General features: G+C 51.5%; 2 protein-coding genes across 5 annotated transcripts; both read left to right on the top strand.

The window, feature by feature from the left end:
• Positions 1–14,159: 14,159 nt before the first annotated feature.
• Positions 14,160–32,697, top strand: GOLM2 (golgi membrane protein 2). Of its 4 annotated transcripts, none has more exons than XM_033070479.1 (10): positions 14,160–14,759; positions 20,112–20,166; positions 21,053–21,155; positions 22,184–22,274; positions 23,087–23,231; positions 23,438–23,518; positions 23,857–23,955; positions 24,545–24,718; positions 26,994–27,161; positions 31,528–32,697. In XM_033070479.1, the coding sequence occupies exons 1-10, from the start codon at positions 14,433–14,435 to the stop codon at positions 31,599–31,601; spliced, it is 1,317 nt and encodes a 438-aa protein (XP_032926370.1). In that variant the 5' UTR covers positions 14,160–14,432; the 3' UTR covers positions 31,602–32,697. The 4 variants fall into 4 exon arrangements, with proteins under 4 accessions (XP_032926370.1, XP_032926369.1, XP_032926372.1 ...); XM_033070478.1 differs by having other exon boundaries at positions 23,084–23,231; XM_033070481.1 differs by lacking the exon at positions 26,994–27,161.
• A 5,406-nt stretch (positions 32,698–38,103) lies between these two features.
• On the top strand, positions 38,104–69,084 carry CTDSPL2 (CTD small phosphatase like 2). The gene is made up of 13 exons (XM_033071024.2): positions 38,104–38,146; positions 54,764–54,972; positions 56,397–56,535; positions 58,084–58,233; positions 58,851–59,063; positions 60,676–60,754; positions 61,004–61,115; positions 61,900–61,986; positions 63,524–63,586; positions 63,672–63,751; positions 65,917–66,043; positions 66,268–66,363; positions 67,104–69,084. Exons 2-13 carry the CDS (start codon positions 54,781–54,783, stop codon positions 67,167–67,169), a joined length of 1,404 nt encoding a protein of 467 aa, XP_032926915.1. The 5' UTR covers positions 38,104–38,146; positions 54,764–54,780; the 3' UTR covers positions 67,170–69,084.
• Positions 69,085–69,426: the final 342 nt, after the last annotated feature.

Raw genomic sequence — 69,426 nt, 5'->3', positions numbered from 1 at the left:
CCGGGAGATCGGGTCCTCATTAAAACCTGGAAAGAGGTTTCTCCCTCTCCTCACTGGGAAGGTCCTTTTCTTGTCCTTTTAACCACAGACACAGCAGTGCGGACAGCAGAAAAAGGCTGGACACTCGCCTCCAGAGTGAAAACCACAAACACCCAAGTGCAAAGTGGCTTCCTCCCCGGAGACATCACGATAAAATTGCCCAAAACAAGCCGGTGATCAACCTAGATCAGATAAGGTGAATAGCTTCTGGGTGCTGGTGTTTTCCTTTTGTTCGTTTCAAGTGCCAAATCTGTTGTGAAGTTTGGGTTACACATTGTGTAGGGAGATCTGACCTGAAGGGCTCTGTACCGAGTGTTTTGAAAAGAGCTGTCTTTGACTGACCGAATTCTAGTGCTTGATACTGAATTGAATATTGCTGAATTAGATTCTGTAGAGCGGGTTCTCTTATGTCAACACGGGGTTAGTGGGAAACTAAATTGCAGGGCTGAAATTTTAAGAGTAGAGTGCCAGAGAACAAATAAGGTGCCCTGTTGGACGGACAGGATAAAATTGTCGGGGTGGGATGTCTTAAAGAGGCGATATCCAGCTCGGACTTTGTGTTGGTCCCCTAAAGAACACCTCTGCTGCCAAGAAAAGGTTTGGGCCTGAGCCTGGCCATGTCCCAATGAGTGTGGGGGATGCCCACAATTATCACCCCGACTCGCTCTGTCCTGGCCAACCGCACCCGTAAAGAAAAGGAGGAGAACTGAGCATTTAACGGCACTCGGTATGTGAGGTGTAAATGGGGAAAGAAAATGATGTGCTAGGATCTCAAGGCAAGACATGGGAAAGGGCAGTCAGAGATATTTGCTCACAATATCCAGAAGAGAAATGCCAATCGAACACCTCTTCCCACTTGTGGACAATGCAATCGCTCGGTGTGGGTAAGGGGAAAACAAAAGTCGGTATTTGTGGCTTATTTTCAGGTGAATGAGTTATGCTATGACAATACCCGATTAAATATGTGTGTCATAGAAGGAAAAATATATTGGGTGGGCAAAAATCTCAAGTTTGAGAATGGATTAATCTCGGACGGTAAACCAATCATCACCGACCTACTCGAAGAAAATGACAAACGGGTTTGTGCCCAATTCAATAACACTTTTTGTTTCTCCAGAAACAAGGAAGGCATGGATCCTGAAAGCTAAATAAAACAAATAGCCTTAGAACAGAATGTTGTGTTGAAATTGATTGTAGAAAAACTATAAGGGATCTTGCTACAGAAATAAAAAGGGTGGCACATGTCCCAGTCCAAAAGTGGAATTCCATTCTCCAGGCATCTTGGTGAGGACAGTCATTCTCGGGAGCACAGTGGAAAAAAATTGTGTTCTTTATCCTGTGCTCAGTAGCTGAAATCATCTTCCTACCATGCTTGATACCTTGTTTAATCAAATTAATGCACTCAGTGGGGCAGGGCATGCAAAAAGCCGCTGTGCCCATGGACCCAGAATTTAAATCTGGAAGAGTGAAAAGTAAAGCATCCAAATTATTGAAATCGGGAGAAGGAAAGGTAAATGCCAGTGCAGTAAAGGCACTTACAAAATTAAAAGAACAAATAGGAAAAAATAATCTCCCTTACATAAATTATCGAGAAGAGTCAATGAAGGGATGGAATAGCAGTGATAGATCTGAAGAAAATTAAAAAGGGAACACAAATTAATTTGGTTATATAGAAGGGGAGGCATTGTGATATGTTGTTATCATTCGTGTTTATATATAAGAAAGTTGTATAAAATAAATAAAGAGAACTTTTCAGCCACTGCCACCCACACCCCAAGCCATGGACAAAGGCCTTAATTAGCATCTCAACAAACCTGGCTCAACGATCCTGAGACAACCAGACGGGAGAAATCATCGATAAAGAGCTGTCAAGTACCGATATCAGAGCCCATCACCGGTCCCCGTAAGAGATAAAACAGAACTCCCAAGGAATTACACATCAACAGGGAGCACACACAGCCCCCATCACACGCAGGAGGGACTTTTGTGCAGGGCAGCACCAAAAAAGTTTCATCTGAATCCGAGAATGCTCAGCAGAAACAAAGGGAGCTCTGGCCTCAGGCCAGACAAATCTGTATAAAAACTGGGATGGCAGTGAGAACACAGCGTGGTCTGATGCGACAGAGGTCAGATCAGCGTGTGTGATCAGCCCGCACCGAATTCCCGGGCTCGGTGCTGTCCTGTTGAGTTTGTGGCTTCCCAAGACCGTATTTTTGGTTGCTGTTTTACTATTTAATTCGGCTTGATTCGGTTATTATCTATAACAATAGCTTGGGATTTTTTTTTTTTTTTTGGAAGAAATAAGACAGAAAAAGAACAAACGCCAGGAAAACCCCGGAGAAACCGAAAAAGATTTAAATAAAAAGGTAAGTTGCCCGAAATAACAAGGGACAGCCCGCTGGGTTAAATGATAGATCACGGGGAGGGGAGTCCCGATTAGAGAAATATCTAAAGAAAAATTAATCCATGATTGCACAGAGATTTGGAGAAGAGGCGGGGACAGCTGCGGGTCCCCTGTGTCCTCCACTTCCAGAGCGGGGGGGGGACAGTAAAGGAAATTTATTTAATTCGGCTTGATTTGGTTATTATCTACAACAGCTAATGAATGAGAAGTAAAAACTAGATTTTTTTTTTTAGGTTTTTTTTTTTTTTGTGTGTGTGTTAGCCTATATAGTTGAGAGAGAGTTTATTGGAGGATGATAGAGGATATTTTATTATAATCCTTCTAGTACAGTTAATTATTTTATATAGTCAGGTATATGCCGAAGGTAATGCATTTTAATTGTATATATACATTTAGTTTTAGTTCCAGTAAAGTACAGATGGTGACTGTGCTCTTTAATACATAGTGGTATTTATATTTGGTTTTAATTCAGTATTTTATTTTTTGGTGGTATATAGTGTGTTGTTTTATTTTTCGGTGTTATTGACTATGTTCAATTTTGGGTTTGAATAAAGGTCGCTGTATGGATGGCTTTGTATTTGAGGTAGGATGAATTGAAGTAGGTTTTTAAAGTAGACTTTGATATGTGTGATGGGGATTTTGGGTAGGACCGGCTCTGCTGCTGGAGTTTTGGCTGTGAATTTTTGGTTTTTAATATTTGAAAGGTTTTTTTTATGTAGTGCTTTTAAGATGGTTTTCCATAATATAATGTATAGTTCTGTTTATACATGGTGTATGATAAGGTCTGTGGTATTGGTAAGGTTTTCTTTGAATTGTGTTTTACTGTTGGGTTTTTTTGTGGGGTGTTGTTTTTAAAGGATATGTTTCTAAGGTTTACGATGGTGTTATGGGCTGTAGCATAAGGCGGAGGATGGGTTTTTAATTATTTTGTGACGACTTTTATTATTGTGAGTATGTAGCGGTTGTTTTGGTGGGTTTGAGGTCATGTCATAGCTAATTTATTAGGCTTTTTAAAATAATATAATTGGAACATTATATATGGGGTTTTATTGTATGTTTATGTTGGTTTATTATTATATCATAGGGGTTTTATTTATTTGGTTTGTTTGATTGTAATGTTTTATAGTTATGGATAATTTGGGAGATACTCTTTATGGTTAAATTTATCTTTTGATTTTGTGTTTATTTATCAGTGGTATTTTTTTTTGATGGTTTGAGGCATAAGGAGTTCATGGAGTTAGGAGTAATTTTAGTTTTGTGTTAAGTTAGGTTTATTTGTGCTATTTTTATTTTTGTAGTTTGATTGATTGATTGGCTGTTTTGGTGTCTTCTATTAGTTTTATTTTAGGGAACATGGATACTTATAGGGTGGATTTTTAAAGTAGGGGTTTGGTTTGTTTTCTGGTCTTGGTTTTTTTTTCCGTGGTAGTGGGTTTTTTTATTTTCTAGTACTTTAGATTCTTTTAATGACGTTAATTATTTCATTTATTATATGAGGGGCATGTGATTTATCACTTTTTTCCATGGGGGACATATGATATTTCACTTATTACATAGGGGGGCATGTTTTATATCACCTATTATATATACGATGAGCCGTATATCACTTTTTATATTTATTCTGTCCACGTGTGTCTGTTTGTGAGTGTCCGAGTGTGCATGAGTGTGTCTGAGAGTTTCTGAGGGTGCAGTGTCCGGCTGTGTCCGTGTGTGCCGAGGTGTTTCCGAGTGTGTGTGAGAACACAGCTGCAGAACGCAGCATTGCCAGCATAGTACACTGATTTTTACCATAATGGGAAATACACCTTTGTGTCTGGGCTGTGAAGAGGTTCCTGTGTTACCTGAATAATTGATTTTATAACAAACCTTGAACAAAAGCTCCTGCTCATATTCCACAGACTGATTAGCCTCACTGAATCTGAAAATTTTCAGTCCTTTAAAAAGGCTGCAAAAAGCAATAACTGCCACGGCCGTATTTTAATGTTCTGCAGGCTGCTTTAAGCTGTACCACATGGCTACTAAAGGCTTGTTTCAGTTCTCTTGAAGCTACAAGGTATTTGCCATACTGTGTTAGAAACTCTCAGCTGTAAAGTGCCTGCAGGATAAAAGACGTTGCATCTTTGCTCGTTTATAGTTATGGATATAACTCAATTCTTTTGCTTAAAGCTGATTTTAATTGTCAGAAAATCTGATTTTCAGTTGATGAATCTGGGCATGGTTTTATAACTACTCTGCCAATGTGAGAGCTGCCTCAGCCTGGATGGGTGTGAGGATATCCAGCATGGCAGGGTGCAGAGCTCACGGTAAATCTTGTTTAAACACTTTTAATACCAAAATAAGTTCAGACTTTGCAGTAATAACACACAAAAGTCTATTGCAAGCCTAGGTGCAAGCTGTCCTTATTAAAGATCCACGTTGATGGATGTTTTGTCTAACTATTCTGAGGACAGAATGTGTCCAAAGCTTTGTTAACCCCTTGTCTTCTGCTTGGTAGGGACAGCGTCTTAGCCCAGATCTCGGGAGCTGTGTGCACATTCCTCCCTGGAGCAGGGAACCCCCGTGAGGAGGAGCCAGAGATGGGGGCATCGAACCAGGTAAGGATCTGTTTCTGTTTAGTCACTGTTTTTGGTGGCTTTAATGTCACAGCTGCAGCGTTCCTTCAGACACTGTGTCCTGCGAGAGCAGTTCAGCTCCTGAGCTGGGCGGGGAACAGTACAGAGCCTTTAGGAAATACATCCAAATAAAGGCACTCTGCTTTTCCTGCTGTTTTCCTTCCTGTTTTCACCTGGGCTGGAAGGACGGGCATGGACTGTATTTATCACATCAAAGTGATGTTCCTAAATTTCTCCAGAAGTTCTGATTAATATCATTACTCATTTTCTGGCAGAGAACACGCTCATTTTGCCTTTCCCACGTTGTTTTTGGTGCTGCCCTGGTTTGGGGGGTTGGGGGCTTTGTTCCCCCCTACTCTTTCTCGCTGTAGCATTTCCTTCCCATTATCATGGTAAAGGAAGCTCCTCGGGCCGCACCCAGCTCCTAATGGGCCATGGAAAAAGGTGATGGTCCATGGGCAAGGGGAATGGTCCATGTGCAAGGGGAATGGTCCAGGGACAAAGGTGATGGCCCAGGGACAATGGTAATGGCCCAGGGACAATGGTAATGGCCCAGGGACAATGGTAATGGCCCAGGGACAAAGGGAATGGCCCATGGACAAAGGGAATGGCCCAGGGACAATGGTAATGGCCCAGGGACAAAGAGAATGGCCCATGGACAAAGGTGATGGCCCAGGGACAAAGGTGATGGCCCATGGACAAAGGTGATGGCCCATGGACAAAGGAGGTGGCCGGGTGGGGCTCTGTCATTGGTGGGGGTCGGGGGGAAGACAATGATCCCAGCAGTTGGGAGTTTGGGAGAATAAGTGCAGATCCAGCCAAGTTTCAGCCCCAGCCAAGTTTCAGCCATGCCACATCACCTCGTCTCTCCTTAAGCCAGGCCTACCCTGCTAGGACAGTGTCAGGATGTGCCCTGAGGCTCCGGGCATTTTTGGGGGATGGTGAGCAGTGAAATTATCAGGGTTTGGCTTGTGTGCTACTGAGAGAATGCCTGATGCCTGGTTTTCTTTATTGTAGCTGACTGAGACAACAGCCCAGCGATGGCAGGAGTTTCCCAGAGAGTGGAACAGCTCTTCTCACCTGATCTGGATTCCAATCCCTTGATCTCTGACAGATAAGTGCAGGGGTTCAACCCACAGCGGGGATGGGAATGAGTCCCTGGGTCTGGAATTGTTGGGGGGGATTTTGGGAGTGCCGGGGATTGGTTGGGATCTCTGTGTGGTGATTGCTGGGCAGGGCCCCTCTGAGACCCCTCCTCAAATTCCCCATTGTCTCTCCCCAGCACCTGTGGGACGCTGCACTCAGTGGATCAGGTGAGTGGGGGGTCCCAGGGGGGGTCCCGGGGGGTTTTCAGACCCCTCTGACCCCTCCCTTGCTCTCTCCCCAGTACCTGAACACCAAACTGATGGACATCAGCGTCATGGACCCCAAAAATACCCGCACATTGAGTGGGGTGGGGGGCTCAGGGGGGTTTTGGGGGGTCTCAGAGGGTTTCAGTGAGTTTTTGGGGGACGTTCGGGGGTCTCAGTGTGTTTTTGGGTATCCCAGCGGATTTTTAGGGGTCTCAGCAAATTTTTGGGGGTCTCACCCGGATTTTTGGGGTTTTACCAGGTTTTTTGGGGGCCTTTCTGGGGTCTCAGAGGTTTTTGGGCTCTCACCGAATTTCGGGGCCTGCTTGGGGGTCTCATTGAGTTTTTGGGGGCCCTTCAGGGGTCTCAGTGGGATTTTGGGGGTCTCAGGGTTTTTTGGAGGGCCTCACCGAATTTTGGGGGCCCCTTATGGGGTTTCAGTGGGATTTTGGGCGGTTTTTGGGAGTCTAGGTGTGTTTCTGGGAAACCCACCTGTTTTTTTAGGGGTCTCACTGGGTTTTTTGGGGGCTGTTCAGGGGTCCCACCGAGATTTTGGGGATCCCAGTGGGTTTTGTGGGTCTCATTGAGTTTTGGGGGCTGCTTGGGGGTCTCAGTGTGTTTTTGGGTATCCCAGCAGATTTTTAGGGGTCTCAGCAGATTTTTGGGGGGGTCTCACCTGGATTTTTGGGGTCTCACTGGGTTTTTTGGGGCCTCACTGAACCCCAAAAAGCCCAAAAGAGACTCCCTTACAAAGTGCCCCCAAAATTTTCCCCAAAGCCCCCCCAAATTCCCCCAAACCCCCCCAAGGCTCTGAACCCCAAAATTTATTGGGGATCTGAACCACCCAGAGCTCCCTCAAAGCCCCCTAAAACCCTCCAAATTCCCCAAGATTTCCCCACAAAGCCCCCCAAATTTCCCCAAGATCCCCCCAAATTTCCCCCAAACCCCCCAGAGCTTTGAACCCCAAAATTTCTCGAAAGTCTGAACCACACAGAGCCCCATCAAATTACCCTCAAAATTCTCCAAAGCCCCCTGAATTTCCCCCAAGATCCCCCCAAACCCTCTGCAGGTCAGAACCCCCAAATTCCCTCCGAAATTCCCTCCAAGCCACACCCAGAATCCCCCTACCCTCCCAGGGGATCTGAGCCCCCCCAAACCCCCGGGGGTCTCACCCTGAAGGCGTCAGCAGGTTGGTCCAGGGCGAGATTCCCACAAAAAATTCCCGGCCTGGGGAGGGCAGGGGGGTTTGGGACCCGCTGGAGGGTCAGGGGGGGTTCCAGGGGTCCCAGACTCACCGGTGAACAGAACGTCCGCTGGTCCAGCGTCGCCTTCTCGTCCGACACCGACAGCGCCCGGAGCTGGAGCTGCTCCAGCACCTCCCGGAGCCCCCCGAGCTCAGGGGGGGCAGGGGGTGACAGGGGGGGTCGGGGGGGGGACATGGGGGGGGTCACGGAGGGGGACAGCGGGCACAAACCCCCCAGAACACACACAGACACCTGAACACACAGAGATCCTCCAGAGCCCCCCGAGCTGCAAGGAAATGGGGGGGTCATGGGGGGAGGACACCGGGTTAGAGCCCCCCCAAACCCACAGCGACCCCCCCAGAGCCCCCCGAGCTGGGGTAGGGACAGGGGGTCATGGGGTCATCCCCCCAAACCCCCTCCCCTCGCCCCCCTGTTCATCCCCCCCCCCCCCATCCCCCGATAATCCCACCGCCCAAACGCCCCGCAAGCCCCCTCCCCATTTCGCCCGGTGCCTCCTCGCCGCGGGGGGGTCCCGGCAATGTCAGCAGTGCCGTCCCCCCGCTGATCCCACCCCCCAAGCCCCCTCCCCATTCCCCCTCGGGGGGTTGCAGCGCCCGCACCAGGGTGTGCGTGAAGTGCCCGAGGGGCTCGGGCAAGGCCGGGACCCCTCCCCAAAAACGGGGACTTTTCCCAAAAAACGGGACCTTCCAAAAACGGGACCCCTCCCCAAACGGGGCCTCCCTCGGCCGGGCGGGCAGTTTTGGGGTAAAACGTGGCGGTTTTGGGGCTGCCCTAAGAGGGTCTCACTGGGACAGAAGAAGGAAGGGGAGCGGGAGGGGAAGAAGAAGAAAGGGCGGAGCCTCCGACCTCGGTGCCGTGGGGGCAGGACTGGGGAGCGGGGCAGCGCCGCTGATTAACGTGCGCTCATTAGCGATAATTACTGGCGTACGGTGGCTACTTGGAAACGTCCCTCGTGCACAAAATTGCACAAAATTTGAGTGAAGATGCCACCAGAGCCGCTCCGAAAGTTCACCCCCGCCGGAGAGCCACGCTGCCAATCCCATAATGCATTGCGGCGGGCCCCTACCCATAATGCATTGCGGCCCCGCCTACCCATAATGCATTGCGGCGGACCCCTACCCATAATGCATTGCGGCGGGCCCCTACCCATAATGCATTGCGGCCCCGCCTACCCATAATGCATTGCGGCGGGCCCCTACCCATAATGCATTGCGGCGGGCCCCTACCCATAATGCATTGCGGCCCCGCCTACCCATAATGCATTGCGGCGGGCCCCTACCCATAATGCATTGCGGCCCCGCCTACCCATAATGCATTGCGGCGGGCCCCTACCCATAATGCATTGCGGCCCCACCTACCCATAATGCATTGCGGCGGGCCCCTACCCATAATGCATTGCGGCGGGCCCCTACCCATAATGCATTGCGGCGGGCCCCTACCCATAATGCATTGCGGCGGGCCCCTACCCATAATGCATTGCGGCCCCACCTACCCATAATGCATTGCGGCGGGCACCTACCCATAATGCATTGCGGCCCCACCTACCCATAATGCATTGCGGCGGGCCCCTACCCATAATGCATTGCGGCCCCGCCTACCCATAATGCATTGCGGCCCCGCCTACCCATAATGCATTGCGGCCCCGCCTACCCATAATGCATTGCGGCGGGCCCCTACCCATAATGCATTGCGGCGGGCCCCTACCCATAATGCATTGCGGCGGGCCCCTACCCATAATGCATTGCGGCCCCGCCTACCCATAATGCATTGCGGCCCCGCCTACCCATAATGCATTGCGGCCCCCCGCCTACCCATAATGCATTGCGGCGGGCCCCTACCCATAATGCATTGCGGCCCCCCGCCTACCCATAATGCATTGCGGCCCCCGCCTACCCATAATGCATTGCGGCGGGCCCCTACCCATAATGCATTGCGGCCCCCGCCTACCCATAATGCATTGCGGCCCCCCGCCTACCCATAATGCATTGCGGCCCCGCCTACCCATAATGCATTGCGGCGGGCCCCTACCCATAATGCATTGCGGCGGGCCCCTACCCATAATGCATTGCGGCGGGCACCTACCCACAATGCATTGCGGGCCCCTACCCATAATGCATTGCGGCGGGCCCCTACCCATAATGCATTGCGGCCCCGCCTACCCATAATGCATTGCGGCGGGCCCCTACCCATAATGCATTGCGGCCCCGCCTACCCATAATGCATTGCGGCCCCGTTCCCGACACATAGTGCATTTTTAATCATAATTACAGTAATTTCACGACTATAAGGCACACCCTTTTGACTAAAAAGCTTTCCCCGGAACCCGGAAGTGCGCCTTATAGTCCGGTGCCTTATCTGATGGGCAAAGTTTAGCAATTTGCCGACCCGGAAGTGAGAGCGGCGAGCTGCGGGGGGAGCCGGCAGGGCCATGGCTGCCAGGTGGAGGCGGGACAGCCCCTCCAGAGGCACGGCCCGGCTCCGTGGACGCGGAACGGCCTCTCTACAGACACGCCCCGGCGCCGTGGAAGCGGGCTGGCCCCTCCAGAGGCACCCCCCGGCCCCGTGGAAGCGGGCCGGCCCCTCCAGAGGCACGGCTCAGCTCTGTGGACGCAGGATGACCCCTCTACAGACACGCCCTGGCCCCATGGAGGTGGGACAGAGGAGCGGCAGCCACAGCCTGGCCCTAGAGAGGCGGTAAGGAGGGGCAGTGGCCATAGCTCGGCCCCAGAGAGGTGGCACGGAGGGGCGGTGGGCATGCCCCGGCCCCGGCCCCGGCCCCGGCCCCGGCGGGTACGGACTGGCCTGGGGGCCAATGGCTGCCGGGTTGAGGCGGGGCCTCGCCCAGCAACTGCGCGGGGGGAGCTGGGGGCGGAGCCTCGCTGCAAAAAAAAAAAAAGTGCGCCTTACAGTCCGGTGGGCCTTATCTGATCTATAAAGGTTCGAATTTTGCCGACTCTCCAGGGGTGTGCCTTATAGTCCGGTGCGCCTTATGGTTGTAAAATTACTATAATTAATATAATTAATATAATTATTATAATTTTGAAATCAAGGGGTTTCCAGGCAAAAAACCTGGGAATTAGGAATAGCAGTTCTTTTCTAGGGAAATTAAAATAGAAATACAGTACTACAAAGAAACAAACCCCAAACCCTGACACAGTCAGAGTACAGCCTGACACCCGTCAGGCAGGGTGTTGGCAGCAGTCCCATCCCATGGTGGCTGCATCCTCCTGCAGTGACAGATGTGGCTCAGTTGGAGCAGTGCTCCTGTACAAGGTGCAGTTTCCCTCCGGAGCTCCAGTGGGGATGTGGAGAAATCCGGTTTTCCTCTGGAGTCCAGTGGAGAAAGGGGCTCCCTTAGTGTCCCAAAACCTCTGTTTTTATCTTGGTAAGAAATGTTGGGCTCTTCCCCCTGGCTGGAGCAACTCCCAATGGGATGCAGTAATTTTATCAGTCCCACAGTGGGACTCAATGGCCATGAGCAGAAAATGACTGGCTGGAGGAAGGGTGGGCTGTGAAAAGATAAAGAGCAATGCCCTGCCTGGTTTCAATGGATGCCCATTAGCAGAATATCTGCCGTTGAGATAAGGATCACTGTCCCCACCCTCAACAGATGGTGATAGAACAGATACCTTTTATCACACCCTGGATTGTAATGTGGGGCTTATAATCAGGTGCGGCTTATGTATGGACAAAGAATGAAAAGTTGCTGACACCCAGAAGCGCGGCTTATACTCAGTGCAGCTTATAATAATGAAATTACTGTACTATTTCATTAAATAACCTTTGTGTTTAATAATCTGGTAAGTGGCAGACAAATGGAAAGTTTTGATACAAGACCAAATAAATTTTCTTCTTTTGATCCTTCACTTTCTGCACATAAATACAGGTATTAAGGCTTAGCTCTTGTTTCAGGATAAACAACTCACGTGCTCCAGGGAGTGATCTCCCTGTTCACACCCGATTGTGGGCAGAGAAGCCAAAATTCAGCCAAGATCTTGTCAGAGGCACAAACAGTGAGAGATTACAGCCAGGGAGGGGCAGCAGGAACACCTCTCCAACCAGGAGAAGAACACAGGATCACAGGGCATGGAACACAGATTAAATAAACGGCAAATTAATTGGAAGAAGAGAACTCCCTGCTATGGCCTCAGTTCCCAGATATGCAAAGGAAACCGGAAAAAATGTGAAGGGGCCAGTTCTGACCCTGAACTCTGAGGAGCTGGGAAATCAATCAAATTCCAACAGCAACAGCTGAAACGGGAGAGGGGCAAGCACCACTGAGAGGTTTTTGAGCTGACTCTTACAGGTTAGTACAAAGTGTGTGAAACCCAGGTGCAGTTCTGAGCTCAAATCTGTCACATTTATATTGTATTTCCATTATACAAACATTTCCTGGCTCTCAGCAGTCAGGCTGGCACAGAGTAAGTGCAGAAGGAACAAGCTGAACAGGGCAGACTCAAACCCTGGGACTATCCAGCTTCACAAGGAGGAAAAATTTGTAGCGCCGGGTTTGGAATGTGAATCTGCACTGCCATCTGCAGAGAGCAGGCTGGCAAATTAATGGGCTGTCAGTGCAGCAGCAATTAAGCAGCCAAAGTGCAAATATTGGTATGTAAAGTGTGGAATCAGGTGGGAAGGGGAAAAGCTGTGACACCATCGCCACAGCCGACAATTCTGCACAACGTGTGCCGTGCCTCAGGGAGGTATTTTATACTTTATTTCTTAAATATTGTTCTTTTTGCTTCTTTTAGGAGGAAAACTGATTCCCTTCTGTTTCTCCCAAATCCTTCCCACACCAATTGCAGCTGGAGGTACCGGGATTGTGCCCTCTGCAGCAGAACTGTTACTAAACCCCAGAGCAGGGAGAAAAGCCAAGTCCAAAGTCTCACCCAGCTCCGTGTGGGCGAACACCTGCACACCTGGCTTTGCTGGGATTGCTCACAGTGAACCCTGACTTTGCTGGGATCTCTCTCCTTTTACATCAAACCCTGGCTTTGCTGGGATCTCTCTCCCCTCACACCAAACCCTGACTTTGCTGGGATCTCTCTCTCTTTACATCAAACCCTGACTTTGCTGGGATCTCTCTCCCTTTACATCAAACCCTGACTTTGCTGGGATCTCTCTCCCCTCACATCAAACCCTGACTTTGCTGGGATTTCTCTCCCTTTACATCAAACCCTGACTTTGCTGGGATTTCTCACACCAAACCCTGACTTTGCTGGGATCTTTCTCTCTTTATATCAAACCCTGACTTTGCTGGGATCTCTCTCCCTTTACATCAAACCCTGACTTTGCTGGGATCTCTCTCCTTTTACACCAAACCCTGACTTTGCTGGGATTGCTCACACCAAACCCTGACTTTGCTGGGATTTCTCTCCCTTTACACCAAACCCTGACTTTGCTGGGATTGCTCTCTCTTTATATCAAACCCTGACTTTGCTGGGATCTCTCTCCCTTTACATCAAACCCTGACTTTGCTGGGATTTCTCACACCAAACCCTGACTTTGCTGGGATCTCTCTCCCTTTACACCAAACCCTGACTTTGCTGGGATCTCTCTCCCTTTACACCAAATCCTAACTTTGCTGGGGTCTCTCTCCCTTTACACCAAACCCTGACTTTGCTGGGATCTTTCTCTCTTTGTATCAAACCCTGGCTTTGCTGGGATCTCTCTCCCTTTACACCAAATCCTGACTTTGCTGGGATCTCTCTCCCCTCAAACCAAACCCTGACTTTGCTGGGATCTCTCTCCCCTCAAACTAAACCCTGACTTTGCTGGGATCTCTCACCCTTTTACATCAAATCCTGACTTTGCTCGGATCTCTCTCCCCTCACGATGGCCAGAGCTGGTTCCATGTCCTAGCCCGGCCCTGTGTCCCATTTTCCCCCATGAGAACCGGCAGCACAGCGACATTAAGGGGGTATGAGGCAATCTGCCCAGGAATAAATGCATTATCCGAGTGTTTCTGATGAAAGGAATTATTCGAGCCCTCACTTCAGTGCGAGGCCGCGCTTTGTTCCCTCAGGGAACGCCTCTGGCCCTGGAGGCCGGCACAGCTCGGGGGGCTCACACCGACACGGCTCCAGAGCTCTCAGAGCCCCTCCAGAGCCTAAAGCGGCTCCAGGGGGGCTGGAGAGGGACAAGGCATGGAGGGCCAGCACACAGAACGGCTTCACGCTAAAACAGAGGGGGGTTAGATGGGATTCGGGCAGGAGTTATCCCCCTGAGGGTGGGCAGGCCGTGCACAGGATGCCCAGAACAGCTGGATCCCTGTTAGCGCTCAAGGCCAGGCTGGACAGGGCTGTGATGGTGCAGTTTCCCCACGCACTGCCCGCTGTGACAACGGGAGGTTTTTAATGCCCTTGGCGGTGACCGTGCGCGGCTCCCTCCCCGCCGTGCCCCCGCCCGCCTCCCGCCGCCTCAGGGCGGGCGGGCTCCTCTCGCGAGAGCCGCGAGGGGCGGGCGGCGGGCGGGGCGCCGCGGTGGCGGCTCGGCCGGTGGGTCCCGCACGGCTCGGCTGGGACCGGCACCGCGCCGCGCCGCTCTGCCGCCACCGCCCTCGGCCTCTTCCCTCTCAGCTTCCCTATCCCCTGCCTCAGAGCCTCTTCCCTTCCCTTAGCTCCCCCTCCTCACGGATCCCCCATTTCCCCTCCGGTCATTCCCTCTTCCCCCCTCAGGATTTCCCCTCGCACCCCCCGCACCCTCCGGGCCTCTCTGAGCGCCTTCCCCGCTCCGCCGCCATCCGCCTCCCCCGGCGTCCCCCATGGTGGGGTTCGGGGCGAACCGCCGGGGCGGCCGCCTGCCCTCGCTGGTGCTCGTGGCGCTGCTGGCCGTGATCGCCGTGCTCGCCTTCCACTGCTGGAACGCGGCGAGCCGGCAGGCGCTGCTGCGGGAGGAGCTGGCCGAGCTGCAGAGCCAGGCCCAGCGCACCGAGGTGGCGCGGGGCCGCCTGGAGCGCCGCAACTCGGACCTGCTGGGCAAGGTGGACTCGCACAGGAAGCAGCTGGAGCAGAAGGAGGCGGATTACAGCCAGCTGAGCAGCCAGCTGCAGGCCAGGGACGGACAGGTGAAGCGCTGCGAGGACGGCAAGGTAAGGGCAGGGGGAGCGGTGCCCTGCGGGGCTCCAGGCGCTGCCGGTCCTGCCTGCCCACCGTGTCCCCGAGGTGTCCCCGCAGCTCTGCAGCCGCTCAAAGCCCCCAGGCTCCGCTTTGGTGCTGCTGGGACAGCTGCAGCGCTCTGTGCTCTCTGAAAACGTCCCCAAAAAGAGCTGAAGATGTCCTGTGTGTGTGTGTGTGTTTGTGAACAATGAAAATCCCCAGAGATCGCTCGTTTCCAGACGGCTGTTTCGAATTTAGTTATTGTTTTTTAGCTTTTTCTCTCTGCTGAGAATATTTGATCTTTTGTGATCGTTGGAGAATCAGACACAGCCGTAAAGCTACAGTTTGAAGGGAAATGAAACCAGAGTGGTGCTCAGCAGCAGCCTGAGCTGGAATGCCTGCTACAGCACACTGATTTTTATGCTGCCAGCGTGTACTTGAGGGAAAAAAAAACCCAAACAACCCTGCTGCTGACTAACGTGTCATTTTCCTTGGCTTGCACAAGCCAAGCTCATTGAAAATTCAGCTGCCGGCCCTTTCAGTGGGGGTGGCCTGGGGATTTCTTTTGTTGTGGAAGATGAGTGAGTGCCCCAACTTTCACTGTTTTGCTTTCATAACCGCCCTGAGCTGGGAAGTTCACGGGCTCAGCGCACAAGTGCTGCCCAGGGGCCGTGTGGGCTGGATTTACATGCAGGTCATCTCTCTGCTCATTGAACACTGTTCTCACACTGGGGTTTATGGAAATGTCACACTCTCCAGGGTTGTTGCTGGCTAGGTTTGTTTTTCTGGCCCTTTTTTATTACACGTTGGGTGAGCAGTCTCAGAAAATGCATTGAGTTGCCACAGAAAAAACCAAATATGTACGTGTCACATTCCAGAGTTAGACTACCTCAAACTGAGTAAGTTTGTGTTAGTGTTTCCTGCTGAACCATTAAAACCCAACCCTCTGTGGGTTCAGCAAACATATTTTCGATTTTTATCTTTCCGTAGATTGCAATAAAAAATTCCAATTGGATATGGCATGGGCTCCATGATCTTAAAGGTGTTTTCCAGCCTCGGTGATTCAGTGATTCCAAAGCAGTTGGGGTTTAGCCAAGGTGCTTCCCCCTGTGCCTGCAGGAGGGCACGCAGCCTGTTCGGTGTTGGTGTCACTGCCCATGGGTGTAGAACTGCCCTGGCAGCATTCAGGTTATCAGTCAGGCGCAGTTCAGGAAGGATTTCTTCCTGGAAGGGGTGGTCAGGCCCTGGAGCTGCCCAGGGAGGTGTGGATGAGGCGCTCAGTGCTCTGGGAGGTGACAAACTGGGCACAGGTTGGGCTCAGAGCTGTTCCAGCTGCAGAGGTTCTGGGGGCAGTTACTGCATGACAAGGGTGCTGTTAGAGCAGGGAGTTTGTGCTTTTTGGAAATGAGTGATGTGTTCCTGTAGGATATGGGGGAGGAGATGGAGGTCTGAGCTGGGGCACAAGCAGGTGCAGCCACCCCTGTGGTGTCCCCTGGGATCTGCCTGGACTTTGGACACTCTGAGTGTGACACTGCACAGGGCAGAGCCGTGGAGGAACCTGCCCAGCAAACCTCCCAAACTCAGTGTGGTGTTAATTGGCTACAGTGTGTGCTGTGTGTCTCCCTTCTTTGTTCCAGTTAAGGTTGTGTGGGCTCCTGGCTTTGGAACATCCTCTCATTTGTGTTCAAAATGTTCACAGTGCCCTGAGTGGCCAGAAAAGCAGGATTTTATCAAAAAACAGTTGCTGTCTTTTTTTCCTCCCATGTAAGCCATTGTCTTTTCTCAGTGGCAGCAATGTTTATTTTTTTTTTCTAAAACCCTTTAAGGGACTTTTATTTAAGGACTGTTACTTCTCTGAGAGTAGAGAACAAAGCTTTGTTTTAGAGAATGAAAGTCTATCACAAAGAAACAGAAGTAGATATAAAGTGTCTGACCAAAGAAGGCTTGAATGATAATTTTTTTTTCTCTCAGAATAGAATTTGGCAAGTCTGTCTGCTCATTACCTGTGATGTTAGTCTGTTTGTGAAATGCAGGAGCTGAAATAAAACCCCAACAAGCGATCACAACAAATTCAGGCTCACTTTAAGGAAAACTCATTTGAAGACTCTCAGTGTCAGTGCTGTTTGTGCTCCTTTGTCCTCAGCTGAGCTTCTTTGCCCTGTGGTCACATAAATCAAGTGCCTTTCCCAGTGCTGAGGCAACTCTGGTTTCTGCAGCAGCTTCCTCTTGGCTCAGGCATCTCTGGAGTCAAGGCCAACCCCTCGGCTCTCCCGCCTGTCCCTGCTCGTGGAGCGAGCCTGTCACACTGCACCAGGGTGTTGTTTGCTCTTGGGAGCAAACAGGGACTGTGACCCAGTGTCTGGTGGTTAAAAACAAACAGAAAAGGCATTATTTTCTGTTCAAGAGTTCAAAAATTCAGTTCTGTCCCAAGAATTCTTGGGAGTTCTGCTCTCCTGCAGTGAGCTCCTGAGGGTCTGTTGGACTTTGGAACAAACAAAGAGTCTTGTTCTCTTCCTGAGCACCCTGTCAGAGGCAAGCAGGGCAATGCCTGCCCTGGGATTTGGGCAGGTGCTGCATGCACAGCTACCATCAGCTCCCTGAGAATTCCATGGGGTTCTGCAGTGAGCTGGTAGCTTTGGGGTTTTTCCACAGCCTTGTGTCCGTTTGGGATAAGCGCAGTGGAAGGTGTGACTGGCAGGGATCCCTGCTGGAGGGGTTCCAGCTGGCAGGGAGCTCCTCTCCTTCCATACCTGCCTGGTGCCATGGCCATGCCAGCTGTGGAGCACAGCCTGCCCTTACCTGCTGCCCAGAAACGCCTGGGATGAAGCTGCTCAGTCAAACACCTCCAGCAGCAGCTGGGTTTGTTGCCAAAACTTGGGAAGTCCCGGCTTTGCAAAGCTGCAGCTCGACAGCAGCAGTGTGGAGTTGTTACACGGCAAGATTCACAACTCAGACAGCACTGGAGGGTTGCCACATGACTGTGCTTAGGATTTCTGGTGGTTTTTTCCTCTGCAGGGCTCACTGGGCTACAGAGGGTTTATTTTCTCCATCCCAAGTGCCTGGAAAGGCCCTGAGGAGCCCCTGGGAGCTCAGCAATGCAAACAGGTCTGGACTGAAGGAGGATGGGGCCTAGGAGGAGCTGGACCTGTGCCGTGGCTGTGGATTGTGGGTTTTGCATGTGTAGGTGGAACAGATCCCATGAATCATGAAAAATCTTCCTCCTTTCCCATCCTTCAGATGAGGGACATTTGCTGTCAGCTGAACTGGTTTGGATATAAATCCTGTCACTTCTCTCTGAAGCTCAGCATCACCAGAAGGAGAGATTGTGTGATAAATGCTGCACGTTCCCACCAGCTCCTGCTCACAGGCAACAGCCCTCCCCCAGGCAGGCTCAGGGTTATGGGGTGAGCAGGAGCCAGGGGAAGGCTTTGTGTGTGAGCAGCTCACAGGTGAGGGTCTGACAACACACCTGGTGCTGCTGGAAACCACTGCATTGGAGTGCAAGACAGGAAAATGGGATTATTGCCTGGAGTTTTGCAAGAGAGGGGGAGATACTTGCTCACTAACACAACAAATCACTGGTGTACCTGCACAGTGGGGATGGAGAGGCTTGGTGGTGCCTTGTGTCCCCTTCCTTCCCCGTGTGTCCCCTTCCTTCCCCGTGTGTCGTGCAGGAGGCTCCTTGAGTGGCCCTGTGGGGAGGAATTCTGTCCCTCTTCCAGAGCCCTGTGGTCAGAGGGCTCAGCTTACCTAAAGATCACCTTCCTGCTGGAATTAATGAATGCTGACAGATTAACTGGAGCTGGACTTTTCATTTATGTTCCAGGGTTTGGAGGAAATGTGTCCAAGGCCATTTTGTTTATTTTACTGTTTTTTTTCTGCTCTGTCTCTAATTTTCCAGTTCTTGCTTTCTTTTTTTTTTTGGGAAAAGCCTTGTGAAGCAGTGCTGTGCCCTGTCCTAGGTGGGAGCCCTGGTGGTGCCTCTCCAGGCCCTACCTGGAACCCTCCTGGCTTTTGTTTTGGGCCTGGCTCAGGATTTGTCTGCACTCCCTGTGCCCTGCTCCAGGGACAGCCAGGCTCCTGCAGGCTGGCACAAAACCCTGCTGCCCAAGGAGGCTGTGCTGTGCCCAGAGCTGCTGGATGCATGCTGTGTGCTGCAGAAAAGCAGCATCTGCAGTTCCTGCATGGCTGCAGTCCCAGGGCAGCAGTGTCTGACCAAACCCACCTGGGACAAATGGATCAGGCTGCCCTGAGAGCCTCTGGTGACAGCAAAGCCACGGTGGGAAATACATGTCAAGAATGAATAATTTGGTAAAAGGGAAGGCACAGGTGCAGGGAGGAAGTCCTAAAGGCAGGGCAGATGTGGTTTGGGTTTTTTGACAGGAAACAGAGGAGACTGACACAGACACTTCAGGGCTGTGGGGACCTGAACCAGCCTGGGTGTGTCCAGGTGTGTCCAGGTGTGTCCAGGTGTGTCCCCTGTGTGTCCCTGTGTGTCCCCCTGTGTGTCCCAGCACATCCTGGCTGAGTGGCTGGGTGTGCTGCAGTGTGCTGCTCCCAGAGGTGATGCTGACCTTGTCCCTGCTCTGCACCTTCTGCAGCTCCCTTTGTGTGCCCCTGGAAGGGCAGCAGGAGCAGCCATAGCACCCCAGGTGCCTGAGGGCAGGCAGGGTCTGAACCCCCTTTCTCAGAGCATTGCACACATGAATCTTTCTCTTTGTTCCTGCTGGCTTTTGTCTTTATGTAATGACAAAACAAAGCATCTTTACTTCAGGACTTTGTGTGTGTGCCTTTCTTACTTACTGTAACTATTTTTTCCTTACTGAAAATGCCAAGTTAAAAGCTGTTTACTTTACTGGTGTGAGATTCCCTCTCAAAATAAAATGTGTGTTAGGATGTTAGCCAGCAACACATGAAAGATCTGTTTAAATATAACAATTCTATTGTATCATATACCTTAGGTAACAGTTGGTTTTGCTGTTGATGCTGTGTTTATTTTTATCCACCTGTGCTTTGACATTGGCTGTTTACTGTCCCCCTTACAGTAGCAGGATGCAGCATGTTTATTTTAGTCCAGACAATCTACTTTTTCTGATAGAAATATGTTCTGGAATTAAGATGTAAGCCTTTGTTAGCAAAGCCTGAGCACAGTGTTTAGTTTGGTGATGTCACCTACAATCAGTAAACAGACATTTCCCAGATTTACAGAACTTTGTGCACGTCACTCCCATAATCCTGCCCATATGTTGGCTTTGCCAAGCAAACAGCCACACCTGAGTCTTCACAGCCCAAACCCTCCCCAGCCTGCTGCTCACCTGTATTTGTCCAACCTCTCTTCCTTGCAGATGAAGCTGCAGAACAACATCTCCTATCAGATGGCAGACATACATCGGCTAAAGGGTGAGCCTGGAGTTGTGCATTTCAGCTGCAGGTGCTGCAGAATGCAGTTTGAAGGAAGGGTCTGGTGGTGCTGGGACATCTCATAATGTGAAATCTCACTGTGTTTGTTGCCTGGTGTGGGTAAGTGCAGAAAGAATGAGTTCTGGCACTGCTGAGTTACAAGGCAGTGGAATCATTTTCATGGCCAAATACACAGTTTAGTAGAGTTTGGGCAGGAACACTGTGGTGGTTGTGCTGGGTTAGGAGAGGTCCAGGACACCTCTCTGAAGTTGTGTACAGACATGATTATAATGCCTGTGCTGCTGCTGTACTCAGAGTGAGCCAGAACGTGACCAGATGTGAACATGCATGCACAAACACATGTGGGTTCTGCCTGTATCTGTGTAGCTGCAGCTTAAAACAGCAGGGAGCTCCATGATCTGTAGCCTGAGGAGCAGGGAGAGCTTCTAGAGCAGCTGTGAAGGCAGGAAATCCACGTTGGCTTTGTGGGAAGGTGCCTCCCCTCCTTTTGTGCTCTCACTGCAGACAGTGTTTGAGCATCCTGCCTGGAGGAGCCTGGCAGCACTTCTGTGTTACTCAGAGTGACAGAACCATTCAGGAAACTGTGGAGATTTCCAGCAGATCAGTGAGGCAGTGTTGTGCAGGGTTCCTGAATGCAAAGGTGGAGAAACATTTATGGAGACTGGCATAATATCAGAAGAATTTATCTCTAATTCATGCTGCCATCTGGCATACATGAGTAAAGTGGCATTTTCAGATTGCTTTGAGAATCTTTAATGTATGTCTAGACATGAAACTGGAGCAGTTTCTCACTTCCTTAGCAGTACTGGAATCTGTGTGTGCCATTTCTTACCTTTGTGTGGACGCTGTGTTTGCTCTGTGCTAGAACAACTGGCGGAGCTGCGGCAGGAGTTCATCCGCCAGGAGGATCAGCTGCACGAGTACAAGAAGAACAACACCTACCTCACAAGGAGGCTGGAGTATGACAGGTACAGCTCAGCACTGCTGCAAGTGCAGCCTGCTGGGTGTGAGGGGGCCTGGATTTACTGTGTTTATTTTTATTTTATTTATTCATCTCGTGTCTAATCCTCAAACATAGTGTGCTCACTTGGTGATGTGCCTGAGCCCACTGTTTGACTCCCAGGTTCTTTGTGGTGTCCTTCCCCAGTGTGAGATAGGAGCTAAGGGAGATCTTGACTTAGTGGAATTGTTCTGCATTTGAAAGTCAATGTATTTTTTATAACATGGAGATTTAGTTCACTGACACATGAAGGAGTCTAAAGGACACAGTCCTGTGTCACCAGTGCTGTTAATTGCTGCCTTTCTAGCAGTGTGGTTTCTTTGGTTTCAGCTGGAGCTGAAAGCACCTTGTGTAGGTTGAAATTTGACTTCAACCCTTTAAGTTGATGGTAGGGAAACAGGGAGAACAAATACTCCTGCAGCTTTGAGGAGTGAGGAGGCCTTAACTCTTGAGAAAGTGTTAGAAACTTTTACACACATAAAATGCTTCTGTGCTGTGCTGAGTGTTTGTGGGACATGGCAGTTTGGTGCTGGGCTGGTGCTGTGGCTTGCTGGGGCAGCTGGGGCAGCTGGCTGTGTATTCAGATGGTGTCATTTGAGTTGGGAGCAGTAACTGATAGTGGCACTCGTGCACCTTCTCTGTTGACAGCCAGGAGAGACATGTTGCTTTCCCAGTGGAATTAATATTTGTGGACAGATTAACTCTGGAGCTTGGCCTTTTGGTAGCATTCCAGCTTCTGGAGGAAGTATATTCAAGGCCCTTCTCTTTATTTTACTGTTTTTTCGGCTCTGTGCCTGTTTTTTTCCAGCTCTGCTTTCTTACTGTACTCATCCATTCCCACCCATATCCCTGCCAGGACCAGGCTCCCTGGACAGGCTATTCTAGTTAGAGCTCAGGTTTGGCTTTTTGTGCCACTTCAGATTTTCTCCCTTATTTTATTTGTGGGAGAGCAGATCCAAGAAATGAAGTGTAACTAACGGTGTGTTTCTCCTCAAGCCTGCAGTGTGGGCAACAGATCAAGGAAATGAGACTGCAGCATGAAGAGAACATCAAGAAATTAATGGACCAAATTGCACGGGAACAAAAGGTAATGCCAAGAAAGTTTGTGCTGAATGAGGAGAGCCCCCAGGCTGTGTTTGCCCCAGAGGTGTGGAGGCCTGGGGAATTCCTTCTCTACCTTTGTGTTCAGTATCCCCTGAGTGGGTGTTAGTGGGAGAGATCTAAATCTGCCTGCTGTCTGACCAGTGGGCTGAGCTCAGAGCTGGGGCCAGGTTCTGTGCCCTGCTCAGCCTTCCTCCATGCTGAAGATGGCAGTTGATGCTGTAACATGGATGTCCTGCTCAGCTCTCCAGGTGGGATCTGTGTTCTCTCACCTTGCCCAGGTCACTGCAGAGGGAGCCTGAGCTCTGTGAGGCCTCAGTGCTCATGTGAAGCAAATTCTGATCAAGGTGTGATTGCATCTAACAGGCTGCCAGTAGAATTTGAGCCTCTCTCCTGCAAACAGATGCTTAAATTCTGTTTCCTTACTTCTGTAAACACCTCCAGTAATGAGGCAGACTGAGAGCAGCTTTGTCACATCTCCTCTTACAGCCCAGGGTTGTTTCAGGGCTCTGACCTGAGGCTTAGGGCTGCTGTTACCTTAACCTGGTTTTGTTGTGTTTGACACCTGTGTGTGGCAGCAGAGGTGTCCTGCAGCTGTGCTGTGCTGCACAGGGTCTGGTCTGTCCAGTTGTGTTTCCAGGTGCCCAGCTGTGTGCAGAGTGCTCTGCTCCTTGCCTTTGGTGATCACTGAATCCATAAATGCAGTTTTGCTTACCCAAAGTAATCTTGCATTTGAGGCTGTTTATTTTGTGATTTCCAGGGGAGTGTTTGATGTTGTCTCCTCGTTTGTTCTAGCAGGCCACACAAAAGATTCAGTCCAGTAAAGACACTGCAGTCAGCCCCAGCAATGGTGAGCAGGCAGCACCTGAGGCTGTTGCAGAGGTGGAAGATAAAGACTCAGTGAAGAACGAGGAGCCTTCAGAACATGTTGCAAATGGCAAAGGTATTTCCTTTTTTTGTACATTTGTGGTAGAGAACAGGCCAGTTGTGCTGCATCCTTTGCCTTTCTCTGAAGGAGAAGGAATTGTTTGGCTCAGATACATTGATCAGCTGCAGTGATTGTGCTAAGTCAGAGCCTTCCACAAGAGGGAAATTCACACTTCACACCCAAGGGTTAGTAAAGCACAATATCCTTTTCTTGCCTTGCAGAGAAGATCAAACCAGGAGGAGATGCAGGCATGCCTGAAATAGAAGATAATGACCCTGCTAAAGCTGAAGATACTCCCACTGGTTAGGAGAAATACTCTTCATTCTTTCTCATTTGGGTCTTGGTGATGTAGATGTTGTGTGTGAACACCATGTGGTTCACAGTGAGTGCAGACTTTTAAAATCTCTCTGAGGTAATAAAATTCAAGTGGGGTGTAAAATCAGATCATTCCTAGTGTGCCTTAGAGGTTTGAATTCTCAAAATGGAATGTTTTGGAAAATGCCCCTCCTGAAATCTTACCTTTTATATTTTCATTAAGGAAATCATTAAAAAGTAGAAGTTTACAGGATTGTTAGAGCAAGGCCAGGTAAACAGTGTGTTTGTTTCCTGTTAATGCTTTTGTCCCTGTGTTCTGTTCCAGCTTTAAAGAAGCCACTCATTTCAGCTCCTAAAGGTGAAGGCCATCAGTCTGTAATCAATCTTCCAACTGAGCAGCCCCATGCTCCAAACCTGGCACCAGGTAAAATTCCTGTCAGCAGGTGACAAGGCAATGTTTTGGTTACAAGGAGAAGACCAAGGATAAATTTCTGCAGCATCCAAGGCTGTGTTTTTACCTGGCTGAGGCACTTGGGCTGCTGTTGTCTGAGCTCTTCTTGTACCCTCCACACCAATAATTTCTGAGCCTTTTAACCAATCACAGCTAAATTTGAGTTAGAAGTTTCAGAGGTAAGTGCTTCAAGATTCCTCCAGTGGACAGAGTAATTGAATTGAGAGTTCCTCCTTAGGGTATTAATTAGGGCTGCAGCCCTCAGGGGTTGGCTGTTGTCTCTTGGAGCCACAATGAGATAAACCAGCATTCCTGTCCCTGCTCAGTGTCCTGTCCATGGGGACAGCTCACTTGAGGGTGATGTGGGAAGGTTTAGGATGTGAGAACTGAGAGTGAAAGGGTTTGGAGGAATTGCAGTTAGGAGAGAGACAAACCCAAAGAAAATAAACTCTGTGCTTGTGGATCAAGTCACTGTAAGGTCAGAGAGTATCAGGTTGAGCCTGCACTGCAGGTTCCTTGTTCTGTCAAATTCTGAGGGTAATTTCCCATTTTGGCACTGTAGGTTTGCCCAGTGACAGTGATGGGAATGCTGACATTGCCAAGCAGATCCCTCCAAACTCTCTCCAGCACCTGAATTTTGAAGAAAATGTGGATGCCCCAAAGGAGCACAAGATTGAGCCAGAGCAGCTCAGAGTCCCAAAGAGCAGAGTCAGCGACTTGCAGAAGATTAAGCAAAGTAAGTTGGCCAATGTCACACACCTCCATGTATTAAAAAACTCCCTCCCTTTTTTATCTGTGTAAGTGCCTGTCTGGAAAATAGGGACCATTGCAGAGGGAGCCTGAGAAGGAATGTAATGTGTTCCTGGGTAAAAGATAGGCTTTGATGTGTTACTTTTCACATGTACATTCAGTTATTTTAAAAATTATTTCCTCATTGGAATTTAAGGTGTTTTTGGAAATTACTGCACAGTTAAATTGGTTAGTCAGAACTTTGATATACATGCAGGATGCTGAGTTACTCACTTTACTTTATTACTTGACTTCAGTACACTTTTTGGACAATATTGTAAGAGTTCAGCCAAAACTGAGAAAACTTTGGTTGTTCTAATATCACTTGTGGAACTTTGTGATGGAGCAGGGATGAGTGTATTACAAATTGTCACAGAACCTGGGCAGGCCTGGCTTCCACTCTGTGCATCCTGAGGTGTGCAAGGCTCGTTGTTTTATCAAAGCAGCTTCTGGGAGAGACTTGTGGAGTGAGAACTTCTCATTTCAGTTGTGGGGTTTGTTCCTGGACTGTCTCTCTTCCCTGGTCACGGATTGAGTGGTGAGGGGTGGTTGTGTAGGCAGGAGCTGAGAAGGAAATTTCTCCATTGGAGGCTGTGAGGGGGTACCTGAGAGTCAGGAATTGTCCCAGGGATCTCTGTTCTTTGCTCCTTCATATTTGGAATAACTCAGATTGCAGTTTTAATGGTGCAGTGAGGGAGAGATAATCACCAAAGGAAACAGCTCATCCAGGTTTGTGCAAGGGTCTGTCCTCGTGGTCAGTGGCTGTTCAGGAAGGTTCATTGGTGACAAAGTCACCCTGGGATGGAGGGGCCCAGCTCAGGCCCAGCTCTGGCCCAGCTGTGCAGCTCCCATGGTGGGTGTTGGTGACTGAGAGCAGGGTGGCTCTGGATGGGCTCACCAGCCTGGCTGTGCTCCCTGAGCTCAGTCTGGCCCTTTGTGGGGCTGCTGCATTTCCTGGGATCTCTCCATCAGCTTCACCCTTTCCTTCTGTCAGCTTCAGTTCCTGCAGTGCTTGTTTGTCACAGTTCTCTGGCTGTCCACAGGCTGGTTTTGCTGGAAGTTGGGTCCATGCCCTTGTCTTCCATGGCTCAGTTTGGGTTTCTCATGTGCAGATCCCCCTGCCCTGCCTGGGTTTTGTACATAATGCAGAGTCAGAAATACCAGCAGATCACTGCATCAGATGTGAACAGGCATGAATGATGTATGGGACTTTGGATTTTTAAACAGATCATGTTTTTTTCCTGGTTTGTTTTATGAAAATGCCTGGAACTGGTGTTCTGTATGTTTGGCTGTGCTAGGTGTGATTCTGCTGCTTTTCCCCCACACAGAGAAGCAGGATGGTGCTGCCTCTGTCCTGGCTTTTATACACACTGTTCCAGGGGACAATCTCACTTTCACATCTGTCCATTTTTAATCCTGATGCTGAAATCATTCTGCAGTTTTACTTCTCCATTAGTTGCTTGCACTGGGAATCATCACCTGCCCTGGCAGCCTTGGTGCCCAGTGTGTAAGAATTGTATCACACTTTAATTCCATTTTTCCATTTATCCACAACCTTCAGGCCAGCGAGCTCTGCAGACTCAGAGCTGCTTCCCTCAAGCACTGGGCTGGAGGAGATCTCCCTGTATCCCATTAAAGGCCAGCTCTGAGCTGACATCACACCAGTGATCTCTCACTGTTTAATTGTCTGCTCATTCCACATTTCCAGCTGATTCCCATTTTTCTTGTGCATTGTTCCAGGATCTGAGACCCTTCTTAATTTTTTGTTGGGAGATGAGAATACTGGGTTTGGAACATTTAGAAAGCTGTACAAGCTTGCTGGGAAAGCAGAGGGCAGCAGAGCAGTGAGGGCAGGCCTGTGCCCCCCTGCAGGCACTGCCAGGGCAGTGGTGGCTGCAGATCCAAAGTGCCAGCCCTCAGGAAAGGTTCACACTGACCCTGACCCACACTGACCCTGTGCAGGGCTCTGTGCTCTCTGAGAAATCTGCTGGTGGTGCCTGGGGGCACTCCAGGATGGAGCTCTCACCCCAGCCCTGTGCACAGAGGAGCTGTGGGACACTCAGGTGTCACCAGGGTGGCACAGAGGTGTCACCTGCACAGCGCAGCTCCAGCTTGCCCAGCCCCTGTCCCTTCTCCCCCTTTCTGCTGCCTCCACCTGCTCTGTGTGGGATCTCCTGTTTCTCTCCTCTCTGCTGCTGACTCACTCCTTTCCTACTCCACAGGCCGGTTCTTTGATGAGAATGAATCCCCTGTGGACCCCCAGCAGGGTTCTAAACTGGCAGATTATAATGGGGATGATGGGAACGTGGGTGAGTATGAGGCAGACAAACAGGCTGAGCTGGCTTACAATGAGGAAGAGGATGGTGATGGTGGAGAAGAAGACGTCCAAGGTGAGCTTGGGCCTTACCTCCATCCCATTGTGATAAATCCATGCTGAGTTACTTGTTGAATTTGTGTAAAGCCTCTCTGCTTTAGCTGATCACAAATTGCTCAGACAGAGCAAACAATTTTGAAATTTGGTCCCTCTCTCTGTGGGACAGCAGTGTGGAGTGAGAGGGGTTTGGCAATCACTGCAGGTCTGCAGTTCCTGCTAGGAAAAGCAAGACTCTAAATTCCAGACATGGTTTTACCCAAACCCCCAGCTCTGGCCCCTGGCTGGGGGAGCTTTGGGCCTTGACATTCCTAAATTTTCTAGAGGAACAAAGTGGTTTGACTGCTGCTCTTGTGACACCTCCTGGAGCTGGTGTGCAGTGAGGCCTCAGGTGGTGGTTCAGGTGTCACTTTGTGCATTATACACAGATTCAACAGGCTTGTGGTGTTCTGCTAACCCTCCTTGGACTCTGATGCAGTGCTGCCTAACACCTGTGTGTGCATGGCCCCTCCCTGTCCTGCACGTGGCTCCTGCATTGCCTGCCTTGCTTACTCTGCCTGCCTTGTGTGATTCTCCACCCTGTGTCACCCAGGAGTTTGGGGTCCCTGTGTCACCCAGCAGTGTGGGGACAGCTGTGTCACCCAGCAGTCTGGGGTCCCTGTGTCACCCAGCAGTTTGGGGGTCCCTGTGACACCCAGCAGTTTGGGGACAGCTGTGTCACCCAGCAGTTTGGGGGTCCCTGTGACACCCAGCAGTTTGGGGACAGCTGTGTCACCCAGCAGTTTGGGGACAGCTGTGTCACCCAGCAGTTTGGGGACAGCTGTGACAGGCTGCATGGCAGTAGGGCTTTGTTGGGTAGAGATATTTCCAGTTAAATGGAAATGTAAAATGTAGAGGAGGAAAACCAGGAAATTCCTTCTGGCCCCCTGATTTTGACTCTCACAATGTGGGTTATGTAAGTTAAGAAGTTTTTAGCTGGGGCTTTTTCAGGCACTGTATTTAACTGACATCTAAGCCAAGTGAATGGCAGAGGCAGAAGGAGCAGCTGACAGTGAGCATGAGCTGATGCAGTGTCAGCAGCCTGGCCTGGGCTGCCATTTGGAACCTGTGCACAAGTGAAAGAATGGGATGGACACAACCTTGGGTGATTAATTCACTCCCTAATGAGCTGCAGTGCCTGCTGCTCCAGCTGCAGGCTGCTCTGTGCCCCTGTGCTCAGAGCTCAGAGGGGTTTGTGTTCATCCTGCAAGGGCCCAGGGGTGCAGAGCAGCCTGCTGCAGCTGCCAGTGTCCTTGCCATGGCACTTTGCTGTCCCTGCTGGGGCCATGGCATGTCCCTGGTGGTGTCCCTGAGCCCCTCAGACACTCAGTCCTGTGCCTGGGGGTTCATGGTTCAGTCCCTTCCCTGGGTCAGCAGTGGCTCCTGCCCAGCTCCTCTCTGCAGCAGTTCCTTACCTGGGCTTCAGGATGCAGCTCTGGCAGTTGTAGCTGTGCTGAGTCTGTGCTGGCTGCTGCTCTGTGCTCTGGACAACCTTTGCTGTGAAGAAATGTTCCCAATATCCAACCTGAGCCTCCCCTGGCACAGCTTGAGGCTGTTTCCTCTTGTCCTGTCCCTTGTCCCTGGGAGCAGAGGCAGACCATGGGTGGCTGCCACATGTGCAGGGATGCAGGTCCCTGTCCCTGTCCCACACAGCCCTCACCCCCTCAGAGCTCTGTGCTCTCCATCAGTGAGTAGCTGGCTCTGGGGCCTTCACAGAGCCCTGCTGGCTCGGGCAGGGGTGCCATGGACAGTGCAGTGACATGGGCACCATTCCCCTGTGCCACTTGTGTGTGATCCAGCTCTAAGTGCTGGGAAATTGTAAAACCCCAGAGACTGGGCTTGTGTAACTGGCAGTGTGAGTGGTGTTTGAAAAAACAGAGCTCTGACTGACACAAAACCCCATAAAAGCATTTCCCTTCCAGGTGGGGGCCCTGCAGGGTCCCTGCTTTGGTGGTCTGGAATCTGAACTTGGGGAAGATCCTTTTGCTGATGAGCCCCTCTTTGTATAGACAGACTGCACCCAGAGCTGGTAGTTAAGGGTAAAGGGTGACTTCTGGAAGCTTCTCCCTGAGGGATGCTCTGAGCAGAGTGTGTTACTGCCTCAAACCACATTTCCCAAGCTTCGTTCTGTTGTTCCTTTATAACCTGTTGTGTTGGCTTGAGCTGTGACTTGAGTGTGGCCACTGGAGCTTCCAGGGGCAGTATTCCAGAAAAGGAGATTGCTTCAGGCTTTGCACTGATTGTCTGCAGGGCAGGAGAGAGCAGAAGGGGAGGGGGGGTGAAGGGAGGGTTATAATTGTTTAGGGAAGGGGGAAAATGAACGAGAATTTCTGTCAGGAAAACATCAGCTGGGTGTGCATCAGGCTGAACAAAGCCCGTGGCACGTGCTGCAAAGCCACCGGTTCCACGTGGCTGCTCTTGCCTCCAGGAATGTGTGGGCTTAGATGGAAATTATCCAGGGAAATACCCAGTTTGGGGGGTGTTCTTTGGGGCAGGGCAGCACCCAGCCTGCCTCCTTCCCTCAGGCACCTGCTGAAGGGCAAGGGGATGTTGGAAGGTGGCAGCTTCTGAAATGTCTGTGAGGGGTGAGGGGAGCAACTGCAGGGTGTCCAGGTGCTGCCATGGCACTTCCTACAGAACAAACCTGTGTCAGGCAGGTGAGCTCCTGCCCTTTGCTGCTGGAGCAGCTCCTCAGGCCCTGCCTGGCCCTGGGTGTGAGGGGTGGAGAGCTCCAGGCAGCTCCACTTGGATTTCCTTTGCTGTGAGCAAGAGCCTTTCCTGATATAAGGGAATAGCTCTGAGGTGCAGGAAAAGCTTATTGGTTGGAAGAAATGGAACTTTTAGGGTTTTTCATTTCTGGAGGGAAGGAGGCCTTGGTGTGGAAGGGGTCCCAGTGACTTCCCTGTGCCAGCCCCTGAAGCTCCCACCCTCTGTGGAGCCTTGTGGAGCCCCTCTGGGCCTGGCACTTTGAGCAGGAGCTGGGTTGTAGAGGGGTTTGAAAGCCTGCTGGGCAGGGTCAGAGCCAGCAGCTGGTGTGGGAGTGCTGCAGGGTCAGAGCCAGCAGCTGGTGTGGGAGTGCTGCAGGGTCAGAGCCAGCAGCTGGTGTGGGAGTGCTGCAGGGTCTGAATTCAGGCAGGCTGGGAGCTGGGGCTGCCCTGCAGCACTGCCAGCTGGGCTGGACACGTCCTGTCCCTGCTGTCCCCTCCTGTCCCTGCTGTCCCCATCCTGTCCCTGCTGTCCCCATCCTGTCCCCGCTGACCCCGTCCTGTCCCCGCTGTCCCCATCCTGTCCCTGCTGTCCCCCTCCTGTCCCCATCCTGTCCCCGTCCTGTCCCTGCGGTCCCCGTCCTGTCCCTGCTGTCCCCGTCCTGTCCCTGCTGTCCCCATCCTGTCCCTGCTGTCCCCCTCCTGTCCCTGCTCACCCCATCCTGTCCCTGCTGTCCCCCTCCTGTCCCTGCTGTCCCCGTCCTGTCCCCGCTGACCCCATCCTGTCCCCGCTGTCCCCGTCCTGTCCCTGCTCACCCCATCCTGTCCCTGCTGTCCCCGTCCTGTCCCTGCTGTCCCCGTCCTGTCCCTGCTGTCCCCATCCTGTCCCTGCTGTCCCCGTCCTGTCCCTGCTGTCCCCGTCCTGTCCCTGCTGTCCCCATCCTGTCCCTGCTGTCCCCGTCCTGTCCCCGCTGACCCCGTCCTGTCCCCGCTGACCCCGTCCTGTCCCCGCTGACCCCATCCTGTCCCTGCTGTCCCCTCCTGTCCCTGCTGTCCCCATCCTGTCCCTGCTGTCCCCGTCCTGTCCCCGCTGACCCCGTCCTGTCCCCGCTGTCCCCGTCCTGTCCCCGCTGTCCCCATCCTGTCCCCGCTGTCCCCATCCTGTCCCCGCTGTCCCCATCCTGTCCCTGCTGTCCCCATCCTGTCCCTGCTGACCCCGTCCTGTCCCCACTGACCCCGTTCTGTCCCCGCTCACCCCGTCCTGTCCCCGCTGACCCCGTCCTGTCCCTGCTGTCCCCATCCTGTCCCCGCTGACCCCGTCCTGTCCCTGCTGTCCCCGTCCTGTCCCTGCTGACCCCGTCCTGTCCCTGCTGACCCCGTCCTGTCCCCACTGACCCCGTCCTGTCCCCGCTGTCCCCGTCCTGTCCCCGCTGACCCCATCCTGTCCCTGCTGACCCCATCCTGTCCCTGCTGACCCCATCCTGTCCCTGCTGACCCCATCCTGCCACCAGCCTGGCCAGCTCAGGGCTGGGCCCTTCAGCAGCACATCCTAGGACCTACATTCGGATGTTTGTTCAGTGACACCACATGAGATGTGCTGTGAGCATTCTGACTGCAGTCTAATCAGATGTGTAATTGCAGATGATGAGGAGCGAGACCTGCAGAACGACCTGGGGGATTACGGCAAGTCCCGCCTCAGCGAGGGGGTCCTGTAGGCCCTGCCAGAGAGCTCAACCCAGAACCAGAGGTGCTGCAGGACTGGACCTGTTCACTCCAGTGTTCCCTCCTTCCAAGGAAGCTGAGGATCCGGTGCTGAGCAGCAGGAGGAGAGGACCCCTCTGTACATTTGTACATATTTGTACTGTTGCAGGTTGTATTAAACCCACATCTTTGCTGTTATATGGAGCTGGTTACTCAGCCTGGTCCTTACCTGTAATCATCTCTACACTTAAACCCAGTCTGTGAACACAGGCTGAACTGTTTCTGCCACTTGGAACACTTGGAACCTGGAGAACTTGTACAGTTTGTACCTGATGTAACAAAGCCACTGTGGAAGCCATGTACAGCCAAGAACTCCTTTTCTACAGTCCCACCTGTGTGGCAGAGCTGCTGCTCCCTGTGCTGGGGTTTGTACAGCAGTGAGACTGAACATCAGAGGGACTGGCAACTGAACAGTTCAGGAACTGCTCCTTCCTCACTGCCAGCCAGCAGCACATCCCACTGAGCTCCTGTACAGTGACCACACCTCGTAGCTAGAGCTGGACTTGAGTAATTCCATACATCCCAAAAGAGTTGTGCAGCTAATAGCTCCATTTAAAAGGTGATACAAATAATTTGCAGCTTGTAGGAAATGTTTGTGTGAAAGGGGTGAGTGTGCCAGTGAGAGACATCTCCAGCAGCTCCTCGATGGAAGGACCAGCCCTTACCCAGGTAAACACACTGTGGGTGCTGTCCCAGAGTGTCCATCCCAGCTCCAGCCACCCCAGTTCATTTCCAGTCCCATCCCTTGATCCTCAACACCCACCACATCCCCCAGTTTGGTTTTCTCCATCAGATCTGTAAGACAGACCCTTTTCTGTATTCTGTGTTCAGGCACTCTCAGAACTGATGGAGATGATTCCATTGTTCTGCAGTGGTGGGAAGGGTGGGGATTGTCCCCCCTGCTCCCCCAAGGGCTCCTGTGGACACAGGGTGCAGGCCCTGATGAGGGGATTGAGCTCATCCCTGTGCTCTGGGCTGAAGTAACGGGTCAGGTTTGCTCCTTGCCAGCTCAGTGAACCTCTTAAATAAAGTTCAATGCTCGTACAATTATGTTCTGGGTTTTTAAGACAGTTTATTACTACTTCAAGTATCAATGGCAAAAAATTTCCCCCCAGTTTCTGCATTGCAAAAGGGGAACTCCAGCACAGTGCTGTGTCCTGTCCCAGCTGAACCCCACATTGTCCAAAGCAGAGCAGCACCACAGGGCACAGCCTGGGGAAACCCTGAAATGAGGAGCTGAAATGTTGAGATGAGACCATTCTGCACTCACAGCTTCAGCTGCTTTTCCCTTCCCTGCCCAGCAGCAGGACATCCCTCTTGTGCTGAAGGTGGGCTCCATGCTCCTCCTTCTCTGCCTTTTCCTTTGCAGTCCATGTTTCCTCTTTTTCTCCTCTTTCCATCAGAGTGATTACTCTGCTTCACCCTTGTGTGACCACAGCTGGAGTTCTGTGTTTAATTCTGGGCTCCACAGCTCAGGAAGGAGCAGGGGCTGCTGCTGAGGGTCCAGGAGGCCACAGAGCTGAGGAGGGGGCTGGAGCATCTCCCCCCAGGCAGGCTGTGCAGCAGCAGCGGGGCTCTGAGCCCGGCAGCACAAAGCAGCTCGGGTTTGTTGTGGAAGTGCTGCTGTGCCATCCCTTGGTGTGGAGCAGCTCCCGTTGCCATGGCAGTGGCAGCACAGACGAGGCTGACAGATCCCGAGCAGCTGCTTCCCTCAGCCACACTGGGAACCGGTGCCTCTCACAACCCAGACCCAACAAAGGCTCTTCCCAGCAGGGCCCAGCCCTGATCCAACCAACACACCCAGGTAGCTCCAGCACAGCCCGTCCTGGCTGAGGCTCCGGTTACAAATCCCTGTGGATCCACGTGGCAATGCGTTTCAAACAAGGAGATTCCACTGCCAAGGCTGAGGGATGAGTTCAGGCAGTGTCAGAAATGCAGGCACCTCCACCCAGCAGCCAGAGGAACAACTCCAGTTATCCCAGCCAGTCCTAGCTGCCCAGTTTGGGAGGTTTGCAGCAAACAGACTCTGCCAAAGCTTTCCCAAAGTCACACGGCTCCCACAAAAACAAAGAATCACTGATGAACCCGTTACTGTTTTGAAATGAGGGAAACCAAGCTGATGGGCAGGATCTTGCCAAAAAAGTCAAACCCATTTCTGGATGAAACAACCCCCATGTTTTTCAGCATTTTAATAGCCACGAAGAACTAAAGATACTTTAGTGACAAGAAGACAGACACGAGCTAATGGTTTGTGGATTTTATTCAATGTTACCATTTTACATTTTCATACATGCAAACCCAACAGTGGGAAAGCCAAAGCCTGCAGGACAGAAGAGCCTGTGAGTGTTCTGCAGAAGTACATACAGAAAGTACAAAAGGTTTTCTCTGTAAATCTGTTGCCTGCCCCTGTTTGCAGTTTGCACACTGGATTTAATGCTGCTGGTTCATGTGGTGCTTTTGGAGGTCCTCAGCAGGACCCACTGCCCTGTACACACACCTCTGAAGAAATTCTCTATCTGAAAATTTTCTCCTTTCTCCCTAGTAAGGAGAATTTCCTCATGCCATAGATCTGTCAGCTGCAGTTCCAGGAGAGACACAAAGCTTTCAGTAACCTGGCACCCAGGGAACTTCCAGCTGAAGTAACCTGGGACCCTTCCTTCAGGAGCCCGACCAAAATACTTGATAGCATCAAAAATCTGGCTGTGATGAATAGGAAATGTGAGATTAGGCACTTTGTAAGGAGGAGCAGTGTCCTGCTGTTCCAGCTGGCTCTGGGACAGAGACCAGATTTCTGTAGTTGAAATCAAACAGGAAAACAAACCCACAAAACCAACTGGGGCCATCTCTCCCTCTTCATGAGAGTGCAGTGGAATTTTCAAGCCAGCCAGAAACAGAGTAATGACATTTATGCCTGAACTTCTGTATGCCAATATAGAAACCATAATACTCCAACTCCTCAACCTATATGAAGCCCCGTGTAGCCACACTGGGATTTCTGGCATGGGTAACCTGCAGTTCAGTTTCCCAGAGCTGGGTTTGACTCGTGGCTGTGTTTCCATCCCTGGAGGAATGTCTCATGCCACTCTGGAGAGCTGTGCTGTGCCAGATCCAACACAAGGTTCGCTCCCGTGTGTTTGTGTGGGACTGGGAGCAGATGAATCCCTGCTGCTGTCAGCTGCAGTGGGAACAGCCAGTCTGGAGCTGCTCCTGGCCAGCCAGATTGGCTCCCAGACACGGGGATGGAGCAGCAGCACAGCCTGGGAGCAGCAGCACAGCCTGGGAGCTGCAGCACAGCCTGGGAGCTGCAGCACAGCCTGGGAGCTGCAACACAGCCTGGGAGCTGCAGCACAGCCTGGGAGCTGCAGCACAGCCTGGGAGCTGCTGCTCTCTTCACTCTGCTCAAAGTCATCGATTCCCTTCAGACGGGCAAAAGGAACAGCAGACACTGCAAATGGGCAAGAGCAAGATAAAAACCCAAAGAAGACTCCTGAATTTGCTGAGAAGTGCCAGATGCTGAAGTTAAAGTGAAACTGGAACAAACCCCAGCCAGGCCTGAGCTGCAGATGCTGCCAACAGCTGCCCAAGGCACTGCACAACCCAGGAGCTCTGCACAACCAGGAGCTCACTCTGCAGCACACTGGAGAATGTGGTGTACAAACACACAGTGAAGGGCTCTGCAGGGCTCCAGGGAAAGAGGAAACCCTAAACCATGAGGAATGGAGCAGTGAGGATCCCACTGCAGAACGGGCACTGCTCTGACAGCTTCTCTGTGAAGTGAGGCAAACACTCCTCCAGTGTAGGGGAGCCCAAATGCTCTGGCAGGGGGAAGCCCACTGCTGCCAGCCCAGCCCTTGGCCCAGACACATTCTGAGCTCTGAAAGCTGAGCTGGCACAGGATTTTACACTTCCCAACGCAGCCAAAGCTGTGCTGGGGTACAGGGCTGTGTCTGTGGGGAGCAGGGTGCAGCAGGGGACCTTTGAACTTCTCCCTGCACAGCAACACCAGCAGCAAAATGATTTTCCATATTCTCATTCCTGCCAGTGCAGCCCCTTCTCCCTAATTCAGCACCAAGGAACGGGAGGAGAGCACAAGGCACCGTGAAAAACAAATGTTGATATTCTGTTACACAGAAAAGGCCAGTTCCCATTGCCATAAAGATCAGTTTGAACTCTGAGTCACACGTTTAATCTCTTCTCAGAGTGTTTTTGGCCGTGCTGGTGCTCACACAAATACCTGCTTGCTTTAAATCTTGCTGGATCATCTCCTCTGGCAGCTCGTTTCATTTTAATTACATGGCCTGAAAGCATTTCCACCCACCATTTCCCAAAACTCCCACTTTCTAAGCATCACTGAATGTCCTTTTGGGGTAGCAGTGTGAGACATCACACTGTTATCCTGCCGTACGAGTTCCTCCCAAGGGACTGCCAAACCACCTTCGTGAGGCTCTAACATGCCCAAACTAACCTTTTTCACAGCTGATCATCCACAAAGTATTCACAAGAAATACCTGGATGCTTTAAAGGAATATGGTTCCCTGTTCTGAATGAGCTGCCACTGCCTTGCTATGGCCTGTTTTCCATGGTAAAATCAGCTTTATAGTCTTCTGTTAAAGTAGGCTAGTAGAGTCCTGTGACAGAATTCTGAAACAAATCTTGGCTTCACAGCAGCAGGTGTGCTTCTCTTTAACAAGCCAATAAATATTTTAGATGACTAGAGAGCTGGGACTTCTATAATCAGATCCACGTTCAAGAGCTAAGCAGGGAATCAACAGATACCGGGAAACAACAGCCGTGCAGGTTCCCTTAGTGCTAAACTAGAGGATGCCAGACACTCCTGTAAAACCTTCCATCCTTCCAATACCGTGAGATGTCACCCTGCCAAAACACAGCTGGACCTGAGAACTGTTCTGTTGCAAAAAGTGATCATCAAGAGAAAAACTAAAATACCCAAGTTCAGTAGCACTGAAATGAGACATGAGATGGCCAAGCTGCAAGAGGCTGCCTAGGGAAAAAAAATAAAAATAAAAAAGAGAAAGCGGAAATAAACTTCACACCAGACTGCACAGGCGACTTAAAACAGCAACCGAAACCACAAGGCAGCACTGCCCTACGCTCCGGGAATGGGACGGGAGGGCACGGCCGGGAGCTGCAGCCGGGGAGCACCGGGAGTCGCAACCGAGGGGTGCTCTGTGCTGCACGTCCGTCTGTCCGTCTGTCCGTCTGTCCGTCCGCGGACAGTCCTGCCCGGCGCTGCCGCTGCTGCCGGACCCGCCGGGCAGAGCAGGGCAGGGACCCGCCGGGCAGAGCAGGGACCCGCCGGGCAGAGCAGGGCCGGGACCCGCCGGGCAGAGCAGGGACCCGCGCGCAGAGCAGGGCCGGGACCCGCCGGGCAGAGCAGGGCCGGGACCCGCCGGGCAGAGCAGGGACCCGCGGGCAGAGCAGGGACCCGCGGGCAGAGCAGGGACCCGCCGGGCAGAGCAGGGACCCGCCGGGCAGAGCAGGGCCGGGACCCGCCGGGCAGAGCAGGGCCGGGACCCGCCGGGCAGAGCAGGGCCGGGACCCGCCGGGCAGAGCAGGGACCCACCGGGCAGAGCAGGGACCCACCGGGCAGAGCAGGGACCCACCGGGCAGAGCAGGGACCCGCGGGCAGAGCAGGGCGGGGACCCGCCGGGCAGAGCAGGGCCGGGACCCGCCGGGCAGAGCAGGGCCGGGACCCGCCGGGCAGAGCAGGGCCGGGACCCGCCGGGCAGAGCAGGGCCGGGACCCGCCGGGCAGAGCAGGGCCGGGACCCGCCGGGCAGAGCAGGGCCGGGACCCGCGGGCAGAGCAGGGCCGGGACCCGCCGGGCAGAGCAGGGCCGGGACCCGCGGGCAGAGCAGGGCCGGGACCCGCCGGGCAGAGCAGGGCCGGGACCCGCGGGCAGAGCAGGGCCGGGACCCGCCGGGCAGAGCAGGGCCGGGACCCGCCGGGCAGAGCAGGCCCGGGACCCGCCGGGCAGAGCAGGCCCCGCTCCCGCTCCGCTCCCCGCCCGCCCCCGCCCCGCGCCGCTCGCGCCCCCTCAGAGCCCCCGCTCCGCTCTCCCCTCACCTCCCGGCCCGGCGCCTCCGCACCGCAGCGGCCGCACCTCCTCCGCCGAGGCACCCGGGGCGCGGGGCGCTGCTGCCCATCGCGGTACCGATCGCTGTACCGATCGCGGTGCTCCCGGTGCCGATCCCGCCGGCTCCGCTGCCGCCGCCTCGCCAGGCCCCGTTCCCTCCTTCCCGGCCTGCCCCGGCCCGGCCCCCTCCCCCGGCCGGGCGCGCCTGCGCGGCGGCCCCGCTGCCATCCGGGTCCCTCGGTGCGGTGCAGCGGGTCGGTAGGCGGGAAATGGCGACTGAGCGCTGAGCGCCGAGCGCCCGGAGCGCGGAGCCGCCGCCGCCGCCGCCAGCACCGCCCGCCCGCCCGCCCGCCCGCCCGCAGCGCGGCCCCGCGGCGCCGCTCCCCGGCCCCCGCTCCCGCAGGTGAGTGACGCGGCGGAGCCGCGCGGGTCCCAGCCCGGGCTCAGGTGGGGGGCGCGGGGTGGCCGCTCCGAGTGACCGGCGGGATGTCCCCTCGGGGCCCGCCCGCCGCGGGCCCGCTGCCCGCGGGCTGCGCCGCGTCCCCGCCCCGCTCGCCCCCCGCGGCCGCCGCGGAGCCCCGGGCGAGCCCCGGCCGCAGCCCCGGCGGGCCGGCCCTGCCGCGGGGAGCGGCGGAGCGGTGTCACCCCGCCTGACACCCCCCGCCCGCCCCTCCAGGCCCAGGCCTGCGGCGGGTCCCGCCCGCCCGGCCCGTCCCGCGCCCCGGGGCCCGGCCGGAGCCGCAGCGCTGCGGGCGCTCCGCGGGCCGAGCCCGCGCGGGTCCCGCGCAGGACGCGCCTGTTGCTGCTGTTGTTGTCGCCGCCGGGGCGGCCGCGCCGGACGCGCCTGTCACCGGCCCCGGGGCGAGCGCTGGGCACGGCACGGCACGGCACGGCTCCGCGGGTGGCAGCGCGGGGGACGCCAGCTCGGTCGCTGTCACCCGTGCGGGGACACCGTGCGGGACCCCGGCGTCCCGCGCCGTTATTGGCATTGCCGGTCCCTGCTGGGAACGCGGCGGAAGGAATTAGCATGCTGCATACCACATTGATTATCTGCTCGCTCGGTGTTACTGGAGAGCACTGTACAAGCCTGTTGCTCAATTTTATGGTACTTGAGAGCGCTCGGGAGGACAGGTCTGGCTGTTTGTGTGTGGCTGTTTGGGTGAGCTCGAGCCTGGCTCTGGCCAGGGTGCTCCGTTCCCTCTGCTGACAGTCGTGGTGCTGCTTCTGGTCCCAAGCCTATTGTTTCTGGGAGGGATTTTCCATCCTCTTCCAGGTGCTTATGGTGCACTTCTGAAAGTAATTCCGAGTTTGTCGTTATTGTCTTTGCCTTTCTTGATATGTTTCCACTGTTAGAGTAGTCCGTGAAGAGGATCTCTAAGTATAACTATTACTCTGTTGCCTTGGGCAAGCGACAACCTCTTTTGCCGTTTCTCCATGAGTAAAATGGGGATAATAATACCTTGGAGAGTTGTTACAAGAAGTAGTTAATGTTTGTAGAGGACTTGAAAGACCTAAGTGTTATTAATTAAGCCCCATGACACATTAAGGTAAGAGTTAGCGAGCCAGGTTTGCACATGGATGAACTGAGGCAGGAAGAGATTATGATTTAGCCAGAGTAACGTCCTGGATCTGTGACAATAGCAGAAAACAAGTTGTAACTACTTCATGCTGTAGGCACAGGGGAGCCGTTCCGGATAACAGATAGGATTCCAAGATTACTTGCCCCTCCCTCACCCCCCTCCCAATTTCAGGCTTTTCTTCTTTCGGAGGTTCTGCCTTTGTGACTTCCAGTTGACTGGATAGCTCCAAGGACACTTATGGCTTGCCCACTTAAAAGTGTTTCAGCAGTTTTCATAACAAGATATATGTTCTAGGATGCAAGCCAAGTCCCGACTTAAATTCCATGAAACATTCTCCTCTTTTCCCCTGAAAACATCGTGTGGAACTGAGTTTTGATCCTGTTCCAGTCAGTGCAGTGCACACTAAAGCTGACATTCCTGTTTCATCAAAGTTCTTTATTAAAGAAAAATTCCCCTGTCAGTCTGCCCTGGAGATGGGATGGGACAGTTGGGCCGTTTTTCTGAGGATGTGAACATTCCACTGGTGCTGGGGCCGTGTGTGCATTTCAGGATTGAAAGGTGATTTTCCACCCCCAGCCCTGCACCAGGGGTGTTGGTAACTCCCTTCCAGGGTGGTGATTCCCCAGCACAAGGATGGGACCCTGTCTGAGGCTCAGGAGCATTAAGCAGTTTAAAAAAGCAGAAAAAGTTGTCTGACTTCAAAAGGAACCTAAGTCTTCACCTTCCCAAGTTTTTCTTGTAATGCTGTGAGGTTGACACCAACAGGATTTGTGTTTACAGGAACTTTGGGCATCACATATGCTCTTTTGTCACATTTCTATCACATTTCTATGCACATACTTCACTCCTGTGGAAGAAACTTTTCCACAGGTGTAAGTGGAGGAATAACTTGGAGCACTTGCACATTTTTGTAAAAACCATTCTGAAAGTCAGGCTGTACTATTTTGGCAGGAATTTGCAAGAAAAGCACGAGCAGGGGGATTGCACAAGAGAAACTCCAGCGTTCCCTTCCTACCTCAGCCATTCTGGGAGTCTGTAAAAGCAGGATGCGTGAAGTAGGGCTGGAATTTGTCAGAAATTTTGAATTCCTGTGTATTTCTAAACATATGTGTGCTCTGAGAGGAGCTTGAGACTTCTCGCCCTTCTGGGGCAGTCCTTGGGGTGCAGAGCATCCTTGTGATCACTGCAGGATCCCAGCTGAGGGTGGAATGTGTGACCCTAAACTGCTTTTCCAGGTTGTGGGGTGCAGCTGTGCCCTGCCCAAACCCTGTCTGAGTTCTGCCCTGTCTGTGCTCTCAGCCTGCTCTCCCCAGGGAAGCCAGCCCTGATGTGTGATGGGTTTGGGACTTTGGAATTGTCAGAAATGTCAGTGCAGGGCCCTGAGGTTAACCCAGATTTAAAGGCTGTCCCCTCACACACACTCCATCCTTATTCCATAATTCCCCAGGAGCGTTCCTCTCCACAAGTGCCTTTCTCATTCACCACTGAGAGCACATCAGATAATTCTGGTACATCACTCAGAGCAGATCTAGATGATGATTCTTGCTCCTCTGAGCCCAGGGCCAAGTCTGAATGAAATCCTTTCATTTGCTGATCCCTGTATCACCGTCACCATCTCTTGTACATTTTACACTGGAGATTTGTTTTTGTTGTTTATGGGAAGTTCCTGGGTGCTGCTTCCAGCCCTGGGGTCCCAGCAGGAGGGACCTGTTGGGCTGAGAGCAGAGGAGACCACCGAGGTGCTCAGGGGATGGAGCAGCCTGGACAGGGCTTGGAACAATCTGGGACAGTGGAAGGTGTCCCTGCCTGGCAGGGGCTGGAACAGCATCAGCTTTAAGGTCCCTCCCAACCCATTCTCCACTTCTGTGGTTTGATGTTTGCACATCCCAACTAAATCTTCAGAAAATGCAAATACAGAGCTGATTAATCAAATTCTCGGTGGGTTGTGGTTTTCAGGGGCAGACTGTTCAGGTGGAACCCCTGTGGGGTCCTGGCAGGGAAGAATAAGCTGTCAGCAGTGGAGTGAGAGGATCTCCCAGGCAGGATGTGACAGTGGCAGCCTCTGTCTCTGTCCAGGGAGTTCCCTGGGGCTGTGTGAGGTGCAGCTCTTCCATTGCTTCAGAGAAACTCACGTTCAGCCAGGTGCTTGACAGCCTATCTAACGTGTTGTTTACATGTTGAGCTGCCTAGATGGCCATTATTTAGTGTTTTAGAAAAATAAATATTTGACATTCACAGATGAAGACATTTTCAATAGCACTTGAAAAATTAAGTGGGAAATCATCCACATCTAAAGCAATCAGCTCAGGGGTTGGGTCAGAGCTTCCCAGTTGGCAGTCCTAACTTTTTGTAAATAAATTACTTCCCAATCAGATCAGTTTCAGTAATTACTTTGATTAAGGTGCTCTTAACTTCTGAAGTGATAAGTTCTCTCATCATATCCTGTGATCCAAGGAAAACCCTTGTCAGGACAATCTGCTGTAAGAACACAGGGAGCTGAGCATCAGCCTGCAGTGCAGTGCCAGCCCTGCTCCAGGTGGGATCTGGGGATCTGGAACCTGCAGGGCAGTGCCAGCCCTGCTCCAGGTGGGATCTGGGGATCTGGAACCTGCAGGGCAGTGCCAGCCCTGCTCCAGGTGGGATCTGGAACCTGCAGGGCAGTGCCAGCCCTGCTCCAGGTGGGATCTGGGGATCTGGAACCTGTCCAGGTGGGATCTGGAACCTGCAATGCAGTGCCAGCCCTGCTCCAGGTGGGATCTGGAACCTGCAGGGCAGTGCCAGCACTGCTCCAGGTGGGATCTGGAACCTGCAGTGCAGTGCCAGCCCTGCTCCAGGTGGGATCTGGAACCTGCAGTGCAGTGCCAGCCCTGCTCCAGGTGGGATCTGGGGATCTGGAACCTGCAGGGCAGTGCCAGCACTGCTCCAGGTGGGATCTGAGGAGCTGGAACCTGTCCAGGTGGGATCTGGGGAGCTGCAGTGCAGTGCCAGCACTGCTCCAGGTGGGATCTGGGGATCTGGAACCTGCAGGGCAGTGCCAGCACTGCTCCAGGTGGGATGTGGAACCTGCAGTGCCAGCCCTGCTCCAGGTGGGATCTGGAACCTGCAGGGCAGTGCCAGCCCTGCTCCAGGTGGGATCTGGAACCTGCAGTGCAGTGCCAGCACTGCTCCAGGTGGGATCTGGAACCTGCAGTGCAGTGCCAGCCCTGCTCCAGGTGGGATCTGGGGATCTGGAACCTGCAGTGCAGTGCCAGCCCTGCTCCAGGTGGGATCTGGAACCTGCAGGGCAGTGCCAGCACTGCTCCAGGTGGGATCTGGAACCTGCAGTGCAGTGCCAGCCCTGCTCCAGGTGGGATGTGGAACCTGCAGTGCAGTGCCAGCCCTGCTCCAGGTGGGATGTGGAACCTGCAGTGCCAGCCCTGCTCCAGGTGGGATCTGGGAAGCTGGAACCTTTGCTGCCTCAGTTTCCCCCTCTGATGCTCAGTGGTTGTGGCAGTCCCAGGATCTGTGGCCAAGCCCAGGGGAAGGAAACGTGCACGGGGTGAACTCAGCAACACATTGATCTCTGCTTTGGGATATCCAAAATACAGCTCCCCACGGGGAGTTTTCAGTGTCCAACCCTGTCAGTGCATCCTGCTAAAAATTACCCTAAATTCAACATTTAGGAGGTGCCTGTGCTGTGTTAGACCCAACTGCCCACCCAGTGATGCTTGTGCTGGAGTTACACAGAAAAGAGATGGTGGGAATAGAAGTTATCCCTAACACTCCTAACCTGTCTGAGTTCACAATTCCTTTTTGGTGGCTGAGGAGTCCAGTTAGGACATGAAACACCTCCAGTTCTGTGTCCATAGTATTTAGTGTAGCAGTGTAATTTAAGTGTAATACTGACATGAAAACAATTGAACTGAAAGGAGCTGTTATCTCCACAGCATCTGGAACATAAGCTATGGATACTTAGTTAAAGTGGCACAATTACAAAAAATACACCCTACTAGTCAATGCCAATATTGCAAGTGTAAGCAGAATCTAGGACTCTGAAGCATTTGGATTAGAACTTAGCTGTAAATTAATTACCTTAAATGTATAAACAGGAGTGTTGTTAGCAGCAGAGCAGGGCCAGGAAGGTGATGCTGCAGGGAGCATCCTCAGAGCCTCCCAGGGAAGGGAGGATCCTGTCCTTATTCAGGCTGTGTTTGGGAATAGCTAATTTAAGTTAATAAAGTAACAGGAGCTGTGATCAAATCAGAGCAGTTGTTGTGAGCAGCTTGGCCTGTGCTGCACCAATTCCAAATCACAACTCAGCTCACCCTAGGCCACTGTAACCCATGATTGCTCTGATTTACCCTGTGCTCGAGGAGGTGCTCATTAGAGGAAGGGAGGTAATTCAGTCTAAGGCTGAGGCTGTACCACTAGGGCTTCCCTGGCCCCACAGCCCTGGTTCAGGGGCTGCCCCTGCCCTGCAGGAGCCTCAGCCTGCCTGGGAAAGGCAGAATTCCCCCTCAGCCTGCCTGGGAAAGGCAGGATTCCCCCTCAACCTGCCTGGGAAAGGCAGGATTCGCCCTCAGCCTGCCTGGGAAAGGCAGGATTCGCCCTCAGCCTGCCTGGGAAAGGCAGAATTCCCCCTCAGCCTGCCTGGGAAAGGCAGAGTTCCCCCTTCCCTGCCCTTCTGCCACACATGGCATTGGCCTGGGGAAGCTGCTGGCTTAGACCCAGCCTAGCACAGGTTTCCTGGGTCTGGGCAGAGCTTTGGGGTGCTGTGCTCAGCACAGAGGGGCTGCAGCAGAGCTCAGCACAGATGTGTGAGCGCTCCTCACCCTGTGCTGGGATTTCCCTTCTCTTTAGTTCCCTCCAGGCTTGCCCTTCTCTGATTGCCATCCAGTCCCTGCTGTGTTTGGGGAAGGAGGGGTCACCTGGTGACAGCCAGGACCTGTCCTTGGTTCATCCTCCAGTGCCCTTCCAGAGGATGTAACAGCACCTGAGCTGCTTCTCTCTGCCCCCTGTCCTGGGAACTTCTCTCCTTTTCCCATCCCAAGGGAGCTCCTTTAGCACAGGAGGTTTATTTTTGTGTGGAATGATGCTCTGGGCCGGTGGGTGATGCCTGGTACCCAATTCCACCTCCAGGGAGGGAGAGAGGAAATCCTGCAGGTGAGGTGAGCTCCTGCTCCTGGGATGTGGGACAGCACGGGCACAGCTAGAAAGGAAAACACTGTACAGAAATAAAGGAGGTGTTTAATAAATAGCAGCAACATTTACAGGAATGTTGAAGGTACTTGCAGGCATTGTGAGGGTGGGATTTAACTGCAGTGGATTTGATTGAATTACCTACCTCAGTTTGTCTGACACCTTGAGCTCGTGTCAAGACCAAGCAGTTGTAGCTAAATCAATTTAAATACAATCAGAAAAGCTTGTTTATTTTGCTTATCAGGCAAGAAATGATAAAGAAAATAAAGTTAGTATAATCTTGATGCTCTTATGTTCTTAAAAATAAAGATTTGGAAGAAACTTTGGAGGACTTCATTGTAGCTAAACCAATATTTCTAAACAACTGTAATTACTGGGTTTAGAGTCCTTTACTTTTGTGTTGCTTAGGGACTAGGAAGCTCATTGGTGCTTTGAGAGAAGGGTCTTTGGGAGCTGAGTTGGAAAAATGGGCTGCAGAGATGCAGGTGCAGGTGAAGAGGTGTCAGAATTAATTGTTAGGTGTAATTACCCTGTTGGACTTATTTGAAGATAATTCTCTTTTGATAGTAGATTGGTTTATTATAGAGCTGAAAAGGTTTGATAATGTTCCATCCCAAAGATTAATAGTTAATATAGAAATGGCCTAAGTCAATTAACATAATAGGGTTCCAAGCCATGAAATAGTTTGAGATTAGAAAATAAACACTTGTCATTGGTGGTATGTGCTTTCCAAACGAAAATCTCATTTTGAGAGGGCTCCTGCTCCTTCTGTGCTCGCTGGATTTGTGTTCCCTGCTGCTGGGGCTCTGAGCTGTGAGCAGGGTGTAGCTGCCCCTGGGCCCTCCCTGGGATTCAGGGGCTGTGTTTGTCACTATTACAGGGGTTAAAAATAATAAGGTTTGTGTGTTTGATAGTTTGGGTTTGGTTGTGCACTGAAGTGGCTGTGCTGATAAATCCCTGCTGCTGTGTGGCTCCCTGGGGACATTGTTGGGGCTGTGACACCCAGAGATGGGATGGGATGGGGCTGTGGTGGCACCCAGAGCTGGGGATGGGGCTGTGGTGACACCCAGAGCTGGGATGGGATGGGATGGGGCTGTGGTGACACCCAGAGCTGGGGATGAGGATGAGGATGGTGGTGACACCCAGAGCTGGGGATGAGGATGAGGATGGGGCTGTGGTGACACCCAGAGCTGGGGATGGGGCTGTGGTGACACCCAGAGCTGGGGATGGGATGGGATGGGGCTGTGGTGACACCCAGAGCTGGGATGGGGCTGTGGTGACACCCAGAGCTGGGATGGGGCTGTGGTGACACCCAGAGCTGGGATGGGATGAGGATGGTGGTGACACCCAGAGCTGGGGATGAGGATGAGGATGGTGGTGACACCCTGGGATGTTCTCTGTGGTTCTGGGTTTTGCCTTTGCTTGCCCTCTGTGTTCAAAGAGAATTAAAACAGCACTAAGTTCTGGTTTATAACAGACATGATACCGAAAGGGTGAAGCAGGGAATTTGCTTTCATTCCTGCTTTAATGTGGCAGTTTTTAAATGTCCCAGAGGTGGGCTAGGCAAGGAAGCAAAGGTGGGATGTGCCTGTGTGCAGCCAGGTGAGGGGGGAGCACTGAGCCCTGGCCATCTTTGGGATGCTTGAGGGCTCTGTCCTACCTGCACAGGCTGAGTTTCCAGAAACCCTGCAAGAAGTGAGTGTGTTTCAGAGCTCTGTTCTCTGTGGTTGGGTTAGTGCTGGGTTCTGCATTTCCCAGGCAGGACTGACAGACACAGCTGCCATTGGATAAACCTTATTTTCTGTGTTTCTGTGCTGAAGGACAGGGCCCATCAGAGTGCAGGGAGCAGATGAAAGCCATGCTGTGAGTGTCCTTTCCCCTGCCAGGGTACATGTTTTAATTCCACCCCTGTTCCCTGTGGGAGCACTCCAGCCTGGGTCAGCAGAGTGCCAGAGCTGCCCCAGGAGCTGCAGGAAGGGAAAGCAGCAATGGGAATTCTGCAGCATTCCTTTCAGCTCCATTAAAACATTCCTCCTGTCCCACAGTTCTGCTGAGTTGTTTCTTCAGCACTGCTGTGAGAAGTGATGTGTGCTCTGTCGTGTACCACATGGCACAGAGGTGACAGATAACTTCTTACAACTATTTATTTGGTATTTAAGGTAACTTGCATTATCTGTTACTTAACTCAGGTCTCCTCAGTATCTGGAGAATTTTCCCAAATTCGAGTGCAGCTGCTCTGGAGTGTGATAATTCCCCACTGTCAGGACTTGTGTTGCTGCCCCACGCAGATCTCCATGGATCTGTGTGCAGGTGCCCAATCCCTTTCTGCCCAGCTCAGAAATTCCCTCCCCAGAAGCTGCCCCAGGTTAGGCAGGAGCCAAGCCCAGAGCAGCCCTGGCTGTCCCAGAGCTGCCACCTCCCAGCCAGGAGTTATTTCATCCCTGCTGCACTCTGCACATCCATCACACCCACCTGGGCTGATTGTCTTGGGAGGGAAATGAGTGAAATTCAGGGGGAATCACCTGGAAACAGGACAGTGTGCACAGGCCACTTTTACCCTACACAATGTCTCCTGGCATTGGCAGCTTCTGCTTATTATACTTTGTATTATTGGAATATTGAGCAGAAACTTCCTATAACTTTCCATTGAGTAGACAACAAAGCTTGTTGGTTTTTGGTTTTTTGTTTTTTTCTTGTGGATTTTTTACTCAAAATAAAAGAGGACAAAAAAATAATGAAAATAAAATGTATGAAATAGCTTCATTGTGATGGAATCAGATGGGTCCCTGGAATTCATTCCAGGCAAGTTTTTGAGCCTGGAGAAGTTTCAAGTTCATCGTGTCTCAATATTGTGGTTTAAGGGTAAAAGCAGAGTGTCACTCACAAATGAGGACACCTGTTAAACCTTCAGAACTTATTTTCATGTCAGTTTTAACTCAGGAGCATGCACAAATTAATCTCAGATTTGTGATTTTGTAAGAATGAAGTTTTCCATGCAGGAAAGCAGCCAGGATGGGCTGTGGAAGAGTCAGGATTAATTCAGTGTGTATTCATAAGGGAAAATGATTCCTTTAAACTTTGTCTGGACACTGAGGAACACAAATCCTGACTGGGCTGGAATCTTCCCCATTTTTAACAACACAGTTGGTTGATTTTTTTATTTTAAATCAGGGAAGGCAGGTGTGAGGGGTTTAACCTCTTGTGGAAGGTTTGAAGGGATACAGGGTACCAAGGCAAGTGTTTGCCAGGGCCATGAGAATCATATTATCACTCAAAGAGTCTTTATCCTGCAGTAAAAATAGTCTGCTATTTTTAAGGGCACAGGAGCAGCCAGAGCCCTTATCTATCCCTGCAGAAGGTAGCAGCCTGACAAGGTCCTGTGGGATCTGTGATTGTGCTGTGATCCAGCAGGATTCAGGTGCAGGGAGCAGGATTGGGTTTCCTGGTGAAGCAAAGCAAGAGGCAGCTCTGTGCTGGGCAGGAATTCCTCAATTCTCCTACAAACACAGCAGCTGCTCCATGGCTGCCATAGTGCAACACAGGCTGGTTCATCTGCTTGTTTTTGATTGGCTTTTTTTGTAATTAAAACGAGAACTGATGTAGGTGAGCAGGACAATCAGCACGAGGAACTCCTCGGGGTAGTTCTGTATCACAACATCCTGGAAGGTCTGTGAGGCTCAGGAGCCTCTCTGTGCTGTGGGTTCTGACAGGGACTTGACTTCCATAAATAGGCTCTGTGTGCCTGGCAGTGTGGATTAAATGTCCAGAGAGCCTGGGGACAGCTGGGCCCTCCAGAGTCCCAGCAGGGGCAGGGAGGTTCTGTGCAATCCCTTACTGCTCCTCTAAAACTCAATCTCTGCAAACTTCCCTTTGTGAGCTCAGGAGCCCTGCAGGCTCTGAGGGTGACTCAGGTGAAGTTGTCATTTTGGCAGCACCAGAACTTGGAAACCTCTTTCTGCAGCAGCTTTTGGGGCTCTGCTCTGAGGTTTTGTCCTGTGCTCACCCCAGTTCTCCAAGTTTCCTCCTTGCTTAGTGTGACACAGACTGGAAAGCCTGAATTAATTACCAGCGTGTACCCTCAGTGCAAAGAGAAAAATATCTTGGCTGGGAGGGAATAAACTTTCAGTTCCAAATGCATTTGGTATAATCAAAACAAAGCTTCACTAGCTAAGCAATGGCAAAACAGAAATATGATGGCTAGAGCAGAAAAATAAAGGAACAAAAGATCTATTTTCTGTTGAGGCCAATTGTAAAAGCTGCTGTGCTTCTTTGGCAAAATCCTTCTAAGGATGTGTTTGTTGTGGGGAGCCACTCAAACTTTGGGAGAGTGGAGGTGAGCACAAGGGGGATGTCCTGGGTTTGATCAGGGTGACTGGGGACCAAGGATTGCAAGCAGGATTTTCTTACAGATGGAAATGGTTTAGTGCCCTGGAAGGTGGGGAGGAGCAGCAAATGAACTGTCAGTGAAACTGGGAGAGTTTAGAGGTGCCTTTGGAAGTTGTAATTCCTTGCTCTTGTTGTGATGGAACTCTGGTTGCTTTGTACATTTATCCAGATTCCATAACCCAGCACCAACATGTGAACAGCACATATGGGGTGATTTGCTATTCCAGTGAATCAGTGCCTTTGCATTTTGCTTTCACCCAGCCCAGACCAGCATCACTTCCAGGCTTTCCTGGTTTGTTGCTCTGAGTTCTGCAGTGGCAGAAAAGCACAGCTAAAGATTGGAGAAGAGTGGCAAGTAGTGCATGCAGCACACTGGAAAATACAAAACACATTTGCTGGAGTGACATGAAATTACTGTAATTTTCTAGGAAGGAGAATAAGTTGGTTAAAAAAGGCCAAGGGTCGTTTTAGGGGAAGAGTCTCAACATCTTGAGCTAACAAAGAGCATTTCCCTGAGGTGTGGGGAGTGCTGGGGCTGCCTGGAGGCTTTCCCTGCCTGTGCTGGGTGCTGGGGACACCACGGTGGCTGTTGGTGTCCGGGGCTGGCAGGGTCTGTGTGTCCTGGAGGGACCTGTGCTGCATCCCACGCAGCTCTGGGAGCACTGCTCCTCCTCCTTTCCTCACCTCACACCTGGGACACTGCACAGATGTGCTGGGGAAACACCTCTGGCACGACTAGTTTGGGGGGAAAGTGAACAAAATCTGTGCTCTGTGTGTGACCCAGCAGGGAGTGAGTGAAAGCAGCACACCCATCTCAGCACTGGGACACCAGTCCTGCCTCCACTGCAGTCCCTCAGTGTCACAGCTCTTAAATCTGGGGACAGCTCACACCTTTGTGCCCTTGCTCACCTCTCCATCTCTGTTTACACCATGCCTTGATGCTCAACATTTTAAAAACTCTAAAAAATAATTTACTTTCTTGGCTTCACATAAAAATGCTTCAAGAAAAGCCCCAGATAAATCATTAGAAGTTTTTCAGCTCCTGTGTTGCAGTCACCAAAGTCACACTCTGGGCATGTTCAAGTTGTCTGAATCCTCTGGAGCTCCTGGTGTGGAGGTTTGGGATGGATGGATTTCTGTGGTGGCAGCCCAGTGTTATTCCTGAGTGCCAAACTGAATGGAGAAATTGTTCCACACTAGTTTTGAATTTTTTCCAGGTGTTTTGATGTGTCACTTGTCTCTTCCTATTGTTCTTCACCATTGTTCTTTTACCATCTTCAACATTTTCCTGTATCAGAAAGCCCTAAACCCTGTAATTAGATGTGCCTCACCTAATTTTCCTTTTTAATGGTTTGGGGGGAAGTAGAGCAAACAGCAGTGTGATCTGTGGTGGGAAATAAGCCCTCCCTGGGTGCAGATCCCGTGGAGGTGTGCTCTCAGTTTGAAGTGTGACTCATTCACAGGAATTTCTGTCCTGTAAATACAGTGTACCTGTGCCATGGAACAGCAGCAGTGTTCTCAGGGCAGGGAGCCTGACTCTTGGTGTTGTGGACTCAGGAAAATGGAATTTATTGCAGCCATAACTCCTTCAGCTGCTGCTTTGTGAGAGCTCCTACATTTATTTGCCCATCCCACAAATTATTGATTGCATATTCCTTTTAGTCCTTCTTTGCCATGCAATTCTCTTTTCTTCCCCCCACTCTTCCTGGGTTTACTGGAGAGGGAAGGGGGTCTGGGAGTTGATTTCCCTGAGCACAGAGGAGGTGGCAGTGCCAGCCCAGGCTGTCCTTGGTCACTTGGCTGTGCCCATCAGGGATGGCACGTGCTGGGGAAATCCAAATCCTGCAGCTCTCGGGAGGGAAATTCTCCTGCGTGTTTAGACTTGATTATTGTGACTGGTTCAGGGAAGAACCAGCACTGCAATTCAATAAAAACTCCCCCAGCAAGTGGATCCAGTGCAGGAGAGCAAACTCCTGTCTCTGAGAGGATTGTAGGTACCTGTTGCTAAGTCCATTAGAGATATTTATAACCCCAGGCTTGATACCCAGGATGTGCTGTGAGCCAGAGCAGTCCCTGGCAGGGCTGCACAGGGGAGCTGAGCGTTTCCCTGCTGGATAAATACACTCTCACCATTGACAAATATTAAATTGCCTCATCTTTTGTCTGACTGATACTTGTTTCAGTTCTAGAAAAACCAGGCAATCTATAGTATAGCAAATTTGAAGTGGTGTTTTCATTCCCACGTTGGAATTTCACTGGTGTCAGTCTCCTTCCCATGTTTTGCAGTTTTCTTTAGTTCTGTTTTGCACACTTTTGTTTTGTGTGGTCAATACAGCAGCGTGGGCATGGGCAGGAAGGGGCTGGGGGAGCTGGGAAAGGGGCTCAGCCTGCAGAAAAGGGGGATCAGGGGGAAATTCTGGCTCTGCACAGCTCCCTGCCAGGAGGGGACAGCCAGGGGATTTGGGATCTGCTCCAGGAACAGGGGCAGGAGCAGAGAATGGCCTCAGGCTGGGCCAGGGGAGGGCAGGGTGGATTGGAAGGAAAATTTCCTCACTGGGAGTTCTCCAGCCTTGGCACAGCTGTCCCCATCCCTGTGGATGTGGCACCTGGGGACAGGTGGCCCTGCAGTGCTGGGGTGTGACTGGGCTCAGGGGTCCTGTCCGAGCTGGGTGGCTCTGTGACATCCCAGAGGTCACAGAGGGAGCTGGGGCTGTGTGTTCCACGTGCCATGGCTGGAGCTGCCCCCACATGCTCTGCCCACCTGGCTGCAGGGCAGGGGGCTCCTCCTGAGCCCTGGGCTCCAGAACAGTGAGTGCCCTGCCCATGGAGCCTCCTGGGACTCCTGCAGCCTCCCTGCAGCCTCTCTGCCATCCCTGCAGCCATCCCTGCAGCCATCCCTGCAGCCATCCCTGCAGCCATCCCTGCAACCATCCCTGCAGCCATCCCTGCAACCATCCCTGCCATCCCTGGTGCCATCCCTGGTGCCATCCCTGCAGCCATCCCTGGTACCATCCCTGGTGCCATCCCTGCAGCCACCCCTAGTGCCATCCCTGCAGCCATCCCTGCAGCCATCCCTGCAGCCTCCCTGCCATCCCTGCAGCCATCCCTGCCTTCCCTGCAGCCATCCCTGCCATCCCTGCAGCCTCCCTGCAACCATCCCTGCCACCCCTGCAGCCATCCCTGCAGCCATCCCTGCAGCCATCCCTGCAGCCATCCCTGCAGCCATCCCTGCAGCCATCCCTGCCATCCCTGCCCTCTGTTCTCTGTCCTGTGCAGAATCCCCCCTCTGTCACTCTGTGATGTCCAGCTGTGTCCCTCTCTGACCCTGCTGCACAGCTCAGACCCCACTGGTTGCCCTTACAAACTGCTTTGATGGTGTGCAGAGGAAGGGATTTCCCTGTGATCTCACTGCTCAGGTCTCTGAGGAGCTGACAGCTCTGAAGTGAGTGTGGGAAGGAGATGAGCAGAGAACAGGAGCAGAGCCACCGGGGTGATGGAGTGTGCCCAGACAAGGGCACAGAGCTGGGGAAGGATCCAGAGCATAAATCCTGTGAGGAGCTCCTGAGGGAGCTGGGAGGGGGCTGGAGAATTGCTGAGGGAGCTGGGAGGGGGCTGGAGAATTCCTGAGGGTGCTGGGAAGGGGCTCAGCCTGGAGAAAAGGGGGATCAGGGAGAAATTCTGGCTCTGCACAACTCCCTGCCAGGAGGGGACAGCCAGGGGATTTGGGATCTGCTCCAGGAACAGGGACAGAGGAGAGGGAACGGCCTCAGGCTGGGCAGGGGACGTCAAGGTGGATTTGGGGAACATTTCATCATGGAAAGGGCTGTCCAGCCCTGGCACAGCTGCCCAGGACAGTGTTGGACACCCTGTTGCTGGAGAGATTTATCAACCCTGTGGATGTGGCACTTGGGGACATGAGTGGTGGCCTTGCAGAGCTGGGGACACTTGCACTGAACTTGTGTTGCTGCACTGACCACTGCTGGAAATGCTGAGTGTGGACCTGTGGAAGATGAGCCCAGATGTGTTTGCTGGCAGTGACAGTGACTATTCCATGCAGTAATTCTGTGTGACACCGTGTTTCACCCTGGCAGTACCCCCAGAGCTCCTTCCTTGCTGTGTGTGACAGCAGTGGCAGTGCCTGGGTCATTCCTCCTTAGCTGCAGCACCTCCGTGTGAGACTGAGATTTACCTGGGAGCAAACACAGCTGTGTAACAGGTTTGGGACTGGTTTTCAAAAATATTATCAGTATTTCCCTGTCTGTGACTCATCCCAGTGCCACCATTGCCTTTTCCTAAACAACATACCTGTTGTGACATTACTTCTGTGTTAAATGTTGCAGGCTGTTTATTCTGTCTCTGCAGCAATCAGATCCACACTAAATGGACTCCAGAAAGGCAACTTACATGTTAAATGCTATATTTGTTCTGTCTCTGCAGCAGTCACATCTACACTAAATGGACTCCAGAAAGGCAGGCACTGATTCCTGTAGTGATAAGCATACAATTTTCTTTAAAAACCTGCTTTTTGTCATGATTTCAGCTAGGAAAGGCAAATTACTTTCTTCCCAGTATTTCTGTGCATTACACCTCAGATGGATTTCTTGCTAGCTAATTTCTCTGCTCCTGATCCATCATCAGAGTGATTTTAACCATGAGGAGTCCCCTTGGAAGCAGGAGCTGCAGAAGGCAGGACCCCAGCCCAGGGGGCAGTGACATTGAGGCTGGGCTGTGACCCAGCAGCAGCCCAGATAAACGGGATGCATTCCCTGGAATGGCCTTTCCTCTGCTTTAGTGACTCCTGCCTTGCCTGAGTGCTCCCAAGGTGTGATCAGGGTGGTTCTGGCAGGGCTGCTCTGAGTGCACAGGCAGCAATTCCCACTTGTGCCTCACCTCAGCTTTAACCTGGAGACTTGCAGTGAAGTGTCTGAGGAGCAGAGAGAGGAGAGAACTTCCTGGGTCACAGAGTCCAGTCACCTGGGGCTGGAGACACAGGCACCCTACAATCAATCCTTTCATCGAGGCAGCCCACACCCTCCTGCCTGACAAGGTGTGATTGTTCTCAGCTTGGCCTCCAGGACCTGAGAGGTGCTTCCCACCCGGGACAGCTCTGGAATTCTGAGCAGGAGGGTTGTGCCAGGCTCTCAGGTGTGCTGGGGGCTGTGTCCATGGGCAGATCCCATGGGTTTGTGGGTTAGGGTGCTGCTCTGGGCTGTGTCCATGGCCATATCCCATGGGTTTGTCCCTCTTTAGGGTGCTGCTCCATGGCCATATCCCATGGGTCTGTCCCTCTTTAGGGTGCTGCTCTGTGCTGTATCCATGGCCATATCCCATGGGTCTGTCCCTCTTTAGGGTGCTGCTCCATGACCCAATCCCATGGGTCTGTCCCTCTTTAGGGTGCTGCTCCATGGCCCAATCCCATGGGTCTGTCCCTCTTTAGGGTGCTGCTCTGGGCTGTATCCATGACCCAATCCCATGGATTTGTCCCTCTTTAGGGTGCTGCTCTGGGCTGTGTCCATGGCCAGATCCCATGGGTTTGTCCCTCTTTAGGGTGCTGCTCTGTGCTGTATCCATGACCCAATCCCATGGGTCTGTCCCTCTTTAGGGTGCTGCTCTGTGCTGCTCCATGACCCAATCCCATGGGTCTGTCCCTCTTTAGGGTGCTGCTCCATGGCCATATCCCATGGGTCTGTCCCTCTTTAGGGTGCTGTATCCATGACCCAATCCCATGGGTCTGTCCCTCTTTAGGGTGCTCCTCTCCCTGCAGCACCGAGCGAGCCGTGCGTCGGGAGCACCCCCAGCCTTACATAATCCTTCAGCTCCAGGAGCTGCAGTTAACACATTTCCTCAATGAGGGATTGCTGTTTTTCCCTCTGCAGCTTTCCATGTGGTACCCATGAAGATGAGGCTGAGGACAAGGAAAGCTGCCCAGCAGTCCAACCAGCTCCACACGCAGCGGGCGCTGCGGGCCAAGCGGAAACACTCGGAGGTGGAGGAGCCCTTACCTGGCGGCGGGGGAAAACCACCCAAAAATGACACAGGCCTCTTGTCTTCAATCAAAAAGTTCATTAAAGGAAGCACACCCAAGGTACGTGGGCTGCAGGGCCCTGCTGTGCTTTCAGTCACTTCCAATTTCAGTGAAAATCAGTTGTGTTAAGAATTCATCGTGAGGTGGAAACAAAACAAAGAATTGGAAGGCAACAAGTGCCTGTGAGATGTGTCAGGTAAAGCAGACTGAAACCTTCAGGAGTCAGTTGTGAGTGTATTTAACTGTCCAGTAAGTCACAGGCTTTGTTACCTGGTGTTCCTTTGTGAAAATGTCAAATAAATTCACTACATTCCTAATTTCTATTTAAAGGATTCCTTGAATCCAGATTCAAGGAATTACCAGTACTAACAACTTAGAAAAGCCAGTCTGTAAGCATTAATTGACTGTTTCTGGCAATTTTATCCAAAATCATTTAGGAGTCATTTAATCAATGAAGGTCAAACCTCACAAATCTGAGTGCCATGGAATTGATGCAGCTGCTCAGGGATTCCTGCAGTGAGCACTGCCCTGCTTGGAGCATCACATCCAGATCTTGTCAGGGAAAACAACAACAAAATCTCACATCTTGGTGCAGCTGGAAGGCTGAGCTTTACTGATCTGCACATGTGAACACCTGTTACATGTGCTGCATGGACATTGAGGGTGAGAAATATATATACACACACACACACATAAATATATATATGTATAAACTTTGATAGGCTGAATGTAACCTTGCAATTGCTTCAAAAACTGGTTTTTTCTCCTCTAGATGGAGGCCAGTTAAAAACCCCACATCATCCATCCCAGCGATTCAGACACTGCCATTATGTAACTGCAGATTTGAAAGAAGAGTATCCAAGAAGTCATAACTAATTTACAGTGTATCCCAGAGCAGCTATGTGATAAATAAAAATCTGATCAAATTGGGGGAAAAGGGTAAGAAACCTGTCACAAACCTGTGCCTGCACATAGAGCCATGCACAGAAGATGTGCAGAACTCTTTGGTTCTGTCTCATTCCCATGAGTGCAGCAGTCTCTGGTTCCCAGGTAAGGACAAACTTTGGGTTTTCCACAGCTCAGTTTTGCCCTGTACTGGTAGGGGTTGTCACACTGGATGTTGTTGGGCAATTCACCTGCTGTGCATTTAACAGGCAGAGAAATCAAGTTTGAGGTAATTTTAGTTGCTTGTCTCTGCCTTTGCCAGCCTCTGCAGCACTGGAATATTTACAGGTTGGCTGTAAAGACAATTTCTGCTACAGCAGCTCCATGCAGAGTTTTCATTCCCCATTCTCTGACTTAGTTTAAACTCGTGTGAAATCCCAGCTGGCCAGGCCCTTGTTGCAGATTCTGCAGCTGGAAGGGGAGCAGAGCAGTGAAGGGATTGTTGGTGAGCTTCTGCAGGAGATAACCTGATTCTGTGTCTGTTCCATGGAAAAGGCACTGCTCAGCACGCTTCTTCTTTCCCTCTTTTCTGTTTTAAGGAAGAAAGAGAAAATCCCAGCAAGAGGAGTCGGATTGAGCGGGACATTGATAACAACCTGATCACCTCCACCCCCCAGACAGGGGAGAACCCCAACAAACAGCTCTCGAGAGTGCGGCGGAAAAGTCAGATCAATGGAGGTGGGTGAGGGCATCCTGCCTCTGTGCTCTGGTTGCAGGGGTTCCTGATGGCACCCAGGAGAATTCCTGATAGCACCCCAGCTGTGCTCTGCTCCAGGGGTTCCTGATAGCACCCAGCTGTGCTCTGATCCAGGAGAATTCCTGATAGCACCCCAGAGTGCTCTGATCCAGGGGGTTCCTGATGGCACCCAGCTCTGCTCTGATCCAGGAGAATTCTCTGATCCAGGGGTTCCTGAGAGCACCCAGGTGTGCTCTGATCCAGGAGAATTCCCTGATCCCCCTGCTGTGCTCAGATCTCCCAGCTGTGCTCTGCTCCAGGGGTTCCTGATGGCACCCAGCTGTGCTCTGATCCAGGAGAATTTCCTGATCCCCCTGCTGTGCTCAGATCTCCCAGCTGTGCTCTGCTCCAGGAGAATTCCCTGATCCCCCAGCTGTGCTCTGATCCAGGAGTATTCCCTGATCCCCCAGCTGTGCTCTGATCCCCCAGCTGTGCTCTGCTCCAGGAGAATTCCCTGATCCCCCAGCTGTGCTCTGATCCCCCAGCTGTGCTCTGATCCAGGAGAATTCCCTGATCCCCCAGCTGTGCTCTGATCCCCCAGCTGTGCTCTGCTCCAGGAGAATTCCCTGATCCCCAGCTGTGCTCTGCTCCAGGAGAATTCCCTGATCCCCCAGCTGTGCTCTGATCCAGGGCCCTTCTACTCTGGGGAAGGTTCCTGGGGCTTGTGGCTGCCTTCAGTGAGAGCAGGGCTGAGCTGATCAGAGCAGAACAGGATTCCCAGGGAGGTGAGCAGCACTTCCATCACCCCCAGACATGTCCACTGTGTCTGTGGGAGAACAGTTTGGATCAGCAGCAGCTACTTTGGAACTAATTTAACTTTTTTGTTGTTTTTAATTATTATTCTAAAAGTCCCATAATAATTAGATTTAGCTCTTTTCCAGTTTTCTCACAAATAAAAGGGAAATGTGACCTCCCAACTCCTGATGTTTGTGGAAGTAAGCAGGTGTCCTGGATGCTGAGAGCACTTGTCAGACACAGACAGGTTTCTGTCAGAAGTGTGGGGTGGGGATCTGAGCTGTGGCATGGGAGAGCACCCTTGCTCAGTGTCAGATCTGTAAGTGGACATTCACTGAATTCTGTCCTTTGGGATAAAACTGGCAATTCCTTCCCCTCCCAGCTGTGGCTGTGCTCTGTGTGTGGGGAGGGACAAACAGTCTGGAGCAGCTGAGGCTGGGCAGGGAATCCTGACCCTTTCTCCTGCCTCCCTCTAGTGGAGTCCTGGCACTGAGAGCACTGAGCTCTGCTCCCAGCACATCCTGCCAGGATCTGCAGCTCTGCTGTTGTGCAGCAGGGGCTGCTGCCTGCTCTGCAGAGAGGCTCTGGGGGCTGCTCACAATGGGCATTTGGGGTCTGTGCTGGTGCAGACTCTCATGGAGCCAGCTGAGCCATGGACAGGAGTTCACCCTGGAGTGCAAGTGCTGACCATAAAGGAGCAGAGGCAGCTGAAGCCCAGCTGGCTGGTGGTAAAACTCAGACTTTTTATTTTCCAGAAGCTGGAAGTTACGAGATGACAAACCAACACGTAAAGCAGAATGGAAAATTGGAAGATAACCCTACCACAGGCAGCCCCCCACGAACAACGTTACTGGGAACCATCTTTTCTCCTGTTTTCAATTTTTTTTCACCAGCAAATAAAAATGGTGAGTATTACTCAAAAAGCCAATACTCTTGAAGCTGAGAGTGATAGATTCAATACACTTTTCATTCTGGTTTACAAACCAAGAGTTACTGCTGCCAGGCAAAAAGGCTCCTTAATCTTAGATGGGCTGATGGTTAATGAAAAAGCTTACAAGCATTAAAACCTTTCTTTCATGGGTGTATTTGGTGGTGCACCTTTCAGTTTAAAAAAAAAAAGGGATTACATTCTTGTCTCAAACATGTCACGACAAGACAAGACACTGTCAAGGTTTTTGGTTTGGTTCTTATTTTTGTGGCATGAATGAGTGCAAATATCTGTAATTATTCAGAGATGTTGTGTGTGTGGTTAATAATATTGAGTGTGAGCATTAGGACAGTTTGTGTGTGTGGTTAATAATGAGTGTGAGCATTAGGACAGTTTGTGTGTGTGGTTAATAACCAGTGTGAGCCTTAGAGCACTGTGTGTGTGGTTAATAATATTGAGTGTGAGCATTAGAACATTGTGTGTGTGGTTAATGAGTGTGAGCATTACAGCACTGTGTGTGTGGTTAATAATGAGCTGAGCACTGTGACACGGAGCTCACCCTCAGGGTAAGGAGTGTTTGGAAATGTCCCTCAGGAACATCGGGCTCGGACTCCCCGGGCCAGGCCGTGGAGGCTGAGGAGATCGTGAAGCAGCTGGACATGGAGCAGGTGGACGAGATCACCACGAGCACAGCCACGGCCACATCCACCAACGGCGCCTTCCCCGGGCAGGGCCAGCTCAGGGCTGTCAACAACGGCCTGGGGGACAGCGAGGAGCCCGGGGACCACGACCTGCCCCCGCTCACGGGTAAGGGACAGGGTGGGGTCAGGGTGTGTGTGACAGGGACAGGGACAGTGCCACTGGGACAGTGTGTGTGACAGGGACAGGGACAGTGTCACAGGGACAGTGTCACAGGGACAGGGACAGTGTGTGTGTGACAGGGACAGTGTGTGTGACAGGGACAGCAAGGTGCCTGAGGACCGCGACCTGCCCCTGCTCACGGGTAAGGGACAGGGTCAGGGTGTGTGTGACAGGGACAGGGACACTGGGACAGTGTGTGTGCACAGGGACAGCGAGGAGCCCGGGGACCATGACCTGCCCCCGCTCACGGGTAAGGGACAGGGTCAGTGTGTGTGACAGGGACAGTGTGTGTGTGACAGGGACAGGGACACTGGGACAGTGTGTGTGTCACAGGGACAGCGAGGAGCCCGGGGACCGCGACCTGCCCCCGCTCACAGGTAAGGGACGGGGTCAGTGTGTGTGTGACAGGGACAGTGTGTGTGTGACAGGGACAGGGACAGTGTCACAGGGACAGTGTGTGTGTGACAGGGACAGGGACAGTGCCACTGGGACAGTGTGTGTGTGACAGGGACAGTGTCACAGGGACAGTGTGTGTGTGACAGGGACAGGGACAGTGCCACTGGGACAGTGTGTGTGACAGGGACAGTGCCACTGGGACAGTGTGTGTGACAGGGACAGTGCCACAGGGACAGTGCCACAGGGACATTGTGTGTGTCACTGGGACAGGGACAGTGTGTGTGCAGAGGGACAGTGTCTGTGTCCCAGGGACAGGGACAGTGCCTGTGGCAGGGGCACAGGGAGGGAGTGATCCAGCACCTTGGCAGGGACTGTGTCCTCCTGCCCTTGGGCCCTGCAAACAGTGTTAATTCTGATTTTTATGGCTGGCAGACAGGTGTGGTTTGTGCACCCAAGTCACCGTTTTGGCAGGGTGTATCTATTCCTGCTGTAGCTCAGGTGGCCTCATCACAGAATCACAAAGTTACAGAATCACAGAATAACCAGGCTGGAAGAGACCTGCAAGGTCATGGAGTCCAGGCCATGCCCAGCACCTCAGCTCCACCATGGCACCCAGTGCCACATCCAGGTTTTCTTTAACACATCCATCACCTCCCCAGGCAGAGCATTCCAATCCTTTATTGTGTCACTGGAGCAGCACTTCCTGCCATGGAAGCAGAGATTCCAGAGGAAAGGAGGGATTGTTAACACTGAGCTGCACACTCTGGTCTCCAGAGAGAACCTGGCTGCATTTTGATGTCGTGTGTTAGAACCACACAGTGAATGAAAACACACAGACCCTACACTCACACTCATGTTCTCTATTTTCTATGGTAGACAACATCTTTTTTTTGACAAAAACTGGAGCCATAAAATTCAGCTTGTGTGTGCATGGGCAGCATCAGATCCTTGGCCAAAGCCTCCCCAGCCCCTGCAGGCCCTGGGGATGAGCAGCTTGGGGTGAAGTCACCTCTGGGCAGGGCAGCTGGGGCTGCAGGGACACTTTGTTCTCCTCCCTCGTGTCTCGAGTGCAAATTGTCACTTTAAAGAACTGCACTAATAAGAACAGCTCTTGTGGTTTTTTGTTTTATTTTTTGTTTTGGTCATTTTGGTTGAATTTCAGCACCAGTATCTCCAGACAGTGGCTACTCATCAGCTCATGCAGAAGCCACCTACGAAGAGGACTGGGAAGTCTTTGATCCGTAAGTGCCAGTGTTCCTCCTGGGAATAATAAATTCATCATTTGGGCTATTGAATTAAGTTACTTCTATTTAAATTGGCTTATTTTCATGTTATGATAACGAACTCCAGAACCTCTCAGCTTAAAACAAATGTGTGTGCTCATCTGGGGTTTATTTCAATTTAAAATACTTCTTGTGCCTTAAATATTTCAAATATTAAGTTGGCCTACAATAATGTACATTTTTACACCCAATCTGAATTCTTTTCAGATACTATTTCATCAAACATGTCCCCCCACTAACAGAAGAGCAGCTGAACAGGAAGCCAGCTCTCCCACTGAAAACCAGAAGCACACCAGAGTTCTCATTAGTTCTAGACTTGGTAAATATCTTTATAAACACAAACCAAAGCAGGGGGATGGAGCATTTCCCTTGTTTTGTTCATTGTGGAAATCACTTTTGCTTGCTTTAAACAAAGACTGTTGAATGTTGCAAAATTTTAGTTAAAAATAGTTGAAAAAGAATTAATTGTGAGCTGTGTTTGTCAAATGGTTCCATCCTGCTTAAGGGAAAAAAAAAAAAGCATTACAGTTTGAACATCTCAGTTATCTGTCCCCATAAAACTTCCCTAAATCCAGTGTGGGAAAATGAGGTGGAATAAATAAGAAAATTCAGTTACGAGTGTCTTTCCTCGAGACTGATGAAAAATGAAACTTTTCCTTTTTAGAACGTTCTTAAAGGGCACAAATCCACTTTCTGAAATACTCTTATAAAAGGTATTTGTCTTTGTGATGGTTTGTTGAGTCTGGAAAGGTGTTTCAGAGCCTCTGGTCTGTGTTTTTTGAGCAGCATCACTTGGGTCATTGGAGTGGGTGGGTTATTCCCAATGAACAATCAGGCTGGAACTGAATGAGAGCAGAGCCCACAAAATGAAATATCTCCTTATAGCTGCACCCCCAGCAGTTCCAGTGAAAATTTAAAAATTGCAATAATGAAATGTTTAATTCATCCTAAGAATTTTCTTCAGTCTTGACAGCACTTACACAAACCTACATTTTCCATTCTAAATAAACCTGCTTTAAAATGAACACAAAATGCAGAAACTACTTCTATTTTCAACATTGCCTTTTCACACTCTTTCCTTTCCTTTATGTAACTTCCTCTAGGATGAAACATTAGTGCACTGTAGTCTAAACGAATTAGAAGATGCTGCACTCACTTTTCCAGTTCTTTTTCAAGATGTCATTTACCAGGTGAATAGAAGAACACAAACGTGTTTATTTGGTTTTGTGGGAGCCCTTGCTGTGTGTGGTTGTTGGAGGGAGAAGCAGCAGCCTGGCATTTCACTCCTGCCTGGTGATAACTGCAGGAAATTTGGAGTTCCTGAGACTGATCCAGGAGCCCAAATCCTGCCCTGGGCTCAGGGAGAGGCAGAACCCCTGGGAAGGGTTTCTGTGTGCAGCTCTGTGTGCTGCTGCTGGAGTTTGTGGAAATGCAGAAACAGCTGAAACCTTCTTGAAATCATTTCTGACACCCCCAGGCTCAGTGATTGGTGGTGGTTTTTAGGAGGAGGATTTAGTTCTTGTGTCCAGGGCTCTGCCCTGGTGAGAGCTGACTCAGGCTGTTCAGTCAAAGCAACCCCATTCATTTCTAGTTTAGAACTTCTGTATTTTATTACATTTTTTCCTAACTCCATCCAGTTTTCCAGTGGATGTTAGGGCTGATATTTCTGTGTCCTGCTCCCCCTGAGCTGCCCAGGCTGGAGCTGAGGGACTCTGGAGTCCCTGGGGTGTTCTTGTGCAGGAGCTGAGCCTTGCTGCTGATTGCTGCTGCTCATTTTGGCCTCCTGTGCCCAAAGTGGGCTGTGCTGGGAGGGGATGGCTGCAGGGAGGGCAGGGAGTGCTGCTGGAGGAATGCTGGATTTGGGGATTTGGGGAGTGTTTGCTGGGTTTGGGGAGTACTGCTGAAGGAAGGCTGGATTTGGGGGATGCTGCTGGAGGCTGGATTTGGGAATTTGGGGATTTGGGGGTTTGGGCAGTGTGCTGAAGGCTGGATTTGGGGATTTGGGATTTGGGGTTTGGGCAGTGTGCTGAAGGCTGGGTTTGGGGATTGGGGGTTAGGGGTTTGGGCAGTGTGCTGAAGGCTGGATTTGGGGGTTTGGGGATTTGGGGGTTTAGGGATTTGGGGGTTTGGGGTTTGGGCAGTGTGCTGAAGCCTGGATTTGGGGGTTTGGGGTTTGGGGTTTGGGCAGTGTGCTGGAGGCTGGATTTGGGGATTTGGGGGTTTGGGGTTTGGGGGTTTAGGGATTTGGGGATTTGGGATTTGGGGTTTGGGCAGTGTGCAGAAGGCTGGATTTGGGGGTTTGGGGTTTGGGGTTTGGGCAGTGTGCTGAAGGCTGGATTTGGGGATTTGGGGTTTGGGCAGTGTGCTGAAGGCTGGGTTTAGGGATTTGGGGTTTGGGCAGTGTGCTGAAGGCTGGATTTGGGGATTTGGGGTTTGGGCAGTGTGCTGAAGGCTGGATTTGGGGGTTTGGGGGTTTAGGGATTTGGGGATTTGGGATTTGGGGTTTGGGCAGTGTGCTGAAGGCTGGATTTGGGGATTGGGGGTTTGGGGTTTGGGCAGTGTGCTGAAGGCTGGATTTGGGGATTTGGGATTTGGGGTTTGGGCAGTGTGCTGAAGGCTGGATTTGGGGGTTTGGGATTTGGGGTTTGGGCAGTGTGCTGAAGGCTGGATTTGGGGGTTTAGGGATTTGGGGTTTGGGCAGTGTGCTGAAGCCCCTCTGTGCTGCAGGTGTACGTCCGGCTAAGGCCGTTCTTCCGAGAGTTCCTGGAGAGGATGTCTCAGATCTATGAGGTAAAGCTCACACACCACCTCTGAACTTCATTTTTATCCCCTTATTTCTACCCCCAGTGGTGACTCTTTGCTCTCCAATCCCCAGATCATTCTGTTTACTGCTTCTAAGAAGGTGTATGCAGACAAGCTATTGAACATCCTGGACCCCAAAAAGCAGCTGGTCAGGTAAAACCAAACAATGGCACTGAGCAAACTGCTCCTGTGCCTGGCAGGGCTGGGACTGCTCCTTGCTGCAGAGGCTCCCTGGCTGCCTCCTCGGGGCTTTGCCTGGGCTGGGAGGGAGAAAAATGGATTGAAGTGATGGAATTGGTGCCTGTGATGAAATAACCCCGGGCCCAAACCTGTGTCTGCTCAGTCTCTGTTAGGCTGGCTCATGGGAAATGACCTCTTGGGGATCACAAATTGCTTTGGAACACACACTGCAAATAAAGGAAATGAGATCAGTACCTGATTACTTTTAAACTATTCAATTTTACTTACTATGAATTGTGACTTGTGTAGCTTTTACAATCAGCATGCTTTTAATTCTCATTCAGTCACAAAATCATTTGTCTGTTGGTTTTCTCTTAGGGCTGGTTTGGTTTTTCATTTCTCAGTGCTGAGCCTTGTTGGGAGGTGTTTGGCTCTCCCAGTTCCATAGGGCAGGAGGGGATTGCAGGGGTGACATTCTGTCCCTCTCACCTGGCAGTGCTGGACCCAAACGGATTTCTGCTCAGGGCTTCCCCTGGGGGGGTGTCCCAGGCCAGGGAAACACCCCCAGAGGGTGGGGTCAGGACCCTGTGGGGCTGTGTCCCTGTCACACCTTCCTGCAGGTGTTACACCCTGCTGCAGGTGTCACAGCTTCCTGCAGGTGTTACACCTTCCCCTAGGTGTCACACCTTCCTCCAGGTGTCACCTTCCTGCAGGTGTCACCTTCCTGCAGGTGTCACACCTTCCTCCAGGTGTCACCTTCCTGCAGGTGTCACACCCTGCTCCAGGTGTCACCTTCCTGCAGGTGTCACACCCTGCTCCAGGTGTCACACCTTCCTCCAGGTGTCACCTTCCTCTGGGTGTCACACCCCCCTCCATGTGTCCCACCCCCCTCCAGGTGTCACACCTTCCTCCAGGTGTCACACCTTCCTCCAGGTGTCACCCTCCTGCAGGTGTCACACCCTGCTCCAGGTGTCACACCCTGCTCCAGGTGTCCCTGTCACACCCTCTTCCAGGTGTCACACCCTCCTCCAGGTGTCACCCCTTCCTGCAGACCCCTGATGTGAGCAGGGCTCTGAGGGCTCCTGCAGGCACAGGAGGGGCAGTGGCCCAGGCACCTCTAGGGGCTGCAGGGATGCCCTGGGGGCTGCAGGGATGCTCTGGGGGCTGCAGGGATGCTCTGGGGTGTTGCAGGGATGCTCTGGGGGCTGCAGGGATGCTCTGGGGTGTTGCAGGGATGCTCTGGGGGCTGCAGGGATGCTCTGGGGGCTGCAGGGATGCTCTGGGGGGCTGCAGGGATGCTCTGGGGGGCTGCAGGGATGCTCTGGGCTCGCTGTGGGGCTGCTGTGGCTGAGCTGGCTGGGCCCCAGGTGCCTGTCAGCCCCACACGTGTGACTCACACTCTATATTTAAATGCAGCAGCTCATTTCCCTCCATGGCAACGTTGGGAGCTCAGCTCCTGCCTGGAATGAGCTGTGCACAGCTCCTGAGCTCCATTTCAGCATGCAGGCAGCCTGCAAGGGGCTGCACTGGGGCTGGGCAGCCCCAAATCTGCCTCCTCACCATCTATAATCCTGTGCAAAGCCATGAAATGGGAGCTTCATTCCTGCTGGTTCCCAGTCAGAGCCCTTTTAGTCAGCCCATCCATTTCTTCTGTCCTGAATTCCACAGCAGCAGGCTCGTGGGCAGGGAGGGAGCTGATGGGTGCTGTGGCCCCAAGGCTTTTTTTGAGATGTAATACCTGAGATGGGTTAATGGGCAGCAGAGGTGTAACAGGACAGGAAACATTCCTTGTGACACTCCTGTCCTGGGAGGGTTGGGACAGAATAAAGGGATAATAAACCCCAGTGAATGGCTCTGTGCACATCCTTGGGGTGTTCTGGGTCCCTTCTTGGCCTGTCTGTGAAAGGGAAAGAAGAGCCTGAATAAATACAAACACCCTCCCCAGAACTGGGTTAGAGCAAAATCACCTCAGCTGGGCATCTTACCAGTGAAAAACTCTGAAGAGAGCAGGAAAAGGGCACAGTTCCCTAACAGAAGGAGAGAAAACTTTGGATAGGATAATGCTTGGCAAAGCTCAGTGTTCCTGGTCAGTGTGTCCCTGCCCTTGGTCTCCCTGATGAGTTTTCCTTTGCTGACAGGCACCGACTCTTCCGTGAGCACTGTGTGTGTGTACAAGGGAATTACATCAAGGACTTGAACATCCTGGGCAGAGACCTCTCCAAAACCATCATCATTGACAATTCACCACAAGCCTTTGCTTACCAGGTGAGGGGCTGGGACACCTGGGTGGGAGCCCCACGCCTGCATTTCACTTCTGAGGTGACTTTGGGGCTTTGTGTTGGAATTTGCAAACCAAACTGTGGGAAAGTACTCAGGAATCTCTAACTTGGAAACATTTTTCCCCCAAATGCTATTTCACAAGGCATATTTGTAGATAAATTAGGTATTAATCATGTGTTTATAATTTTTTTTTCATATTTTAACTTCAGCTTTCCAATGGAATTCCTATAGAAAGCTGGTTCATGGATAAAAATGATAATGAACTCCTAAAGTTGATTCCATTTCTGGAGAAACTCGTAGAGCTGGTAAGTGTTTGCTCTCCTGGCTTTTCCCACAACTGTCAGTGAGTTCCTTTAATACTTTCACCTGTTGTGAAGGGTTTCTGAGTCACTGGGATTGAGGCTGGTGAAGATCCAGGGACGTGTTCACACAGCAGAGGGGGACTTGTCATTGCTGGCAGTGTGAAATGCAGGGCTGTGGGACTGTGACATCAGCCTTAAGGAAATTGGGAATCTCTGAGCATCTGGAGGCCACAGTGCCTGTTGCTGGCTGTGCTGTGTGTCTTTATTCCTGAAAAGCCAATAATTCCCTCCTGAGCTGGTGTGGATGCTGTGGAGTTGTTTCTGTGAGTCTGCAATGGCACAGCTGGAGATTTCTGTTTGTTCTGTTCATAGAGGGTGCTGGACAAGGAGCCCTGCTCCAGGGGGTTCTGGCTGTGCTCATTCTCCTAAACCTGCCCTTTCTGTTTATTCTGTTTATTCTGTTTATTCTGTTCATAGAGGGGTGCTAGGCTGCCCTGCTGCAGGGGGCTCTGGCTGTGCTCATTGTCCTAACCCTGCCCTTTCTGTTTATTCTGTTTATTCTGTTCATAGAGGGGTGCTACACTGCCCTGCTGCAGGGGGCTCTGGCTCTGCTCATTTCTAACCCTGCCCTTTCTGTTTATTCTGTTTATTCTGTTTATTCTGTTCATAGAGGGGTGTTACACTGCCCTGCTGCCCTGGGGTTCTGTCTCTGCTCATCTCTAACCCTGCTCTTTCCCCCACAGAACGAAGACGTCCGACCTCACATCCGAGACAGATTTCGCTTGCATGATTTGCTACCCCCCGACTAAAGCTCTCACTGCCGAGGGGAGAAAATGCAGGACCCTGTTGGACTAATACAAAACATTGCCATTACTGTTGAAATTTTGCATTTTTGTACCCCGTCTTGCTTTTCTTATCTTTGGTGCCCAACAATGATCAAGGGTTACAGGAAGAGACTTTCTACACCTGAGGTTGCCGCCATCAGTACAATCCAGTACCCAGTAGGGAGGCTAGAACAGAAAAGTCTTTAGAACTAGTGCAACTCCAAGGAAATTTTTTATGTACAGGACATCTGCAGTTTATAAAGAAAATTCTGTTTCTGCCACCAGCAGTTTGACCTGTAGAAACACAGGATTTTATGATACAACAGAGATTGAAAACGGACTCGGATTTTCTCTCTGTTCGGTGCTCTAAGTGGGTTTGTAGCCACTTTTCTGTTACTTTTAAGATTCTCATTTCAACAGGAATGGCCAGTAAAAGTTGTTTTATTTTTCCTGTTAAGGTTTATAACCTTTTTACATTTTTGACCTGTATTAGATTAGAATTTCATTATGCATTCCTTTTAGTTGAGGCGCTTCATAGTTTTTCTGGAAATAGCCAAATTTTGTTAGTTTTTTTATTAAACAGTTGGCTGGCCGTTTCCCTGCTTTGTCTGCCTGCATCCTGTATATTTGTTTAAAAATATTCTCTAGTTTTAGCCCACGTAAGTTTCATTTAGAAAGAAAAAAAAACTGAAAAAAACCACAAAAAAAAAAAAACCCCAACCCTGCATTTATATTTTCTTTCTGTAATATTCTACTGTAGTCGAAACCTTTTCAAAAAAATCAAGAGACTGGCTAGCTAAGACGAAGATAAGAATGACAAATATTGGGAATATCCTGAACCATTGCGATGGCACGTCCTCTGGACAGAGCACAGCTGGCAGTGGCACCACGATGGACAAGGAATACCTCACCTCTGCTGTGGCCCGGGCAGTGTGCCCACCTGGGCAGGTGTGCTCACCTGGGCAGTGTGCCCACCTGGGCAGTGTGCTCACCTGGGCAGTGTGCCCACCTGGGCAGTGTGCCCACCTGGGCAGGGCTCCTGTGACACTCCTGCAGCCTCCAGGGCAGGGCTGCCCCTGCCATCCCCTGGTGTCCAGCCTGGCTCCCGTGCTCAGCTGGGATTGTCGAGCTGGGAATCGCCTTTTCCCGGAGGCTTTTTGTGGAAGGGAGAATTTGTACGAGTTAGGAAGCTTTGCCTCTCGACTGCATTGCCACGCCACAGGCTCGGACTGGTTTTGTGTAAAAGATGTCACAGAACGGCACTTTTTCTAAAGAGAAGTTTGCTATTTTGTATGCTTGATAAGAAAGTACAGTATTGGAAATTAAAGGTGGACAGCTGATAATTGAGAAGTATGTCAATTAATTTTTTATGTATATTACCTGTTTACTTGTACAATTTTATTGTACAAATTACATGCAGCTTCATTTTCAAATGAGTCCTTAAAATAAGGAAAATCTTTTTAGCAAAACATTTAATTTTTGTATTTTTGATTTTAAAAGGCATGAGTTATGTCAACTTTTTCCAGTGTATTAATGAAGATTTTAACTTTTCATCAGGTTGAGTGTTTTCTTACTATATTATCTGTTGTGTATGTAGCTAGCACATGGTGTCACTGAACTGTTAAAACTTAGCATGTAGAGCAAGCCTGTTTTGTGGAAAATCCTTATTCATTAAAAACAAAATCATCATGGCAGATTTTCTGCAAAAAAGTGAAAAAACATTTGCAATTCAGAATACTGATTTTTTTTGTATTTAAAGAAAGGTATTTTGCTTGCAGGAAAGAAATACTACAGATTCATTTTAATGAGAATCTTTTAAATGTATTTATCTTTAGGGCATCTGGGCATCTTTACGCTGTTTGTCTTATGTCTTTATTGAAATAAAATGTACAGAACATTACCTTTCCATCTGCTTGGTGCAGCCGTGTCCCCTGGGCAGCTGATGGAGATGGATGGATGGAGTGAGGGGTGCCTGCAGCCCCTGCTCCCCTGGGCCTGGCTCTGCACCCTCAGCTCCTGCCAGGGCACAGCTCAGTTCTGCACAGCTCAGTTCTGCACAGCTCAGTTCTGCACAGCTCAGAGCTGCTGTCACACTCACAGATCTGCTCTAGCTCGTGGCTGTTCCAGCTGGGATGGGATGTTCACCTGTTCAGCTGGGATGGGCTGTTCTATTCCAGCTGGGATGGGATGTTCACCTGTTCAGCTGGGATGGGATGTTCACCTGTCCCAGCTGGGATGGGCT

The sequence above is a fragment of the Catharus ustulatus genome, chromosome 12, assembly GCF_009819885.2.
Source record: "Catharus ustulatus isolate bCatUst1 chromosome 12, bCatUst1.pri.v2, whole genome shotgun sequence".
Classification (NCBI taxonomy): domain Eukaryota; kingdom Metazoa; phylum Chordata; class Aves; order Passeriformes; family Turdidae; genus Catharus; species Catharus ustulatus.
Note: the sequence above shows the minus strand (reverse complement) of the source record. Positions and strands in the feature narration are given on the sequence as shown.

Excerpts from the sequence above, each read along its gene's own strand:
- CTDSPL2 (XM_033071024.2), top strand. The coding sequence starts at position 54,781 with ATGAAGATGAGGCTGAGGACAAGGAAAGCTGCCCAGCAGTCCAACCAG. Across the intron at positions 60,755-61,003 it reads GACTGGGAAGTCTTTGATCC|ATACTATTTCATCAAACATG; the intron begins GTAAGTGCCAGT and ends AATTCTTTTCAG. Across the intron at positions 63,587-63,671 it reads GGATGTCTCAGATCTATGAG|ATCATTCTGTTTACTGCTTC; the intron begins GTAAAGCTCACA and ends TCCAATCCCCAG.
- GOLM2 (XM_033070478.1), top strand. The coding sequence starts at position 14,433 with ATGGTGGGGTTCGGGGCGAACCGCCGGGGCGGCCGCCTGCCCTCGCTG. Across the intron at positions 20,167-21,052 it reads AGACATACATCGGCTAAAGG|AACAACTGGCGGAGCTGCGG; the intron begins GTGAGCCTGGAG and ends GCTCTGTGCTAG. Across the intron at positions 21,156-22,183 it reads AGGAGGCTGGAGTATGACAG|CCTGCAGTGTGGGCAACAGA; the intron begins GTACAGCTCAGC and ends TTTCTCCTCAAG.